Source organism: Ziziphus jujuba, chromosome 1, assembly GCF_031755915.1.
Source record: "Ziziphus jujuba cultivar Dongzao chromosome 1, ASM3175591v1".
Lineage (NCBI taxonomy): Eukaryota > Viridiplantae > Streptophyta > Magnoliopsida > Rosales > Rhamnaceae > Ziziphus > Ziziphus jujuba.
The window spans coordinates 39819992-39880939 of NC_083379.1; the positions used below are offsets into that span (position 1 = coordinate 39819992).

General features: G+C 34.4%; 4 protein-coding genes and 2 long non-coding RNA genes across 8 annotated transcripts in view; 2 read left to right on the top strand and 4 right to left on the bottom strand.

Annotated features, from left to right (window-relative positions):
* Window positions 1-8822, bottom strand: part of LOC107433253 (uncharacterized) — an 11473-nt gene extending 2651 nt beyond the window's left edge. The window contains exons 1-3 of one of the 2 annotated variants that reach the window (XR_009634022.1): window positions 7821-8822; window positions 3007-3118; window positions 1-2440 (exon numbers count right to left, since the gene is read on the bottom strand). The exon at window positions 1-2440 is cut by the window's left edge and continues 1731 nt beyond it. This is a non-coding gene — a long non-coding RNA (uncharacterized LOC107433253). The remainder of the gene's footprint in view (window positions 2441-3006; window positions 3119-7820) is intronic. The other variant, XR_009634023.1, reaches the window with a different exon arrangement.
* An 11018-nt stretch (window positions 8823-19840) lies between these two features.
* On the bottom strand, window positions 19841-29680 carry LOC125423815 (uncharacterized). 2 transcript variants are annotated; one of them, XR_007242528.2, is made up of 3 exons: window positions 28423-29547; window positions 24396-24502; window positions 19841-22083 (listed from the first exon to the last, which is right to left on the bottom strand). It is a non-coding gene; the product is annotated as an uncharacterized LOC125423815 (long non-coding RNA). The 2 variants fall into 2 exon arrangements; XR_009639583.1 differs by having other exon boundaries at window positions 19841-24502; window positions 28423-29680.
* A 6422-nt stretch (window positions 29681-36102) lies between these two features.
* LOC132805432 (receptor-like protein 6) lies at window positions 36103-37801 on the top strand. Its single transcript, XM_060820417.1, has one exon. It carries the CDS (start codon window positions 36183-36185, stop codon window positions 37548-37550), a length of 1368 nt encoding a protein of 455 aa, XP_060676400.1. The 5' UTR covers window positions 36103-36182; the 3' UTR covers window positions 37551-37801.
* A 1101-nt stretch (window positions 37802-38902) lies between these two features.
* LOC132802528 (cucumber peeling cupredoxin-like) lies at window positions 38903-39884 on the bottom strand. The gene is made up of 2 exons (XM_060815209.1): window positions 39653-39884; window positions 38903-39502 (listed from the first exon to the last, which is right to left on the bottom strand). The coding sequence occupies exons 1-2, from the start codon at window positions 39849-39851 to the stop codon at window positions 39042-39044; spliced, it is 660 nt and encodes a 219-aa protein (XP_060671192.1). The 5' UTR covers window positions 39852-39884; the 3' UTR covers window positions 38903-39041.
* Window positions 39885-53336: 13452 nt separating this feature from the next.
* LOC112490696 (cucumber peeling cupredoxin-like) lies at window positions 53337-54210 on the bottom strand. The gene is made up of 2 exons (XM_048468160.2): window positions 54018-54210; window positions 53337-53876 (listed from the first exon to the last, which is right to left on the bottom strand). Exons 1-2 carry the CDS (start codon window positions 54202-54204, stop codon window positions 53422-53424), a joined length of 642 nt encoding a protein of 213 aa, XP_048324117.2. The 5' UTR covers window positions 54205-54210; the 3' UTR covers window positions 53337-53421.
* A 4857-nt stretch (window positions 54211-59067) lies between these two features.
* LOC107433412 (receptor-like protein 6) lies at window positions 59068-60435 on the top strand. The gene has a single exon (XM_048468162.2). It carries the CDS (start codon window positions 59068-59070, stop codon window positions 60433-60435), a length of 1368 nt encoding a protein of 455 aa, XP_048324119.2.
* Window positions 60436-60948: the final 513 nt, after the last annotated feature.

The window sequence follows — 60948 nt, forward strand, 5'->3', positions numbered from 1 at the left end:
TTTAAGATTCCAGATTCCAGATCAGACTCAGGTTCTCCAACTCCTGCTTGCTTCAAGACCATTCCAAATTACTCTGTAAAAACCCTAGCCTAGAGGGAGACCCAGAGAGATTTGCTCTCCAACTGCATAAGTGTAATCATGACGAATATCCCAACTACAAAACTAATGGCTAGTTAACGAAATCAAAGCTCCAGGTTGGCCGCTTAAAAATCTGTTTTTTATTTTGATGTCAACAGTTATTCACAATTAGGATTGAGATTATGAGTATCAATATGTGCAAACTCAATTTACAAAATTGCTAAACTGCTAGAGTACAGTAAATGAGACTTTGATTATTTTACAATTCCACTTTACTTTTAAAGTCCAATCAATCATTTATTCAGAATGTACACATATTCATACAAAACAGAAAAATATGATAATTAAAGAGTGTGGCAACTACATGTTACGCAGAACAGGAAGTTCAAAGCATACAGATAAGAGTGGCCTTCAGAAGCCTGATTAACTGCTATCAACCTTGGAACCCTTAAGAGCGCTGAATTACATCAGCTTAACATGTTTATACCTTACATAAAATTTTACAAAATGCATGATCTAGCATCAGTTGGAGACATAAAATACTCTTCTATAAACGCATACAAATGCTTCAAGTATGCCTATCTTATTGGAGGTAAACCACCAAAAACAAAAGAGACGTAAGAATTAAAGTAACAGATATCCATGTAGGAGACGTAAATTCTAGGCAATTGATGGATCCAAGGAGTTGACACTAACACCAACCCCCAGCAATTTTCTGTAATCGGGAGTACTAAATACAATCCACCCAAGGAGATTAGTTTTCCCTAAGCAATTAAGCAAACAAAGTGGCAACATGTAAAACCGCAAGAAACAAGAACTCTTCATGGAAAATTTCATATGCCTATTGCAATGCAAGAAACCTAATGATTCAGAGGCATAGACAGAATTTGAAGGACTGAGAATTGAAGAATCAAGAGCCATATCCATAAATTTAAAACTCGAAAAGAATGCCTAACAACACCCAGAACCCAACATTCCTAATAGCGATTGAAAAAGAATTGGATTTGAAGCTGATAATATATGTGGAGCAACTAAGTAAAAAAAAAAAAAAAAAGCAACTCAACCAATTGGGCATTTACAAGGGCCAGTTTATATATATATATATATATATAGTTTTTACTTTTTATTTATTTATTTATCTTTTTTGGGATTTCGGTCAGGTCAAATTTGGGAGCTTGAAGGTGGGGATGAGAAAGGAGGCAACGGATTTTATAGTGGATGAGAGAAAGAGAGGGAATGGAAAAGGAGAGTCATTGCATAGTTGAAAGACTGTAAGAAGTCAACGAATATGATATATCGAGCAAAGAAGTCGGTCCAATCCAATACATATGTGTAGAAGAGAAAAAGATGTCTCAACTCAGTTAGGTTTTGAACCAGCCTTTTAAATACAAGGTTGTTAGTAGTCATACGATAAAAATTTTCTCTGAGGTCAAGTCAAACAAGTCTAGACAGGTGAGATATATCCGTTGGGACTTTACCAACCAAATGAAAATAAGACAAGTTGAGATGTGTCAAACTCACAAAACCTCCAATCTCAGGCAAAATTGGGAGGCATAGTAGGGATTGAAAGCATGATTGAGGATCTTGAGGTGTGAAAGTTGGAAAAGGCTACTGTTGGATAGTATGGGCCATGAAGCAAGCTGCAACTGAGGTCGAAGCCTTGCCTGTCCCAGTTTCACATTCGACCCCATCCCAATTGCAACAATTTGTTCCCCCCTTCCAAGCGTTTGTCTTTGGACAAGCAGCAATTTCATCATCAAACCCACAGTGAGAAACATGAGTTTCAAATGTAAAAGTGTTCTTGAGTTAGAGCAAAGAAAGGCATTGATCAGAAGGACATAATGTTGTTGTTGGAGAAGAACAGGTAATTAGTTGAGAATGCAAGAGAAAGGCGAGGAGGCAAAGAATTTCACATGGTAAGTGCCCCATTTTTTTTCCTTATAAAGAACATCACTACAAGATTTTTATGAGATTTGAGAAGGCCTAATTATAATATCTATGTTACTGTCTGGAAGGTTTATGTATGCATGAACAAAGTTTATTTAAGCATAAAGTATTCACAACTCACAAATTAAGTTTCAAAAGTGAAGAATTAGAGGAAATCATACGCATGATCTCTTGCTTATTCATGAGTTACTAGAAAATTGATAATCTCACAGGATACAGATTTATTTATTTACTTTGAAAGGAGATACATATTTATTAATATAATATAATATGCAACAATTAGTCAAAACTCCAAAGCCATAAAATTTGACAATGGGTCAACTCATGTACCACGTTTAAAAGTTGAACAAGAAATCAACTTCCACTTGGATTCTCATCCATAATACCAGTTATACCCCATATGTAATGCAGAGTTCTGGAGAATTATTCAATCCCATTTTGTAATGACCAACAAAAAAATAAAATAAAATAAAAGCCACTTCCTGGTTAACTTTCATTTGAGATACCACACAAAATTAGTTAGTGCTTTAGTTGTTGAAATAAATTAATGCCACATAACACAATTTGTTTACTAAAGTTCGGCACCAAACTAAGTGAAAAGGCAAGTGATTATTTCCTGAATATTTCACTAAAAGATTTTGAATAGATTTGACAAGGCCTAATTAGAATGTTTATAGTGTTTATAATGTTAAATGGACAAGGATTATGTATGTGTAATCAGGTAGACAAACGGTTTCGAAGTGAAAAATTAGATCCACAGTCTTGTTTAATAATGTATTATTGAAAACTGTTAATCTATCACAACGCATAGTTATTAATTATTATTGTAATAAATGATGCAACGATATGAGTCTCAGCCAAGAATCATACAATTATTTATAGTGGAATAGAACTTATGTAGCACTCGGCAAAGCAGGCCCAGGAAGTAATTTTATTTTCAAGAAACAGAACTAAAACAATGTGGATGGTTGAGAAATTGACCTGTTTCAGAAGATAGCTTTGCTGAGTGGAAGGTCTAAAGCCTCCTCTAACATTGGCTGAACTGCTAAGAATCCATCAATCAGAATACCCAGTTACTTCCCCAAAAATTGACCTGTTTCAGGTGGACAGTAAGATATGTCCCACACATTAGTTCAAACTTGTACTAAACCAGTCACTTCCCCAAAAATTGTCAGCAAATTTAATACAAAGTCTCTCAGTAAACCAGTCAATCAGAATACCTCTCATTTTGTCATTAATATCGGGTTGATGTGCCACATAGTTTATATACGCAGAGCCAGTACCACGCAAGACATTAAAAAAAGTTTAGTTGCGAGAACGAACAAATACTTGAAAGTCGAAAGTATTTCCTTTCCACTGTATTTCATTCGTATTTACATATTTGCATCAATTACTGCTTAAATGCGCCACATAACATCTGAATTATGGAATGAGAAGCAAATATATCATAAGGGCAGCATAGAGGTTGAAAAAAGAATAGGGATAACTTTGCTACTTTATTAGTACCTGTATCACCTAAGCATGTACAAGGAATTGGTTTTTTGAAAATATTCAAGATGCTTCCAAATCTGGTTGCAGTTCTCATTTTATCCCAAATTTTGATTTCAATTCAATAACAGTTAAATAAGGATCAGAAAAAAAATATATATATTAAAAATGTTAGTCTCACCCTTACTAAAGATAAAAAGAAGTATCAAATTAATCAGATATGCTAAAATCTTTCTCTGTCCAGGATACCGAGTGGCACCATACAATATTACTCTACAGATAAAAATCTGAGACATGCCTTTGCAAAATGCTGTTTATGTCATTCATATATTTCAATTATGAAACCAAAACGGTACAGATGAAAATGGAAATTAAAATGGCAACACATTTCATCCAGAACACACCTGTTTCTTCCTTCTCATTCATATTAGTCGTACCCTCCAAAGAATGGAAAGCATCCATTTTCTGTAGCTAGGAGTTTTCCTCATGGTTTTACCTTTCTCCAATCCCTTGGTCCCTCTTTTCCTGTTCGGAACCCTGAGCCACGGACCATACTCTCACTCTCTACCAGCAAAGTTCTTATCCCTTTAGAGTAGAATCACCATTATCAGTATCAGTTGCCATATTAACATTCACATCCTCAGATTTTTTCTCAATTTTGTCACAATTAAATTACCTGCGGTAATGGAAATATATAGTACCTCCACCTTCATATTCCACATGTTGTATACGGCTCCCAACAATCAGTTTTGGAATCAAAGGTTTGGAAATATCCACTTCTACACAAATTCTAGCAAACCTTCCTCTGTTTGCCATTTCAGTGTTTGGATCACTTTTAAGTGTTCATCCCAGCAAATTTCCAATTCAAGTTAAAATAGAACAGTTATAGTACTCAAACAGGAGATATGGCAATCTTACCCATAAAGCCATGTGATGAATCCGATCAGTGAGAGGATTGAATTCAGGTTTCCAAGATTGAACAGACAGATAATGACCTGCTATAACCCATGGTCCCTCAGATAATACTCTGGAATGATCTTCCCAGGTAGGAAGCTTCACCAAATAATACCCATTCCCAAGATCAATGACCTCCAAAGCACCTTGAATCCTCCATCGTGAATACAATTTCTGAACCAAGAAATTGTAGCAAAGTTTTCCTAATAACCTTGGTAATCAGATATCGAACCCATGGTTTTCATAACTGTTGGCATTCCTGCTTCAACAACTGCAGATTGAGAATTGTTGAATCATCTGGAAGATCCACTTCTTCAGTCTCAAATTCCTCCACATAATAACATCACCATCAAGATTCTCCTCCTCTATTTGTTCAGATTGAGCCGTACACTTCTCCAGTAAAGCTGCCCTAAAATCCACTGAACCACCATTGAGATTCAAGAAATCCTTAAATGAATTCCAAATCATTTGTCAACCATCATTCTTCAACAAACAAACTCAGATTGCCTCCTTTGCACCTATGGATTCAGCTTCCACAGGTGAGCCAAGAAACAGCAAGAAAACGAAAAGAAAATCAAAGAGGGAAAATTTTTCTCTCCATGCGTGGTGCATTCAGCTAAAGCAAATGAAATTGACTTGGGAGTCCATCTATATATATTTCCCTGTTTCGAAGTCAGAACTCACATCTTTGCCTAAATTTCTTTCAGTATTAGCTTTTCTTTGCATTAATATTGAAGCTCCCATGGCATCCAAATCGTTGTTCGGTGTTCTCGTTTTGGTGGTTCTTCACTCAATCCAAGCTGAAGGAAACAACAATTTCAACTTGGCAGTGTCATCAAAAGCTCTCTCTGACAGAGACTATCACGCAATGTTCATGATCTTTGATGTGTTTTTCAAGACTCATGATGTTTCCCAATGGTTAACTGGAAATTCCACACTCACTGTATTTTCTCCTCCCGACCATGCTTTCTCCTGCTCCAAATACCCACAGCCTTTGACTCTGCTTCAGTATCACGTTGTGTATCTGAAACTTAACATTGAAGCTCTGGCATCTATTCCTTATGGTCCCAAGATAGATACTCTGCTTCTTGGTCATCCTCTGGTTTTCACCACTGTACTAGCCGATGAATATGCATCCCCTCATCGGAGTCAAAGTCACTGAATGGAATTTTTATGATGATAGAGGTTTGATTATCCATGGCGTTTATAACTTCTTTGATCCTGCTTTCCAGACCCTGATATATCCATGTCGATGTGAAGAATCAAGTCCATGGAGAAGTCAGTAGTGGATTTTCTTGGGTGATTAAAGAATTGACAGAGAATCAGTTTCTTCCACTATTAGCTATGGTGGTTAGTGGTTTGGATCTGTAAGTGCTCTCCTTTAGTTACTGCAAAGATAAAAAAGATGAATATGAGCGTATACAGCAGCAGGAGGAAGAGGAGATTAAGGAGGTAGTTGATCATGTTCTCAATGTTAAAGCTGTTTGTGTTTAGTAGTTAGTTCATTTAACGTGTAATTGGGGTTGTTGGGTTCAATTAACGTGTGACTGGGATTGTTGGGTTTAATTGTCTTTAACTGTTTAGTTCAATTCAAGAACAAAGTTTAATTTGTTGATTGTAAGCTGCTTTTCTTGTACTGTCACAGGCAAGGTTTTAATAAGAATTGATCAGAGAGAGAATTGAACAGTCGACGTAGGCTTATTATAGCCGAACCACCATAAACCTTGTCTTATATTTTATATTTTTATTTCTCACTTGTTTTAGATTATTTTTAAAACAAAAAGATTCATCCGTTAGGATTTTACACAAAAATCAATAAAATCTTTTACATCAAAAGAAGTAAAACCAAAGGTTCTATCCAACAAAAGCATCACATCACAAAGACACACTATTGGTTAATAAGAAAGTAGGAAAAGAAAAGCATATTAAACTGGAAATAAAACCACAGCAAAATGCCCTATTACAAACGGGGCCAATGTAGTCAGCTTTTCATTTTAGGATTTATACAACCCAACAAAACCAATATACTTTTGTTTTTCTCTAAGTTACTTCACATTTCAACAACAAAAGAATTTGGCGAAAATGCTCAAACCACAATGGTAGCATACAAATAAAATTCTCATAACAAATGCAAGCCATATAACCAAACCCACATATATAAACAAAAACACAGCAGGAAAAACCACGAAACAGAACAAGAAATATTTTCAAGCATAACTACACAATGAGGATATATAGTTATGGGACTTTGAAGCAAGCCAATCACACTGCCTATCCCACTTTCATATTTGACTGCATCCCAATTGCAACAATTTGTTCCATCCTTCCAAGACTTTGTCAGTGGATAACCAACAATTTCATAATAATCCCCACATTATGAAGCACTACTTGAAGCAGTAGTATCAATAGAAAAAGTATTGTTGAATTGGAGCAAAGAAAGGCTTTGATCATAAGGGCATAATAGTGTTGCAATACTTGGAGAAGATAAGCAGGTAATTAGTTGAGAATGCAAGATAAAGAAGAGGAGGCAAAGAATTTCACTTGGTAAGTATCCCATATCTATTTCTTAAGAATTTAACCTTTTCAGATTTTGATCATATTTGAGGGGGCCTGACTAGAATATGTCTAACATTGTTGTCTGCACTTGTTTTATGTAAGTGGTAACGAAGTTTATTTAAGTAGTCACAAGTTAAAGTTTCAACAGAGAAGATAGAAACCATACGCAAGATCTATAAAATTGATAAAACTTTAAAAAGTTTATAGAAGTCTAAAAACAAAATCTTGTGTATGAACGTGATGAAACAATTAGTCCAAAATCATAAAAGTTGATAATGGAACTCATCTACCACTCTTCAAAGTTGGCTTATAAAATAATTTCCACTTAATTGGACTCTCATCTTTAACGTTGTTTATACACCATATGTAATGCAGAGGTCCACCATTCAGTATGTGAATTGTTCTCGGTCAGGCTTATAATGGACTGTATCGTTTACCAATAGAAAGAATTTATTACAAATATAATTAAAGAACTTACAGGGAAAAGAATAAAACCACATTTTATGAGTTAATTTATCTATATTTAACAGCCTATTATATGACAGAATACTAGAGAAGTAAACGAAAAGTGCAACTACTTAAAATCTTTTGTCCCCAAAAACAAAAACAAAAAAAAAACAAAAAAAAAAAAAAAGAGGGGGAAATGCTACTGCCTAAAGTAATCGGAAACTTTTCTTTTGCATCCTTCCATTTTTCCATCATACCCAAACATAGCCTTAGGATTTATTTCATTAATTGGATAGAAAGGGTGGGTAATATAAATTTTACATGAAAACAACATAAGAAGAAGAATATACCAAAAGGACCTGTAATGTCTTGGGCCATGCATTCCTCAGTAACAACATGCTCTGCCCAACAACACCATACGCAGCATTGACGACACCCTCCACTGCAAAAGTCTTTTACTGCCATAGATCAAAGCCCCACAAACCATTGCTGCCAAAACTATTCCATGCTTCACCAAATCCCTAATAAGCTCAAAATTCACAGCTGAGTGATCATTTTTACCACCCAAATTCTCACCATGTTTATCAACAGATCACAAACTAGCTCTACCAACAAACAAGTTATTCCTTTGATATGGAGAACCCATAAAGCTCCCAAAACCTCAAGAAACAACGCAATTCGACGCCAACCAAAATGGGTATCTATTGCTTTCCTGCAAACTCTTCACGGGCAATTTCATATGCCTATTGTAATGCAAGAAACTCAATGACTTGGAGCCATAGACAAACCTCGAAGGACATCGAATCGAAGAATCAAGCTCCAGATCCATAAATTTAAAACTCGAGAAAAATGCCGAACACCACCCAGAACACACAATTCCTAATAGCGATTGAAAAATAATCGAATTTGAAGCTGATAATATATGTGGAGCAAATAAAAAAAAAAAGAAATCAGCCAAATTGGGTATTTACAAGGGCCAGTTTATAACTTTTTTCTTTTTCTTTTTTTTTTTCTTTTTTGGGGTTTTGGGTTGAAGTGGGAATGAGAAAGAAGGCAAGGCAAGGGCTTTAAGAGGGAATTACAGTGGATGAGAGAAAAAGAGGGAAGGAAAAAGGAGGGTCTTTTCGTAGTTGATTTTGAAGGAAAGGGTTAGAGAGAATTGAAAGGTGGCGGCAACCAGGTTGCAGAAGATGAAGACCGCCACCAAAAGAAGAAGAAGCTGAGGAACACAGTATTGTTTGGTGAAGCCAGGTTTGGCAGAGGCAAGTCGCAGCCATGCGAAATTACCAACATTGCCCCTCTCAGATTTCCTTCAAATAAATACACTTCCACTCCCCTGTTTGCCATTTTCAATTTCTGACTCCTTTTGCTTATTTATTTATTTATTTTTCAAAATCTTTTTTTTTTCTTTTTTCTAAATTGATAAAAATATATGCCAGTAAAATCCATAGCACTCTGGCTGTCACAATGTATTTTGTAGTCGTTCTACTTGATACCCGATTCATGAAGTAAATGTTAACCACAACATTTCCTTATTTGTTTCCGCTGCGATAATATATTCTGTTTCTGTCATGGATAAAGCTACACACTTTTACAATCTTTACTGTCATGACACATTTCCTTCAACAAAAGTGTAAATATAACCTAAAGTAGTTTTCCTACTATCGATCTCCGATTATATCTGCATCTGTATAGCCATATAGAACTGGATCACCTTCCCCGTAATACAAGCATACTTTTGATATACCCTTAAGATACTTGGGAATCCACTTGACTGCTTCCCAGTATTTCTTTCCAGGATTTGAAAGAAATCTGTTCACGGTACCAACTACATGAGCAATGTCTGGTCTAGTACACACCATTGCATACATTAGACTTCCCACCGCTGAAAAATAAGGCTCTGAAGCTATCTACTCCATCTCAACATTAGATAAAGGGCACGGTCTCTTGCTCAACTTGAAATGGTTGGCCAATGGAATGCTCACTGGTATCGCCTTCTCCATGCCAAATCTCTTTATCACTCTTTCAACATACTGCTTTTGAGATAGCCATAACTTGTAATTTTTCCTATCTCAGACTATTTGCATTCCTAAAATCTGTTGAGTTGGTCCCAAATCCTTCATATCAAATGACTTGGAAAGTTCCTTCTTCAGCTGACTAATTTTCATTGTATCTTGTCCGACGATCAACATGTCGTTGACACACAGCAAAAGTGCAATGAAGTTTTCATCTAGAAATCTCTGAATATAAACACACTAGTCTGCATCAGTCTTCTTGTATCTTTGACTCACCATAAAAGAGTCAAACTTCTTGTACTATTGTCTAGGTGCTTGCTTGAGGCCACATAAGCTCTTCGTTAGCTTGCAAACGAGGTTCTCTTTTCCTGAAACCTCAAAACATTCTAGTTGTTTCATATAAATCTCCTCATGTAGATCACCATGAAAGAACACTGTTTTTACATCCATCTGTTCAAACTCTAGGTCTAGACAGACTACTAGACCAAGAATAACTCGTATCAAAGTCATTTTCACTACTGGTGAGAAAATCTCATCAAAGTTAATTCTTTTCTTTTGAAGGAAACCTTTGACGACCAATCAGGCTTTATGCTTCACCATCTGTCCGTTGCCATCTTTCTTGAGCTTGAATACCCATTTGTTCTTTAGTGCCTTCTTTCCTTTTGGAAGCTTAACCAACTGATAAGTACGGTTTTTCTGCAAAGACTCCATCTTATCTTGCATTGCATGCAGCCACTTTCTTTGTCTTGGTGAGAATTATCTTCCAGAAATTCTCTGGCTCCCCCTCTTTAGTAAGCAGAATATATTGAGATTCTGGATATTTCTTTGAGGGCACACGGTCTCGTTCAAATCTTCGGAGGGGTGTATCATTATTTGACTGTTGTGATGGTCCTGCAGCTTCTGGTGTTTGAGCATGTCCCTGCTCAATATCTTCTTCTCTCTTTTATTTTATTTCTGGTAATTTCCTATGCACCTCATCATCATCTATGGCTGGTTGTGCTGGTGCTAGATCAGGAACAAAATTATGGGCACTGGTACTAGAAGACTTCATTGGCTTCTCAATGTCTTCTATAGTCTGATTTTCTTAGAATACTATATCCTTGCTTCTGATAACCTTCTTTGCCTTTGGATCCCATAATCTTTTTCCGAATTTTTCATCTTCATATCCGATAAAGATGCATGGAGTAGTCTTTGCATCAAGTTTTTGTCTAAGCTCCTTAGATACATGTGCAAAGGCTAAACATCCAAATACTCTTAAATGAGAGTGTGAGGGATTCTTACCAGACCACACTTTCTCCATAATTTCAAAATTCAGTGGTACTGATGGCGATCTGTTAATTAAATAGTAGGTGGCACGAGTAGCTTCTCCCCAGAATGACTTTGTCAGCTTAGCCATACTGATCATACTTCTGACCTTTTCCATAATCGTCCGATTCATTCTCTCGGCTACACCATTGTGTAAGGGATGGTCTTCTCATGCCAAATGCCATGTCCTCTACAGTAGGCATCAAACACTCGAGAGGTATACTCATCTCCATTGTTTAAGCGAAGACACTTCAGCTTCTTTCCTGTCTCACGCTCTACCATGGCATGGAACTCTTTGAAGTGATCTAAAACTTGATCCTTTACCTTTAGAAAATAAACCCACACCTTCCAAGAAGTATCATCTATAAAAGTCATGAAATATCTATTGTCACCTAGAGATTCCTCTTCCAAAGGACCACAAACGTCAAAATGCACCAGATTAAGCAACTCTGATATTCTCATTGAGGAGGACTTAAATGAGATTCTATGTTGGTTACCATACAAACAATGATTGCAAAGTTCTAACACAGCATCCTTAGAAATAGTGATAAGCTTCTTATTCATCAAGGTAGACAATCCTTTCTCACTCATATGACCGAGTCTCTGGTACCACAGATTTTGAGAGACTTCTCATAAGGTAATATTGAGACTATCTGCACAAATATTCACATGAATCTTGTAAAGTGTTCTACAAATATGTCCACGAGCAACAACCATAACATCTTTTGTCATTTTTCATGTGCTATTATAAAAATGGTTGCCCAAGCCTTCTTTATTAAAGGCTATTCTTGTGAGCAGATTGAGCCGAAGGTCTGGAATATGTTGGACATCCTTCAGAGTAATTATATGTCCAACGTTGATCTTTATCTAAATATCACTAGTTCCTATGATCTTAGCGAAGCTGTTATTTCCCATCTTCACTGTGCCAAAGTCTCCAGCATTATATGTTTTAAAAAACTCTACGTGCAGAGTAACATGGTAGGATGCTGCAGTATCAACTACCCATTCCACTTCTTAGCTTGAAGTGGGAAGGCATAATTTTTCATGTGTGGAACAATATGCCATTTCTCCTCTGAAAGTGAGTAAAGTTTCACCATCCTTCTTCGGCTGATTGTTTTTCTGCCTTTGCTCTCGCAATATCTTCATGCAGTACTTCTTCAAGTGTCCTTTTCGGCCACAATAGTGACACTTGTATGTTGGCCTCCTTCCATCTATGGATCTGCTTCTACTCTGACTCCTGCCTCTTCCCCTGTCATGAGTACCTTCTTGTTTTCTCCCCTGTTTATCTGTGACAAGGGCATGTGTTTGATCATTGCCAATGTTCTTTCTCCTAGTCTCCTCATTAAATAAGGCATCTGTCACCATAGCCATGGTAAGTTTACCATTCGGAGCCGAATTGCTGAGAGAGACAACTAGCGTTTCCCAGTTATTTGGAAGAGAGCTAAGAAGTAAAAGTGCATGTTCTTCATCCTCTAGTTATAACTCCACCGCAGATAGTTGATTTACCAAGTTCTGAAACATGCTGGTATACTCGGCTATAGAAGTTCCATTCTTCAACTTCAAATTCACCAAATGCCTCATTAATAAGGGTTTATTCAGAGCAGTCTTGGCTTGGTACATGTCGTCCAGCTTCTTCCAAAGGGTGTATGCGTCTGTTTCCTGCACAACATAATGGAAGACACTGTGGTCGATTCATTGTCGGATTTGATCGATCATTTTTCTGTTTATCTTTTTCCATTCTGCTTCTTTGGTGGGATTGGGATTCTTTCCTTCGGCATCTAAGGGATCAAAAAAATCCTTACAATTTAGAAGATCTTCCATTCAAGGTCTCCAAAGTGTATAGTTGGTGGTAGTAAGCTTGATCATCGCTCCCGAATATGACTCGTCAGTTAACATCTTGTCTTGCAAGAAATTGGAGCTAAATTCGCAAAATAGAGTACACCAATGCTTCCGGAACGGTCAGAAATGTTGGGTTTGACTCTTCTTGGGTCAAAATCTAAATCTTTAAAAATTTGGGGCCAAGGTGTAATTTCCAAAAGTTTCAGTTCAAATTGCAAATATCAAAAGTTCTGGGAAAACCTGTAAATACCAAAAATATAGGGATATTTCTGCAATTTCAAAAAAGTATGTCCGGTGCTGATGTGGCATCTGACATGGCAGATGGGTAATGTGGTGACACGTGGCAGAGAGCTGGGGATGACGTGGCAGGCTGATGTGGCACGGCTCGACTCGAATCAGCTCAACAACTCGGCTCGGTTCGGCTCACCCTAATCTCGGTCGTGGCTCAGCTCGACTTAAAGGCGCGTGTGTGGTGTGTGAGAATTAACTGGGGCGTAAAAACCAGCAAAAAAATTTGATTGGCCCGTGGGGGTGCCTGCGACGTCAGATGGCGGTCCGGTTGGGTTCGTTCTCTTCGTATCGGTGAGATCTATCTCTTGGTATGCTCAAATATTTTTTTTGAGCTCTTCGACGACGAATCCTATACCTGAACCTGGCTTTGATACTACTTATTGTGATCCTTTGATCATAAAAAACACACAAAACTAATACAGAAAAATAAAGAGAGGCAAAAAAAGCACGAAAATTGAGAACAAAGATGTATTATAACTATAAAATTTATACAACAAAAAACTTCTCTCAGCCTCTCTCAAAACCTATATTTTCTATACTGTGTTATATGTTACAAGATTGAAAATGAGCATCTATTTATAATACACTCTGTAGGATTTCTAGGGTTGAAACCCTAATGGGCTTGGATTTTAGGAGATGAAAGGTTGGACCCCCACAGGAATCCATTAGATCTCAAGACAAGAACTTGTAGCATTGGAAAAGATCCCAACTAGTAGGGAAAGGTTCCGTTTATTTTGTTATTTCCAATGTCTAAAACTTCCAAATTTTTGCAATTGAGCAAAGATTGTGACAACGATCCTTCAAGTTGATTCCCATTGAGATTCAGGTTCCTCAAGGAGTTTCCCCTTTCAAATGACAAAGGGATCATGCCACGCAACTTGTTCATCCCCAAGTTCAACACCGATAAACTGTCACTGAAATTTCCAAGGCATGGAGGAATCTTCCCACTCATATTATTATTAGATAGATTTAAAACTTCAATGGAATTAAGATTACAAATCGTAGACGATCGACATCCTTGAAGCAAATTGGAGTGAAGGTCAAGAAGAATGATGTTCGTCAACTTTGAAAACTCATACAACTCTAGAAAACCACTCAAGTTATTCAAGGAAAGATCTAGCGATACAAGATTCACTTGTTGAAATAATTATCTTGGAATGGATCCTTGTAGTTTGTTCTCACTTAAATCAACAGAGTACAACCAATATGATTGAAATTTTTGAATGTAACCAATGAAATTGTTACCTCTAAGCCATAGATCTGACAAAAACCATAGGGAATATAGCCAATTAGGTATTGTCCCAGTGAGTAAGTTATCGGCTAAGTAGAGATATTTTAAATTCAATGGAAGAAGGACCACTACTGGTTGACTTTTTAGCAAGTTAAAACCATACATTTAAGGAAGCTGGCCACTAAAATTGTTGCTTGAAAGAGCTAGTCCAATGAGACTGTTTAGGTTCAAAAACGACTAAGGGGTTTGGCCACCTAAATTGTTATATGACATGTATAATGAAATGAGTTGTGTGAGGTTACTAAGTAATTTAGGATTCCATCCTAGGGTTTTGCAGCTACCAAAATGCAAACGACTCAAAGACTTCACACTTTTCATTAGATGAGGAAGGTCAATTGAGATGTTAGTATAAGAGAGTCGCAAGTACGCGAGCGAACTGCTCCAGTTTGTTTTAGGCAAGAAACCAGTAAGGTTTTCATTGGAAGATAAATCAAGAGATTTTAGTTTTGTTGGATAAAAAAACATATCTTGGAAATTCCCCTGCAATCGACAACCCTCGACAGTGAGAGATGTCAAAGAAGACAAATTGGTCAAGGAAAGATGACCATGAACAGAAGACATATCAACTCGAGACAGAGATAATTCTTTGAGGTTGGTTAGGTTACTGACAATTCTTTTCATGGTGGATGTCTCTAGCCGTAGTGCTAAATCAGAATGAAGAAGAAGTGAGTCCAATTTAGCTAGGTAGGAGATTTCTAGTGGTATATGCCCTGAAAAGTTAGAATAAAGAATTTCAAGGTGCTTCAAATGCTCAAGCTTACCGAGATCAAATGGAATTCCAAAGCCTTTGAAATCATTATCTGAGAAAATTAGACTCTGGAGATGACCAAGGAGGAAAAGACTACTGTTGGAATGAATACTTCCATCGAGTCAACCACAACTGAGATTGAGGCCAATCACATGACCTGTCATCTTGTCCCATGTGACCCCGCTCCATTCGCAACAATTGGTGCCATTCTCCCAAGAGTCTGTCTTAGGAGGACCACAACCATAATTAGAGCTGTTATCAATGGAAAAGGAGTGCTTAAATTGGAGCAAAGCAGAGCTCTCATCAGAGTGGCACAATGGATAAGAAACAGAATGAGATGATAAAGTGTTGGATGAAGACAGAAAGATGAAGAGAAGAAGACACATAGAATAGTTTTAAATACATACTTACCTTTAATTTATTATACAATATTAAATTTAATTACTTATAAGCCTCAACATTTCTATTACTCACCAAACATATCAGGAGAAAAATTAATTCTCAGAAAACTAAATCCCAATAAATTAAATCTCAAGAATCAATTTCCCTCTCAACTTTAACAATTCCCAAACGGGACCTAAATATTAATGATTCCCCCATTTTAAGAAAAATCTTATTTTTTTTTTTTTTCTATCAAAACTGTATATGAGGAAAGAGTTGTATCTTCATATCCAAGCTGTCTTACCTCCCCCCCCACCACATCTAGGTTCTATTAGTTAGGGCGTTAAAATAACGAGGTAACAAGAAAATTTCCTTATATTATATTCTATTCACGCTGCAACCGAAAACAAAACTTTCTTTCCTCCTTTCAAAACCTATTTTCTTTATTAAATTATATAATTAAACTATCTTCTCCTTTTCTTTTCTGTAAAGGTCATATATATATATATATATATATATATTTTGGGTTTTTTCTCTGTAAATAAAATTTTCCCTAACTTTGGTTAATATAAAATTCCTAAAAAATATATTAAAAAAAAACTTGAATTGAAAATTAAATAGGCAGTAGGAGAGAAAATTTGGACTGCCCTTTGATGGAAGGACAGATTCAAAATTCCTTCATGTGCCACCAAACAATCAAACTATGGTTGAAGGTAATATAACATTAGATGAAAAAATATGAAATAATACCTACTTTAAACTGCAGTCTACTACTGACAGCATATTTCTTGATTAATACAAGATTACCTGTGCTGACAACTATTACCCTGAAATCCAATGTTCTGAACCCAAAACATGATGCATACCATGTTCAGCATTATAAAAAACCAAAGTACACGCAAATAGAATATTGCAAGCTATTGAAGCAGAAAACGTTGAATAGGATATTTATTAATTACTAGAAATTGCACTAATTAGAATTGATAAAAATGCCCTAGAATTCAATATCCCAAAATACACAAGTCAACAAAAGGACCATTGATATATATATATAGATATATATATATTTTTTTTGGGTAAATAAAGGACCATTAAACTTGAGTGAAATTTACACACTCCGGAAAATATAGACCTTGTGAAATGACATAATCTAAAATTTCATATTGCATACTGAATCCCTTTTACTAAACTCTAGACCGAATATGACATTATACATGCCAATAAAAGATACTGTAATTATCGATTTAGCAAACAGATTGATAAATGGTGTTGTAATTATCGATGATCATAAAGATTGAGAAAATAAACGAACATACTGCAAAAAAATATGACCTGCGATAATACATAAAAATACAGAGGAAAATTAGCCTAATAGATTGCTGTCTAAGACATCAAATAGCCATTGAATGTGCTTTTTGACTGTTATTTTAAAGGAAAAAAAAAGGTAAAAATATTATTTTATCAATTTGGAGTTGAAAGAAAAAAAAAAAAAAAAATATATATATATATATATATATATCTGGGAAGTATTTATATGTGAATTGTTATTGAAGATTGTTTTGTTAATAATAAGAATTATTTCCTCCTTGATACATAGACATCAAGGCTTCCAAACTCAATGCCACATTGTTACCCATGCAAATACAAACTAGTGTTTGGAATGTATAGGTCCTCGAGCTCGACCTCTAAGAAAGCCGCAACTTAGATCCAAGCCAATCACATTGCCTATCCCATTTTCGCATTTGACCCCATCCCAGTTGCAATAGCTTGTCCCTGCCTTTCAGGACTATGGATAACCAACAATTTCATCTTTATCGCCTCCATAGTCTGAAAGACTCCCAAATGGTAAACAGGTTCTTGAATTGGGGCAAAACAACTCTCTGATCATAAGGGCAAAATTTTGTCGTTGTTGCTCTTCTTGGAGAATAAGATGAGCTGGTATAGAGTTGAGAATGTAAGAGAAAGAAGAGAGGGCAGATGTTTGCACAAGGGATATTTAGCTTAGTTGGCATCTTTATAGCTCAGGCTATGTAATGTGAATACTTTTAATAAGAATCTTCTCCTGGGCAATGGAGCCCAGAGTATGTTGGGTAGTAACGTGGGTATTCTCCGTATGCAGTAAACTCCATTGCCCAAGAGAATATAGCTTTTAACAGCTCAAAATTTAAAAGTAGTGCAAAGTGAAAATCCACACTTAATTTGTTCAATCACGAATGACAAGAAATTGTTAATCTTCCATAATACACATTTCTTATTATAACATTATAATGAAAAAGTTTGTCCAAGATGATAAACATTTTTAAGGAGCCAATTACGAAAATGTGTTTGCCTACAATGTTGTTGTTGAAATATTGGTTAAGTAGACACCAAGTCTTCTAATCTCTGGTTATTATACGACCCCCAACTCTGATAGAAGAGGAAGCTATCAATTTCTTTGACTCTTTGGTTGATGAAAACAGACACCATATTATAAAATAACAGAAAGAGATACAGCCACCAAAAGCATGTTGTATATGAAAATAGTATAATACTAAAACACCAAATCCAATCAATTGTTGTACGTGCTCCCAAACAGATGAACATTATTGCTTAGACAAAGGAATGCCACATATAGCATCGTGATCTTATTTTATTTTCTCCTGCTGCACAAAAAGAGCAAGTCATTTCCGATTAAAAAGAGAGCAATTTTGTTTGTCTAGAATTTCTAATTTTCTATGGAGAAAGTAGTAGCAAAACCACTAGTTTCCTCTGTTAAGGTCTAGACACGTTCAAAATATATCCCCCAAAAAGAAAAAAAAAAAAAATGAAAGAAAGAAAAATGCTAGAGAACTTGTGCATATTTAAGCAAGCATAGTTAGCAACACATTCAGTATAGGGAGTGGTAACGATGAGTTATGTAAGGATTTGTTATTCCAAATCCACCAATTATATGAGATCGATCATCATGAATGTATAAAAAAATATTAACACACTCACAAATTTTATACACATAAATACTTTAATTTACAACTAGACTTACTGCAGTCTGCAACCTAACTAAATGTTTCTTCAAATTATTGCCAACAAGATTCTAGATATTCCACCATACTAAACTTATCTGGTATTTTTATCTTCCACTATATCCTTATGGAACTACACCTTGCACGCAACAAATTAAGGACATTTTCTTGTGCTTGGATCAATGCGCTATAGAAAAGGAAATTCTAACCCAACTACAAACAAGGAAAAGTAGTGGAGTGATTCTGTTGGATGCAAAGAAAAACTCAAGAACTTCACCGAGATTAGAGGTTCCACATGTCTATGTGCTTCAACGAAGCAGTCTATTTCGGCCTTAAGTCAAGTATACATTTGAAAAGCTTTCAGCTATTAATTAGGTTGAAATTAACATTTCTGAAGAGGAGAATTAGAGGAAATCATACGCTTGATTTTTAATCATGAATTACTGGAAAATGGATAATCCTCAACGTATACACACTTATTAATTTAATATAACATGTAACAATTAGTCAAAAATCCAAAAGTCATAAAAATTGTTAATGGATTAACTCATGTACCACGATTAAAAGTTGAACTAGAAATTAGATTCCACTTGGACTCTCGTCCATAATATTATTTATATCCCATATGTAATGCAGAGCTCTAGTGAATTATTTAATCCCATTTTGTAATGACCAGCAAAGAGAACAAAATAAAACAAGAGTCACTTCCTGGTTAACTTTCGTTGAGATACCATACAAAATTAGTTAGTGCTTTCACGCTTAGGTTGTTGCAATAAATTAATGTTACATAACATGATTTGTTTACTAAGTTCCGCACGGCACCAAGTAAAAATGCGAGTGATTATTTCCTGAGTATTTCACTAAATTAAGGATTTTGAATAGATTTGACAAGGCCCAATTACGCGGAAAAGGTTTATGTAAGTGCAAACGAAATTTAATTAGGTAGATTAATAAAGTTTCGAAGTGAAAAATTATAACCACAATCTGGCTTACTAATGTATTATACATCGAAAACTGTAAATCTACTGCAAAATGCTTAGTTATGGTAATTATTGTTGTAATATATGATGCAACAATATCAAACTTAGCCAAGAATCATATAATTATGTTTATAGTGGAATATAACTTACGTAGCACACGGCAAAGTTCGCTGAGAAACTAATTTTATTTTCAATAAACACACCTAAGAGGATGCAGAACCTGCCCTAGAGCTATTGCCTGATTTCATCTCAAATCGAGCTGCAGTTCTTCTTTCCTTTCAAACCTAGCTAGGGAATATTGAGAAATGATCTGTTTCAGAAGATGGACTCTTGATCGAAAGGTCTAAAGCCTCCTCTCACACTGGCTGAACGGCTATGAATCCATTGATCAGGTGGACAGTAATACAGTTAAGTTACCCAAAAATTATCTCCAAACTTAATACAAAGTCTCTCAGTAAACCAGTCAATCAGAATATCTCACATTTTGTCATTATTATCTGGTTGATGTGCCATATAGTTGGTTTATACATAGCCAGAACCATACAAGACATTAAGGAAAAAATTTAGTTGCTCGAACAATAAACTTGAAAGTATTCCCATATCCACATCAATGAATACTTCAATACACCACATAACAACAGAATTATGGAATGAGAAGGAAATATATCATGAGGGCACGCAGCATTTTTTTTTTTTTAATTGTTTGTTTAATTGTTTTACTCTTGGCTGCAAGCATTTTAATTTTTCAAAAGTTTGTTTAATTGTTTTACTCTTGGCTGCAAGCATTTTAATAACTCAAGTAGTCGGTGAAGGAACATGCTTAGTTTGAGGTTTTTTTAATGCAATAAAGAAGATGAACAACAATGCAATTTAGTTGGACCTTTTACATTTTAACCTTGATAATGTGGAAACCATGTAAGATTGTTGTGATTGGGTAAAATAAGTTCCTCTGTGTGCGATTAGTAGGGCCCTTCCTATATAACAAGTTTGTTGTTTAAGATAGAAAAGGAACAGGGTACTTGTGCAGCACTCATTTGGATGCTTAAAGACCGTGCCTTCATGGCTTCATCTACATTAATGAGGAAAGAAAAAGGAAAAGAGTTTATTCTTTTTTGCTAAAAAGAGTGCTGAGTTATAGAGCTGCTTTACCTTTTATTAAGAACCTAAAGAGTTATTAGCTTATCAATTATTCGATAGTTCTTTTTCTTTTCAAAAGTGACTATTTGCTTAAAACGTATATATTGTAACCCTAGAAGACACGTGTCCTAGTATGTCTAAACTTTTGAGAGTCGACAAACATCACTTAAATTGCTCACATCAACAAATAAATGGTAATAGTCATTTTGTCAATTGCTTGTTCACATGTATTGGATGTATATGTATATGGAAATTTAATTCTGTAAATGTTATGGTAGTGACATATTCCCATATTTTTAGTTCTTTTAGGATGGTATGACTTCTTCCTTCTGTCCTTATATTCTCATCAACTCTTGAATATCATTAAATAAATTATTCATGGGACATGAAATTTGGAGGCATAAGAATGTCCATGTTGTTGCATTTTATGTGAGAAGTGTGGGTGCTAATTTGTTCCTCTAACTCTGCCATTTGAAAAAATCCTTTCAAAGTCACAACTGGGAGGAAAAGGAGAAGTTTAATTTATTTTAGTTACAATACATACTCGTCTAACCCATTTATTTGTCTCTTGTAATTGTTGTCAGGATAAGTGAACTACCAATCGTGAGTATGCAATGTTTATGTCCATACTCATTTTGACCTTGGGCATTGTAAAGAATATATATGCAAGATATATATTCAAGATACTCATTTTTTGTCCATATTCTTTGTTGTCAAGATATTTCCGAATGCTTCACATGGCTGGGCAGTGAGATATGATGTTAACGATGAAGTTGTTTTCAAGAAAGCAGAGGAGGCTCATAAGGACATGTTGGAATGGTTTAATAAGCATCTAAAGTGAGAAGGCTTACGAAAAAATACTATAAAGATGCCTAAGATTGGTACAGAATGAAACTTATTTATCTACTTTTTGTGCCTTACGGTTTTAAATAATACTGGGATTTGTGTTGTACCATAATGTGTGTTCATAAACCCAGTATTTGATACTGTACTAGTTTAATTCTTGGACACTTTTTATGGTGATAAACCCAGATTTTTGTTTTTGTTTTATTGCCAATTTAGTAATTTTTAAGTTTTTTTTGAAGTTTTCTTTCTTTCTTTTTTTTTTTTTTCCCTAAACTATATATGATACCATTCATTTTTTTTTATTTCTTTTAATATTAAACTTTATTATTGTCATGTATTATAATAATATGTAAAATGAAGAGAGGATCATATGAAAGTTTTATAATGTTTATTTTCTTAATAGTAATAATTTAGGAAATAAAAAATAATACAATACAATACACTGTTGTACCAAACAAGATATTATTTTATACAATCTTGCATCAAACACAGCATTGGTATAGTATAATACATTTTAGTACAATCTAATACAATACAACTCATTCCAATACAATCAAATACCGCATATCAAACGAAGCCTGAGTGTCTCCACATAATATTACTCCACATACAAAAATCTGAAACATGCCTTTGCAAAATGCTGCTTATGTCATTCATATATTTCAATTATGAAGCCAATATGGTAGAGATGAAAATGCAAATTGAAATGGCAACACATTTCATCGAGTACACACCTTGGTTGATGAACATAGGAGAGGCATCAAAGAGAGTGTGGCAACACCTGCAAAACCCAACAATGTAGACAGCATGTATCGAAAGGCAAAGAACTTTACTAAGACAATTTGTTTGTTGCTGTGGAAGAGAAGCAAAATGTTCAAAATTTTAAATAAACTTCCCATTCTACAAAGGGAACCAAAATAGAAGAACTGTTGAAAAAGAGAAGTCAGAAACTACAAAACGCATTTTTCATCTTCAAAATAAGCATTCTCAAGCAACTCAACCAATAATGTAGAAAAGACAACCAGAATTCCATGTGCAAGTACATCTAGATGTTGGTTGGAAATATGAAATTTTACATACCAAATAAGTTTTAAGGAAAACAATAAACTGAAAAAAAAAAAGGAACAAAGAAAAAGTCTGAGGAAACAAAAAAAAAAAATTTCCCTATGGAAAACAGAAATTGAAAATTAAAAGCCAATGGGAGACAAAATTTGGACTGCCCTTTCATGGGAAAACAGATCCAAACCCTCCTTCATGTGTGCCACCAAACAACCAAGCTATGGTTGAAGGTAATACAATGTTAGATGAAAAATAGAAAATAATATTTATCATAAACTGCAGTGTACTGTTAATAGCATACTTCTAAGAATGATACTTTTTAAGTCTAAATCTCAGTGATCAACCCCAAATCCTGACATATATCCTTCATTTGTACTAATACAAGATTACTTGTACTGACAACTGTACCCTGACATCAAAGCTCTAAACCCAAAACATTATACAGACCATGTTCAGCATTTCTATAAAAAAACCTAGCACACTCAGAGAGTTTACAAATTACTAAAAGAGAAAACATTAAACAACATATTAATTGAAAGAAACTCCAATAATAAGATTTGATAAAGAAAAAGCCAGGAAATTCAATATTCCAAAACACACAAGTCAACAAACCCTGTCCAACATTTTAACAAAAGGACCATTTGAACTTGTGTGAAGCTTGCATCCAGACAACAGACCTTGTAGAAGGCATATAATCTAGAAATTCTTAATGTTGTGATAGACATATAATCTAGAAATTCTTAATGTATACTTAGTCCCTTTTGCACCTAATATGACATAATGCATGGCAATAAATGATGTTCTAATTATTGATTTAGCAAACGAATGAAACATTCAGCTGATCACAAAGATTAAGAAAAGAAACATACTGCAAATGATATGACCCTTTGACAATACAAAAAGATACAGAGGAAATTTAGCCTAACAGGGCGCCTCGAAGACATGAATTAGCCATTCAAAGTGTGACAAAGTTAAAATAGAAAAGCATGCAAATAAATGTATGAGTTATAACTGAACACAACAAGAGAAAACAATCTTCATGCCTGGGAATTATTAGTATCTTGATCATTTGGAATGCCCTTACGATTAATTACTCATAAGATTTGAAATTACAAACTTAAAACGTGAGATAATCAATCACCTTGGATATCAACAGCTTCCTGAATTGAAAATAATAATAACAACAATAATAATAAGGAAAATTACACCAAATAGTCCAAGGAAGAAGAAAATTATAAAATTCAAAAGGAATAAATATGGAAACCACCAATTTCTGACCATAAATTCACTGAAATTGGTGGATTATAATCACAGACAGCAATTATGAATATGTAACGATTAGTCAAAACTCTGAAGCCATAATTTTTGACAATGGGTCAACTCATGTATCAAGTTTAAAAATGAACTGGAAATTAGCTTCCACTTGGACCGTCATCCATAATACTAGTTATATCACATATGTAATGCAGAGTTCTAGAGAATTATTTAATCCCATTTTGTAATGACCAACCAAAAATAAAATAAAAGCCACTTCCTGGTTAACGTTCATTTGAGATACCATACAAAATTATTTAGTGCTTTGTTTGTCGAAATAAATTAATGTCACATAACACAATTTGTTTACTTTAATTTCTGCACCACTAAGAAAAAAGGCAAGTGATTATTTCCTGAGTATTTCACTGAAAGATTTTGAATAGATTTGACAAGGCCTGATTAGAATGTTTATAGTGTTTATAATGTTATATGGATAAGGTTTTTGCATGTATAATTAGGTAGACAAAAAAGTTTCGAAGTGAAAAATTAGATCGTCAATCTTGTTTAATGACGTATTATTGAAAACTGTTAATCTATAGCAATGCATAGTTATTAATTATTATTGTAACATATGATGCAACAATATCAGTCTTTGCCAAGAATCATACAATTATATTTATAGTGTAATAGAACTTATGTAGCACTCAGCAAAGTTGGCCAAGGAAGTGTTTTTATTTTCAAGAAACAGAACCAAACAATGTGGATAGTTGAGAAATTGACCTGTTTCAGAAGATAGCTTTGCTGATTGGAAGGTCTAAAGCCTCCTCTAACACTGGCTGAACCGCTAAGAATCCATCAATCAGAATACCACTTCCCCAAAAATTGACCTGTTTCAGGTGGACAGTAAGATATGTCTCATACATTAGTTCAAACTTGTACTAAACCAGCCACTTCCCCAAAAATTGTCGGCAAATTTAATAAAAGTCTCTCAGTAACCAGTCAATCAAAATACCTCTCAATTTGTCATTAATATCTGGTTGATGTGCCATATAGTTTGTATACGCACAGCCAGTACTAAGCAAGACATTAAAAAAGTTTAGTTGCAAGAACAAATAAATACTTGAAAGTTGAAAGTATTCCCTTTCCACTGAATTCATTCTTATTTACATATTTGCATCAATGAATACTTAAATGAACCACATAAATACTTAAATGCACCACATAACAACTGAATTATGGAATGGGAAGGAAATATATCATGACAGCAGCATAGAGGTAGAAAAAAGAATATGGATAATGTTACTACTTTATTAGTACCAGTATCACCTAAGCATGTACTAAGGAATTGCGTTTTTGAAATTAGTCAAGATGCTTCCAAATCTGGTTGCAGTTCTCATTCTATCTCAAATTTTAATTTCCATTCAATAACAATTAAATAAGGATCAGAAAAAAATAAATAAATAAAATAAAAATGTTAGTCTCAACCCTTACTAAAGATAAAAAGATGGTATCAAATTAATTAGATATGCTAAAATCTTTCTGTGTCCAGTATACTGAGTGTCTCCATACAATATGACTCTACAGATAAAAATCTGAGACATGCCTTTGCAAAATGCTGCTTATGTCATTCATATATTTCTTATGAAACCAAAACGGTACAGATGAAAATGGAAATTAAAGCGGCAACACATTTCATCAAGAACACACCTGTTTCTTCCTCATTCATAGTAGTCATGACCTCCAAAGCATGTAAAGCATTCATTTTATGTAGCTTGGAGTTTACCATCATGGTTTTACCTCTATTCAATCCTTTTGTCCCTTTTCCTGTTCAGAACCATGAGCCATGGACCAGACTTTCCCTCTCTAGCAGCAAAGTTATTATCCCTTTGAGTAGAATCACCATTATCAGTATCAGTTGCCATATTAACATTCACATCCTCAGATTTTTACTCAATCCTGTCACAATCAGATTCCCTCTGGCTATGGAAACATATGGTACCTACACCTTCATATTCCACATGTTGTATATGGCTCACAACAATCAGTTTTGGCATTAAAGGTTTGGAAATATCCACTTCTACACAAATTCTAGCAAACCTTCCTTTGTTTGTCATTTCAGTGTTTCGATCAATTTTAAGTGTTCGTCCCAGCAAATTCCCAATTCAAGTTAAGATAGAACAGTTATAGTACTCAAAAGAAATTGACCCTGGGAGTCCATCCATACATATTTCCCTGTTTTGAAGTCAGAATTAACATCCTTGCCAACAATTTCTTTCAGTATTAGCTTTTATTTGCGTTAATCTTGAAGCTCCCATGGCATCCAAGTCGTTGTTCTGCATTCTTGTTTTGGTGGTTCTTCTCTCAATCCAAGCTGAAGGAAACAACAATTTCAACTTGGCAATGGCATCAAAAGCTCTCTCTGACAAAGGCTATCATGCAATGTTCATGATCTTTGATGTGTTTTTCAAGACTCACGATGTTTCCCAATGGTTAATTGGAAATTCCACACTCATTGTATCTTCTCCTCCCAACCATGCTTTCTTCTCCTCCATATACCTACAGCCTTTAACTCTGCTTCAGTATCATGTTGTGCCTCTGAAACTTGACATTGAGGCTCTGGCATCTACTCCTTATGGTCCCAAGATAGATACTCTGCTTCTTGGTCATCCTCTGGTTTTCACCGCTCTACCAGCCGATGAATATGCATCCCCCAATGGAGTCAAAGTCATTGAATGGAATCTTAATGATGATAGAGGTTTGATTATCCATGGCATTGATAACTTCTTTGTTCCTGCTTTCCAGACCCTGATATATCCATGGCTCGATGTGAAGAATGAATTCCATGCAGAAGTCAGTAGTGGAAATTCTTGGGTGATTAAAGAATTGACAAAATCAATTTCCACCATTAGCTATGGTGGTTATTGGTTTGGGTCTGCAAGTGCTCTCCTTTAGTTACTGCAAAGATGAATATGAGTGTATACAGCAGCAGGAGGAAGAGGATGTTAAGGACGCAGTTGATCATGTTCTTAATGTTAAAACTTTTTGTGTTTAGTAATAGTTCAATTAACGTGTAATTGGTGTTGTTGGGTTTTATTGACTTTAACTAATTAGTTCAATTCAAGAACATATTTTAATTTGTTGATTGAAAGCTGCTTTCATTGTACTGTCACAGATAATGTTTTAATAAGAATTGGTCAGAGAGAGAATTGAACATTGGATGTAGGCTTATTATAGCAGAACCACTATAAACCTTGTCTTATCTTTTATATTTTTATTTCTCACTTGTTTTAGATTATTTTCATAACAAAAAGATTCATCCATTAGGATTTTACACCAAAATCAATAAAATATTTTACACCAAAAGAAGTAAAAACAAAGGTTCTACCCAACAAAAACATCACATCACCAAGAAACTGGAAAAGAAAAGCATATGACACTGGAAATAATCCCACAGCTAAATGGCCTATTACAAACGGGTTAATGTAGTGAGCTTTTCATTTTAGGATTTAGCGAACAAAACCGACACACTTTTGTTTTTCCTCTAAGTTACTTCACATTTCAACAACCAAAGAATTTGGCAAAAATGATTGAAACCACAAGGGTAGCGTACAAATAAAATTCACATGACAAATGCAAGCCAAATAACCAAACCCACAAACATAAACAAAAACACAGCAGGAAAAACCACAAAACAGAACAAGAAATGTTTTCAAGAAGTATAACTAAACAATGAGGATATATAGTTGGAATTTATGGGACCTTCAAGCCAGCCAATCACATTGCCTATCCCACTTTCATATTTGACCCCATCCCAACTGCGACAACTTGTTCCATCCTTCCAAGACTTTGTCAGTGGATAACCAACATTTTCATAAGAATCCCGACATTATGAAGCATAACTTGAAGCAGTAGTATCAATGGGAAACGTGTTGTTGAATTGGAGAAAAGAAAGGCTTTGATCATAAGGGCATAAAGTGTTGCTACACTTGTTGGAGAAGATAAGCAGGTAATTAGTTGTGAATACAAGAGAAAGAAGACGAGGCAAAGAATTTCACATGGTAAGTATTCCATATCTATTTTCTTACAAATTTAACTTGTTCAGATTTTGATCAGATTTGAGGAGACCTGACTAGGATATGTCTAACATTGATGTCTGCACTATTTATGTAAGTGGGAACGAAGTTTATTTAAGTAGTCACAAACTAAAGTTTCAATGGTGAAGATAGAAATCATACGCAAGATCTATAAAATTGATAAAATTTTATAAAATTTATTGAAGTCTGTAAACAAGATCTTGCGTATAAACATTATGAAACAATTAGTTCAAAATCATAAACGTAGATAATGGGACTCATGTACCACTCTTAAAAGTTGGCTTATAAAATAATTTCCACTTAATTGGACTCTCATCTTTAATGTTGTTTATATACCATATGTAATGCAGAGGCCCACAATCCACTAGGTGAATTGTTCTCGTTCAGGCTTCTAATGGACTATATCATTTACTAAAAGACGAATAGAAAGAATTATATACAAAAACAAATTAAAGAACTTACAGCGAGAAGAATTAAACCATATTTTATGAGTTAATTTATCTATATTTAACAGTCTATTATATGACAGTGTTTAAACTAAAAGAGCAACTAACAATCTGTTGTAAAAAAAAAAAAAAAGGCTACTTAACAATCTTGACTGTAATTGAGCCTAAAGTAATCGATAGCTTTTCCTTTCCATCCTTCCACTTTTCCATCATACCCAAACATAGCCTCAGGATTTACAAGAAAACAAGATAAGAAGAAGTATATACCTTGCAAGGCCATAGAGTTGTAATCGACGTCTCTGCCATTGAGAAAAAAGCTGAGAGACCAAAAAGGGCAGCCAAAATTAAACCTTGATATCTGAAAACCAAAAGGACCTGTAATGTCTTGGGCCATGCATTCCTCAGTAACAATATGCTCTGCCCAATAACAACATACCCAGCATTGACAACACCCTCCACTGCAAAAGCTATTTCACGGCCATACATCAAAACCCACAAACCATTGCTGCCAAAACTATTCCATGCTTCAACAAATCCCTGACAAGCTCAAAATTCACAGCCAAGTGGCCATTTTTACCACCCAAATTCTCACTGTGTTTATCTACAGATCTCAAATTAGCTCTACCAACAAACAAGTTATTCCTCTGATATGTAGAACCCAGAAAGCTCCCAAAACCACAAGAAACAACGCAATTCAACGCCAATCTAAATGGGTATCTATTGCTGTCCTGCAAACTCTTGATGGGCAATTTCATATGCCTAGTGAAATGCAAGAAAATGATTTGGAGCCATAGACAAACCTCGAAGGACTGAGAATCGAAGAATCAAGCGCCCTATCCATAAATTTAAAACTCGAACACAATGCCTAACAACACCCAGAACCCAAAATTCCTAATAGCGATTGAAAAAGAATCGAATTTGAAGCTGATAATATATATGGTGCAACAAAAAAAAAAAAAAAAAAAAAAAGGAAAGGAACTCAGCCTAATGGGTATTTACAAGGGCCAGTTTATAACTTTTTTTTTTTTTCTTTTTTGGGGAATTAGGTTGAAGTGGGGATGAGAAAGAAGACAAGGCAAGGGCTTTACGAGGGAGTTACAGTGGATGAGAGAAAGAGAGGGAATGAAAAAGGAGGTCATTTCGTGGTTGATTTTGAAGAAAAGGTTTAGAGAGAATTGAAAGGTGGAGGCTTTAAAAGATATAAGGTTTGTTTGAGCAGCAAACATGAAGACCGCCACCAAAAGAAGCAGAAGCTGAAGAACAGAGTTTTGTTTGGTGAAGCCAAGTATTGCAGAAGCAATTTGCAGCCATGGGAAATGACCAACAGTGACCCTTCTCAGATTTCCTTCAAATACTTTTCCATTCGCCAATTTGCCATTTTTAATTCTGACTGTTTTCCTTTTGCTTATTTATTTATTTAATTTTTTTACCACATTTTTTTTTTAGAAATATTTCACACCATATGTACACACACACACACACACACACACATACATTCTTAGAAAAGACAAGGCAAATCTTTTCATTTTTTTTTTCTTTTTTCTAAATGGATAAAAATATATACCAGTAAAATTATAGCTCATACGGTTTTTTATTTATAGCTCATAAAAATATATTTAAATAACTAGTATAATATTGATTTTTTTTCACTTTATATTTGATCAAATAAAAAAAAAATTGATAAGTGATAAACTTTTTTTTTTCAACCTTGAGGCTTGATTGATGCATAAATAAATCAGAACTCAATATAAAATTGTAGCAACAAATCAAATGATTCACACCACTGAGGAAAGATTAAAACAAAAACAAAAACAGACCGTAAGACTTAAACAAAACTTTTTACAACTTAGCAAAGATTAATAATTTATCCTCTACTTATGAACAAAGATTAATAATTTGTCCTCTACTTATGATAACATGTGATATTTTAGCAAACAAATAAAATTTTCTGTTTTTCCCAGTCAATAATGTTTTAAAAAGGACCAAATAGTAAAAGAAAATATCCATATATATATATAGCAAGATGCGTCCACAAAAAAATGTTTACATACGTGAACATGGTTGGTCTTCAAAGAGGGATATTCAATATTTGTCAAAGGTGAATAGATTATTCAATTTATTTATCTTCGTTTATAAGCTTTGCCCTATAACGCATTTATTATTTTCTTTATTTTGTGGTTTTTTAAGTTGACTATCTAGCTTTTTTAATTATATAGGGTATTTTCTTTTATAAATTTGTTAATTTGTCTCTTTTTTTTTTTTACTTTTTTTTTTCTTTTTTTTTTTTTGATAAATGGTAATATCATTTCAAAGAAAGAAAAACACAAAAGCCTCAAAAAGAGGAAAAATTACAAACTTAAACGGGAACCAAGCCAGTTAGCAGCAAGAATGTCTAAAATATCCCTTGGTAGGGATTCAAAACAGAAATTATCAAGATCAAAACAAAACTCTTCATACAAAGCTTTGTTGGCCACTTGATCTGCCAAACCATTGCTCTCCCAAGAGTTCCAGCAAATCTTCCAATTGTAAAAAGAGAACATAGAACGTAAAGAAATAAAGTCATATCTGGTATGCCACCCTGAAATGTCCTCTAGACTCGTGATGTTCTCGACAACTAAGGATGAATCCGAAGACTATTCCAAATTGATCCAGTTCCTTTCAGATGCTTCATTTGCTGCCCATAGAACAGCTTTAACCTCTACTTCTAGAGGGGACTCGCAATATACGTGCATAGAGGCAAGGAATAACAAATCTCCTTTTCAATTTCTGACAACAAAAGCAAGGCCATCTTGGTCATTGGAGAAATCAACATCAGTGTTGATCTTCCACCATCCTTCTGAGGGAGGCTTCCGAAAATACTTAGGAAGAGGAAGCATTACAGGTGTTTTCAGGCCAAGTCAAGAATTCTTCCACCATTCGGTTGAAATATCTAACTTTCTCTAATGGATCTCAATGACCCAAAAATAAACACTCATCTCTGCATTTCCAAGTGAAGTACATCAAGGAGGACAAAAAAGTGGTAACTTCTCCCATGTGGAGAAGGATGTTCGAATGTTGAGACGAAAGAAATCGATCTTGGAAAGCTGAAGAAATAAGACTTATTCGTGATGAAAAGTCGGCGGAAGCCATTCTAAAAATAAAATGGCCTCATATTCTTTGTAGGGACAAACTCATCTGGTTAGGGAATAAAGGAGGAATTTTTTCTGTTAAAAGCTGTTATGAGCTTCTTGTTGCAAATTCCCAGGCTAACAATGAAAATGGGCCATGGATGAAGATGTGGAAACTCAAAATTCATGATAGGCTGAAGTTTTTCCTTTGGAGAGTCCTAGCTAATGTGATTCCCACTAATGAGCTGCTGGCCAACAGATTTGGAAAAGGGGATCGTTTTTGTGTGAGATGTGGAGATGTTGAAGAGTTTGCTCTCCATGTGTTTCAAAGAATGTAATAGTACGAGAAGATTGGCTTTTGCGAGCAAATGGGGATGTAAGCTTGACTGCTGGACAATATCAAATTTAGAGGAACCTGTTCATTTTTGCATGAGTCCGAAACCTGAGTCTTGACAATCCCTTTCCAAACCCATGAGGCCCCTTTCTTCAACTTGTAACCAAAATAGGTTTCGTTTTGAAGATATTTTGCTCTCATCATCTTTGTCCATAAGCATTCTTCCCCACTAGCCAACTTTCACCCGAGTTTAGCAAGCATGGCTAAGTTCATATCCTTGAACTTCCTGAAAGCAAGACCCCTTAGCTATTTGGGTTTGCAAATATCCTTCCATGCCTTCAAAGCAAGATAATTTGAAGCATTTGGGTTTGATTCCCACTAGAACTTTCAGACCAAACCATCTAGCTCTTCACAAAGACCAAAAGGTAAAAGGAAGGTATACATCGAATAGGTGGGAATGGCTTGAATAATAGATTTGATAAGAGTAACTTTCCCCAGTTTGGATAAAAAATACTTATTTCAACCTTCTAGTCTGTTTTGAATCCTTTCCTTTAGCTTAAAGAATTCTTTCGATTTGTTCCTTCCGAAAATGAAAGAATTTCCTAGATATACAGCTTTTGAACAATTTCTTTGAAACCCAGAATGTCTCTAATAGCCTTCTTATCACGTTGGGATACGGATTTAGAGAAAAGAATATTTGGTTTTTCATTGTTTGCTTGTTGTCCTGACCAACTACAATAGTTGTTGAAGGATTCGTTGACCACAGCAGCTTCTTGAGGATCTGCTCGACACATGATGAGGAGATCATCCAGTACATAAGATGGGAAACTGCTTGTGCATTTCGAGCTATCTTGATTCTATGAAGTTTTCCTTGTTCCTCTTCGACAGGAAGGAATCGCATATACTTCCATTTAGAAGAAGAGAGAAATTAACCGAGCCAACACAGCTTCCAATCATCCATCTGACATCCGGAGTAAACCCCAAGCCTTCAGCACTTTGTCTAAGAATCTCCATTCCAAACAGTCATAAGCTTTCTTCAAATCCAATTTTATGATCATGAGACCTTTTTTTTCCTTTGTGAGTTCTGACCTTGTGAACGATCTCTTGGGCCACGACAGAGTTTTCAACGATCTATCTACCCTTGGTGAAAGCTCCCTGATTAGGAGAGATGAATTTATCCAGCACCTTACTCAATCTTCCAGCAAGAATTTTTGCAACAATTTTATAAACAAAATTGCATAAACTGATTAGCCTAAATTGATTGAAGTTATGGGATTAAGGCACTTTTGGAATGAGAATTATGAGGGTCTCATTGACATTCCGAGGAATCTTCTTTGACCGGAAAATGATACCATTCTCATTGTTTATTTAAAGTTTACCCCTATACTTTGTAAAACATTGAAGCTACAGGAGAGAAGGTTAACTGTGTTAGTTTCTTGGCGTTAAATGGCATGCATATTGCACGTTCTCTCTCTCTCTCTCTCTTTTTATAATTTATTTAAAGCTATCAGGGCAGATGAGTAGCTTGCCAAAATAAATAAAATTAAAACTATGGTAATAACTAAATTTTAATTGCATCATTTTGTGAAAAATGGCCAAACTAAAAATTTTGAGATAAATACAAAAAGTGCATTTATAGAAATCAAAGTCTAATGAGAAAAATACCAGATAGGGGGGAAAAAATTCTAAAGAGGAAGTGATGCTGAGAAAGATTCAGAATTACATGGAAAGTTGGCTGCAAAAAAAGCTTCAACAGGTGAAGCAAAGCAAGAGTGGGTGGCGTCTTACTTTCTTCACCCAAGTCCCGACCAAAACAAACCTTTTTGTACTCCAAATTTTTTTTTTATCTTCTTTCTTATAATCACCGACAAAATACCATATCCTAAACAACATGTTGTGGAGCTTGTGAATTTTTTATAATACACCAAATATATTGTGTGGCGTTGTACTAAAATCTATTCAGATTTTTTCAAGATTCCTTTATAAGAAAATTATTATATACATAACAAAACTTCTCTTATACGAAATCCGAATAAATTTTTATTTGAAACAATGTTACATAATATATGGTATGACATTATACAAATTTTTACATAACACCACATATTAATTATATGATATTGTCCTAATAAAAATTTATTTAGAATCCTTATATTTTGTCCCAATAAAAAATAAATCTTTATATGTAAAGCTTAATATGTCCAGGTTTCATTTACATTTGAAAATTTATCTCGGTAGATAATAGAATCGCAAATACAAGAGTAGTTTTAATTATTATTAACCCAAAATTTAATGATAAGTTTCTACTTCATATGGAAACTTAAACAGTAACTTGGAACTTCCCTCTTAAATATAACAGTTGTGCATAGGAAAACTAGAAGCAGAAACAGTAAATTTAATATGCAGTACAATCAATTAACTATTTCCACCTTATATTTTAAGCGCAACAATGAATTAAAGACATGTCAAAAGATCTTACACTATTATCTTTGAAAATACATCTTAGATTTTGAGTTCATCAAATCTGGTTTAAGTCATTTTAATTTTTTTTAATAAATTAGAGGAGAAGGATTTTAGCATCAGATGTAATCAAATCAAAATTAAATGTTATTGACAGTTACTATTGGTAACTGGATTGTTCAAATGAAAATCTACATGCAAGTTTAGAAATAAAATGTTATCATTAATAATTTATGAAAATTGTTTTTATCTAAATAATATATATATATATATATATTTTATTGGATATGACAGCTGAAATTGATTTCTCTATATATAGCTAACTGGGCAAACTGCTAGGCCTTTCGAGCGTTAGGGTCTGTTGATCGGAATAATCTGTACCATGCAAAAATAGGGCAGGACAGGATTGGCCCAACTTGTTAGTGCTGCAAAGCTAACAAAACATTTAAGCATGTGGCAAAGACATTCATCTGTTTTCTTGTAGAATGATTCCGAAATCAAATTCTTCCACTTTAATATTAAAAAGTAAAAAAAGTAAAGAACAATATTTATATTAAAAAGTTAAAAAAAAAAATTAGTACAGAACATTATTAATATTTTTATATTTCTATCTTTTTAAGAAATATATCAGTTTTTGTTCTTTTTATTATTATTATTTTTTTAACATTGTATGTAACCACTGTTAATATATCTATCCGGCATTCATACAATATACATGTACGTAATAATTTTTAGATTAGGATCTCCCTTAGCAAATATATATTTGGGATTGAGATTTAAAATATATTTGGAATTTATATACATATATACATATAAGGTTTATTTTGCCCTCCATAATATTTTACTAGATTTATATAGTCCATCAATATAGTTTAGTCTTTGAAGTATTTTCAGGTTATCAATTACCATTAAGACATAATAGGAAAATAATTGTATATCTTATATATCTATATATATATATATATATGCATATATACACATATTAGATTATGTGTATTTATATATCTATGGATTCTTATTATAGGTATGTTAGTACTTTCTCATTTTTGGCTTAGCATTACTGTCCTTGCCTTGAAGATGTGTCCATATTATGAATAATGGTACTCTGTTAATTACTATTCAACAAAATAAACATTATAAAATGACATATATATATATATATATATATGACTATTAGTTTTCAAAACTAATGTGTTTTTAATTGAGAGCATGCATATAGTTAAAATGGCTATGATTAAATTGTTAATATTAATTGGATTTTTATTGGGGTTGCACCTACCCTACATAAAGTTCCTATCGAAAAGTTATTACTCATGCAAGTTACCCAACCATTTAGAAAGGATCAAACTTGTCCGCATATATAGTATAATTTATTATCGACAGAAATAAAATTAAGTCATTATGAGCACACGGTTCACAATTTTTCACCATTTGTTAAATTCTTTTTTATACAATTTTGTAATAAATTATTTGTTATGTCATTTTAGGACAGTCTATACGGCAATAAATATTGATATTAAATCCAGATGTTGGTTTGATCAAGCTTGAAGATTAAAACAAAAAAATAAAATAAAATTTTCCCAATTGAACACGTCAAGGTAAAAAAAAAAAAAAATCATCAAGCCAAACCATAACATAATTCACGAATTGTGACCTTAAAAAAATAAAAAAAAATACTAATGTCAGATTCAAAACAAATATTTCCCCTTTCATATTCATCTTGGAAGGTTCTAATAAAAACCACTATAATTATGAAAAAGTAAACCAGAAAGCAAATGGAAAATTCCAAAATCAGAATCAAACAATTACCACATACATGTTTTGTTCAATCAGGGCAACAATTTTCCTTTTTTAGAAGTTTAGAAAATCACAAACTACAATCTTAAAACTTAATTTACTCGTTTTGGCAGTCTTTGTTGACGGCTGCCAGCTGCAAATAACGACGTGTAAGAGTGAAGATTGAAATTGCGTACAGTGACCTTGTCAACAGTCATCATCAGATTTCTCAGACTTTTCTTGCAACTTTCCCTATAAAACACTTCTCACAGATCGTATTGTCCATTATCACTATCAACGATCATCTTATTGAATTTCAGTTGTGTTTTCTTCTCTGAACAAAAAAAATCATGGCTAAGCTACTTTGCTTTGTTTCCTTCCTCCTTTGTTCCCAACTATTCATTACCTCCTCTCTCTCTGCTGCTTCTTCACCGGCTGTGTGTCCTCAAGAACAGGGCAATGCTCTGCTCAAATTCAAGTCCGCATTTTCCATCGATAGTTGGGCTTCCATATCTTGCGCTGATGAGGGAGTCACTAATTACGCAAAGACAAATTCATGGAAGGAGGGAACAGATTGCTGCAAATGGGATGGTATCAAATGTGAAAACCAGACCGGAAATGTGATTGGCCTCGACTTGAGTTGCAGTTGGCTTAAAGGTCCAATCCATTCCAACAGTAGTCTTTTCCTCCTAAAACACCTCCAGAACCTCAACTTTGCTCACAATGACCTTCAACAATCCAAGGTTTTGCCAGAGTATGGTTCATTGTCGAGTTTGACACATCTTAATCTCTCTTCTTCTAATTTCAATGGAACAATCCCATTGGAACTCTCTCGTTTGTCTCGATTGGTTTCGCTTGATCTGTCTTCCGGTAATTCTTTAACTCTTGAAAGTTCTGTATGGAACAAGATCAACCTAACCCAGTTTAGAGAGCTCGTTCTCGACCGTCTTCGAATGCCATCCATTTCAACAGCTACCTTTGCCAATCTCTCAACCTCGTTGACCATTCTCAGTCTTTCTCGTTGCGAACTGAAGGGTGAATTTCCACACACAATTATTGGCTTGCCAAACCTCCAGAAATTTGTGCTCTCAGAAAACCATGAACTCAAAGCCAACTTTTCGAAATCCAGTTGGAGCAATTCCCTTCAGCATGTGGATATCAGTTTCACCGAAATTTCAGGGCATTTGCCTCATTCAATTGGAAATCTGAAGTCACTCCAGCATTTGAATATTGGAAGTTCTAAATTCAGTGGGTCAATTCCAGACTCTTTGGGTAATCTGACAGGGTTGAGTTATCTGAGTCTTTTTGAAAACGACTTCAACGGTCACATTCCACATACCCTTTCAAACCTTGACCAGCTAACCATCTTAGCTCTGGCTAAAAACCGCTTATCGGGACCAATTCCAAATATGTTTGGGAGACTGAGTAAGCTGATTGGATTGTCACTGAGTTCAAACAGTTTGATAGGCCAAATCCCAACTTCGATCTGTAGCATGAGTAAGCTTCAAGTACTTGAATTGGGTAACAACAGCCTGAGTGGTGGCATTCCACAGTGTTTGGTAAACCTGACACAACTTTCAACCTTGGACCTTTCCTATAACAATCTAGTTGGGCCCATACCAACTGGGAATCAATTCAGTTCATTCGGAAACGAATCATATGTAGGAAATCCCGGATTGTGCGGACCTCCACTCTCTAAAAACTGCAGCAGAGCGTAAAGAACTATCATTTTGATTGTTGAATGTTGTATTATTATTATTATTATGATTTTGAACTGTGTGGTTATACAATAGAAATAATGTGATTGGTCATTTGTCATGACGAAAAGTGAAAAATTCTTGGATATATATATATATATATACATACAAAGAATAAATTTATTATTTTCAATGATTACACTGATCAATGTAATAATAAATATCAACTTTCTTGTTGACCAAGAATAGAAAATGAGCACTTTCTTACATCAGCATTACTTTATCTTTTTGGTTTGAAGCTGTCAACAAACACCACCGATTTAATAAACTTGTTTGCACCAGTCAAAAAATCTAACAGATTAAAACCTGCCAAAAAAGTGAGCAACGTTTTATTTCAAAAGTAAATGTTCTTCTTGCTGAATGTGGATTTTTGTTCCATTTTCTAATTTCCCATATATTTGTGACTGCCAATGACACAATATCATAGTATTTAAAAAAAAATAAAATATTTTGTAACAAAATAATTACGTTTTAAAAAGAAGGGAAATTCAAAATATCTTCGTTTTCTTTTGTCACACTTCCCATGCAATATGATAGAAATAAAAACAGAAAAGTGAAAAGACAAAATATGCGTCATCTTTTATTATACTTTCTATGCAATATAATGTAGAGCTGATATATAAATTATAACACATGTTTTAAGAATTTCATACATACTTCAAATTAATGATAAGTAAAATACAATTAGGTAACCTAGGTTGTGATTCACAAGCCTATAAACATTATGAAACATAATTTATCTATTTCATTAAATAATTACACATGAACTCTCTCTCTCTCTCTCTCTCTCTCTCTCTCTCTCTCTCTCTCTAAATATATATATATTTATATATAACAAGTGTAGAGTAAGAAATTTTCTTTCTGATGGTTTTGGGTTATTGGGATATAAATATGCTTTTGGTTATTTGGCAAAAGAAGGTAGGACACAATAGGTAATTGGGTTAATGTGTATTGAAGAATTAGTTATTGTCCGTGTCATGTTGGTTATAATATGGATACCGATTAGTAAAAGGATAGTAAAAAAGCAGTGGGCTGGTAGTAGAATAGAGGTAGGAAATATAGTAGATCAGTTTGCTACATTACCCTACAATTAAATCTCTCATCTTTCTCTATTACCCAAAAAAAAAAAATATCTCTGTTCTTTCTCCAATTATCTAGACGTTTCTAGAAATGCTCACCATTTTTATCATTTTTATTGGACATCTCTTTAAACAACATTAGGAATAAAATCAAATTGTAAAGAGTTTCTAAGAAGAAATCTTTTTTATTGATCATAAAGTGGTATAGATGTGTTACAAATATTGTGCTTGTGATAAAAATCTGAATTTCTATATATTTAAAAAAAAATGAAAATAAAAAATAAAAAAACCCAACACTGAATGACATAAAGACCAATTAATCAATATCACAACCAATAACGAAGACTATAAGAATGAAACTCACGACAAAAATCTAAAAGAAGAAGCCCATGACAACGGAGATGAAGGACAAGGAGACACCAGCCAAAAGGGCGGATGAAGAAGAACCAGGCGGTGGTGGTGGAACCGAAGAGCCACTGGAAGAAGTAGATGATGATGGTGAAGGAGAGGATGATGGAGTGGGAGCGCACGCATCGGTGGGGGATGGGGCGGTAGGAGGTGCAGTAGTAGTGGCAGGTGGAGGCGGAGCAGGAGTGTTTCCGGAAGGTGGTGAAGCGCCAGGAGGTGAGGCAGAGACGGCGATAGATAACTTCTGGCCTCCCTGGCAGTGATCACCAACAGTGCAGATGAAGAAGAGGTTTGCTGAGGAATCAATTGTTATGTTTGTTGGGCCGGTGGTGATGGTTTGGCCTATTGGGTTGTCGGAGCTGCATCTGTCATATGATTCTTTTGGTACTTGGAGTACATCGTGGGCATTCGTCCGGAAGTTGAAGGCTATACATTAAAGAAAATAATTAATTCATAACATATCATGACATAATATAATATAGATGGTATAAAGTATAAACTAATTATTAGAAAATGGAATTAAAAAAAAAAAAAAACAAAAAAGAAGAAGCAAATAAAGAAAGTGAAATGACTTACTTAAAATATCACCAACGACGAACTTCTTATTAGTAGCCCAAGTTTGATAGAAAGCTGCACCATTTTGAGGAACAGTCCATCCACTAGCATCTCCCACAACATGCACCGTTTGTGCAGCCACATAATAATAACAATGTTGCATAAACACTGCCATAATGAAACCAATACTCACCAAAACCTTACTCATGGACCTCTCCATATTTCTGCCTCTCTTTTGAACTTAATTTGTAGATGTAGTAATGAGAAAATCGATGCCAATTGTGTTGAATGCCAGTTGTAATATGACATATATATATATATATAAGTCTGCTATGAAGAGAAAAGAAGTAATAGTACTTGACCAAGTATATACCGCATGCAGCGTCAGGGAAGCGAAGCATGGACGCCGGTTCGGTCAACTATAAGGAGCTCTCCAAGTATGCAGGGTTGGACCTCTCTAAACCCACAAAATTGGAAACTTTCATTTACAACTTTTTAGAATATTATGCATTGCAGTATGCCTACCCATTCAATGTGAATTAACAACCCGGCTTCCCGCGTTGAATTTTATGTCAACTATTTTCGGGTTGTTATTTGGGGGAAAAATATATATATATATCTCAAAATTGGCAGAAATAATTTGTTCTGAATTTATATTCATGATTTCTTTCTTTTTTTATTATTATTACAAATAGGGGATTAGAGATTTTTATCGAAGTTGATATTTGAACTTTAGATCAAGAGGTGTATTTTCGCAACCAAGTTTGAGAATACAAATTTATATTCATGATTGATCGGCAATTTTTTTTATATATATCATTTTGAGTACAATACGAGAAAAAAAGACTGAAAATTTTAATGCTTCTGGAGGACTTTTTCAATTAATTAAACCAATAATATTTGTTTATAAAAAAAATTAATTAACCAATAATCTTATGTGATTGAGTATACTGTTATAAAGGTGAAGAAAACACTTTTCAGGAGATAATTAATTTAATTGAATTGTCTCGTTGGGACAACTTGATAATCCCTAGATTTTGGATTTAAGACGGAGCGTTTAAATCCCACTCTTGAATTTATCAAAAAAAATTAATTAAATTAAACTGGCAACTTCTTTTTTTTTTTTTTTTTTTTTTTTTTTTTTTGCAACAATAACATATGGGTAAAGTCCTTATCAAACTAGGACAATTTATGGCAATTGGTGTGTTACTGTGTTTTCACTTGAACCTTTGTTTTCCTGATCATATACAAACGCGTGTCATCAATTAATTGTATTCCCAGCTAGACGTGTAAAAGTCACAAAGACTTTGAAGCTTTCTTGGCCCTTCAAGCACTCGCTTTTTACTCTCATAGTATGAGAATTATGGGCACCTCGCTCTAACTCACAGATAGCTTAGGACCTTCTATGTTCCTGCCTCATGGGTTACATGAACGGAACTATTCATGGACCAGGGGCCATGGCCCCATCCCATATTTTTTATTTTTAATAAAATGTATTTATATAAATATAAAATTGAATATAAATTTAAGTGTGCCCCTTCCAAAAAAAAAAGGTTTTTTAAATTTATTTTTAATATATCTATTCAATGCTACTGGTATATCAATTTCAAAATTTACTTTATTAATTTATAAATTCATAAATACTAGATATTATATATAAATAACCCTAATCAACAAACTTTTATACAAAAAAAAGAAAAAAAATTTAATCATCTTTCTTCCATCATGATACACAAATATATTATACTTCTTTGAAAGGTTCAATGACAAAATAAAAAAGCTATTGGTATTAGTTTTGAAATGACAAGTGTAGCGGGTGCAAGATGCACTAAGCGGCTATCTGATGTTAAATTCTACATTGTTTGAATGTGGAATGGAGGATGATTCAAATGTAATGATATTCACTTTCATAATGTCAAGGTATTTTTCAAAGCGTTTGACTTCATGGCTCGGAAAAACTTTACAGTTAAAAAAGTGTTCAAAAAAGAACAATCCAAAAATGAATAACCTCTTAGGAAGTAAAGGATCTGCTAATGGAGGCGAGATATAGGTCAGAAGTGTCTAAGTGTGCCAGTGAATGATAGGTTCATTAATGGAGGGAGGGTATAGGCCGGAAGCATCAAGTGTGATAGGGAGTATTAGTTCTACTAATGCATACACAAGTATATTATACTTCTTTAAAAGGTTCAATGACAAAATAAAAAAACTATCGATATTAGTTTTGAAATGACAAGTGTGAGTGGGTGCAAGATGCACTAAGCAGGCTATTTGATGTTAAATCCTATATCTTTTGAATGTGGAATGGGGGATGATTCAAATGTAATGCTACTCACTTTCATAATGTCAAGGTATTTTTCAAAGCGTTTGACTTCATGGTTCGTAAAAACTCTACAGTTAAAAAAGTGTTCAAAAAAGAACAGTCCAAAAATGAATAACCTCTTAGGAAGTAACAGGTCCGCTAATGGAGGCAAGATACAGGTCAGAAGTGTCTAAGTGGGCCAGTGAATGATAGGTTCATTAATGGAGGGAGGGTATAGGTCGGAAGTGTCCAAGTGTGATAGGGAGTATCAGTTCTACTAATGCATACACAAGTATATTATACTTCTTTAAAAGGTTCAATGACAAAATAAAAAAGCTATTGGTATTCGTTTTGAAATGACAAGTGTGAGCGGGTGCAAGATGCACTAAGCAGGCTATCTGATGTTAAATCCTACATCGTTTGAATGTGGAATGGAAGATGATTCAAATGTCATGATACTCACTTTCATAATGTCAAGATATTTTTCAAAGCGTTTGACTTCATGGTTTGGAAAAACACTACAGTTAAAAAAGTGTTCAAAAAAGAACAGTCCAAAAATGAATAACCTCTTAGGAAATAACGGGTATGCTAATAGAGGCGAGATACAAGTCATAAGTGTCTAAGTGTGCCAGTGAATGATAGGTTCATTAATGGAGCCAGGGTATAGGCTGGAAGTGTCCAAGTGTGATATGGAGTATTAGTTCTACTAATGCAGGCAGAGTATAGGCTGAAAGTGTCCAAGTGTGTCAGCAAGAACACTGGACAAAATTCCACATTGCCTGGATGTGGATGGGAGATGATTCAAATGTAATAATACTTACTCGTATAATGTTGTGCTCAAGCATGCAAAAGGTATTGATTCAACCATAGCTGATTTTCGTGATGATAAAGAAAATAGAGTTTTATTTTGATTTATAGATAATTTTTTTTAGTATTGGTATACATGATAAAATTAAAAGATTTCAATTAAGTTACTGAATAAATATATATATATATATATATATTTGATTTTACTAATAATTTATTTTATATATATATATATATATATGTTGTATTAGAAGTTATGTAAATCCCAGCCCCCTACTATTACACTCCTGGTTCCGTTTCTGCACGGGTATAGCATTCTTTGACATTTTTTCAACTGCACTAAGTTAATTACATTCACTCATAGTTGATCTTACGGTAAAATTAATCGGTTAAAGCTAGATTATTTGAACCAAAGCAAATGGCTCTTCTTATAGCTATTTTCAAAAACTGTTTATACCAACCTTTTCGACTTAAGATAATAAAGAAACATTAAAGTAAATATCTCACAGGAATTGGGAGAAGAATAAACAAAAAAACAAAAATAAAAAAAAAGAGAAAAAAAAAAGAAAAAAAAAAAAGGCTTTTAGAAGCATAAGTTTTGCATTTACACCAAATTGAAGAAACAAGAGTTTGTGGATAGCATCTCCACTATATATTAAAGCTCCATTTGCTATTTTGAATATATACCCCAACATCTACTATATCCATCTATACTAGCATATTTCTCTTAAATTTTAATTCGAGTTTCTTTCAACATATAGTAAGCATTTTGGCTACTTATTATTTAGCTTGTTAATTTTATTATATAGGATTAGCCATTTAATTTTGTGCTTTTCTTAACCTACCTATTTTAATGGCTTTGGTTATTTAATTTTATGACAAATAGGGACACCCAATAATTGATTTTTTCCCTAACAGAAACTATAACATCCATTTTCTCAAACTCATTCTTGTTCCAAAACAGCATAAATTCTTGTTCCAAAACAGCATAAACCCCATCAATTTGGGCATCAAACATATTCAGATGAGTCTCGGCATCGTAAACCCCTGTGTTTTTCTTAAACAGAGCATAGTTAATGTCAATATGATCAGGATATATATATATATATATATCACTCTTATAGGCCAAGAATGGATATGCATTTATATAAAAAAATCAGCACACCCCATGGTAGGAGGAAAATTTTTTGGATGGCTAAGAGAAAAAAGTTAAAATAAAATCCACTTCCAAGCCAGTTAGGTCAAAAACCAGATAATTCAAGCTTGCAATTTTATTTTATTTTTGACGGACTTTATTTTTATTTTATTTTTGGGTAATAAGCTTCCAATTATTTCAATAACAAAATATAAATCCTTATATTTTTCCCAAAAAAGGAAAACAATTTAAATCTTTAATGTAGAGCTGAATATGTCCAGATTTTATTTACATTGAAAATTAATGCATTAGAAGATACAATCCCAAATACAAGAGTAGGTTTTATTACAATTAACCCAAAATTCAATGATAAGTTTCTACTACATACATATAAAAGCAGTAGAAACTCTTACAATATTAACCCAAGCCAGTTAGGTCAAAGTAGCTTTTCATTACAATGTTGTAATAAATTATTTGTTCTATCGTTTTAGGATACTCTACGTGGGCAATAACTATAAATATTAACTTCAATTGTTGGGTCCATCAAACCTGACGATGAATAAAATAATAATAATCTTCCTGCCAATTTAAACACGTCAAAAATTATATAAAAAAAAAAGTAACTAATTCATGACCTTATAAAGGATACTATTCAAAATAAATATATGTTTTCTCTTTCATATTCATCTTGGAAGGTTCTAACAAAAATCATTACAATCATGAAAAGTAAACCAGAAAGCAAAAGGAAAATTGCAAAAATGAGAACCGAACATTTGCCACATACTTGTTTTGTTCAATCAGGTAACCATTTTCCATTTTTACTCGTTTTGGCAGTCTTTATGGACGGCTGCTAGCTGCAAATAACGACGTGTACGATCGAGTGAAGATTGAAATTTCGTACAGTGACCAGTGACCTTGTCAATTGTCATCAGCAGATCTCTCAGACTTTTTCTTCCGGCTTTCCCTGTAAAAACATTTCCCACAGATCATCATCGTATTGTCCATCATCACTACCAAAAATCATTTTATTGAATTCCAGTTCTATTTTCTTCTCTAAAAGAAGACCAAAAAAAAAACATGGCTAAGCTACTTTGCTTTATTTCCTTCTTCCTCTGTTCCCAACTATTCATTACCTCCTCTGTTTCTGCCGCTTCTTCACCAGCACTGTGTCCTCAAGAACAGAGCAATGCTCTGCTCAAGTTCAACATTTTCCATTGATAGTTGGGCTTCTCTATCTTGTGCCGATGAGGGAGTCACTAATTACGTGAAGACAAACTCATGGGAGGAGGGAACAGATTGCTGCAAATGGGATGGTGTTCATGCGAAAACGAGACTGGAAATGTGATTGGCTTGGACCTCAGTTGCAGTTGGCTTAAAGGTCCAATCCATTCAAACACTAGCCTTTTCCTCCTGAAACACCTCCAGAACCTCAATCTTGCTCACAATGATCTTCAGCAATCCAAGGTTTTGCCAGAGGATGGTTCATTGTCAAGATTGACTCATCTTAATCTCTCTTCCTCTAATTTCAATGGCACAATCCCGTTGGAGCTCTCTCGCTTGTCTCGATTGGTTTCGCTTGATCTGTCTTTCGGTAATTCTTTAACCCTTGAAAGTTCTGTGTGGAATAAGATCAACCTAACCCAGTTTAGAGAGCTTGTTCTTGACCTTTTTCAAATGCCCTCCATTTCACCATCAACCTTTGCCAATCTCTCATCCTCATTGACCACACTTAGTCTTTCTCGTTGCGAGTTGGAGGGTGAATTCCCACACGCAATTATTGGCTTACCAAACCTCCAGAAACTTGTGCTCTCAAAAAACCACGAACTCACAGCTAACTTTTCAAAATCCAGTTGGAGTAACTCCCTTCAGCATGTGGATATCAGTTTCACTGAAATTTCAGGGCATTTGCCTCATTTAATTGGAAACGTGAAGTCAACTCCAGCATTTGGATATTGGAAGCACCAAATTCAGTGGGTCAATTCCAGCCTCTTTGGGCAATCTGACAGGATTGAGTTATCTGAGTCTCATTGAAAACGATTTCAATGGTCACATTCCACATACCCTTTCAAACCTCCATCAGCTAACCATCTTAGCTCTCGCTAAAAACCGTTTATCTGGACCAATTCCAAACATGTTTGGCAGACTGAGTAAGCTGATTGGATTATCACTGAGTTCAAACAGTTTGATAGGCCAAATCCCAACATCGATCTGCAGCATGAGTAAGCTTCAAATCCTTGAATTGGGTAACAACAGCTTGAGCGGTGGCATTCCACAGTGTTTGGGAAACCTGAAACAACTTTCAACCTTAGATCTTTCATATAACAATCTAGTGGGGCCTATACCAACAGGAAATCAGTTAAGTTCATTCGGAAACCAATCATACGTAGGAAATCCTGGATTGTGTGGAGTTCCACTCTCTAAAAGCTGTGGCAGAGCATGACGAAGAATTATCATTTTGATTGTTGCGTTTTTTTTTTTTTTTTTTTTTTTTTTAATGATTTTGTATTATGTGGTATACAATAGAAATAATGTGATTGATTATTTGTCATCATGTAGAGCTAAAATTTCTTGGATATATATACATAGAATAAAATTTATTATTTTCATTCATACTTAATGTTATTTTTTTCTTTTTTCGTGGTAATATATGAAAATGACTTAGATACGCGGTGGATTGTGAATTGTTTGATTTAGAGAAGAGTATGCAGCTGGTCAATGTAATAATAAATATGGACTTTCTTGTTGACCAAGAATAAAAAATATGGACTTCCTTACATCAGCAGTAGACTATATCTTTTTGGTTTGAAGCTATCAACAAAGACCAACGATTTGACAAAATTGTACTTTTGTGGTAGTCAACAAATCTCACAGATTAATTATCTTTCCGTGCCCATGATTGCCTGTGGATAAGTTTTTGTCGTTTTATCAAGTAATTAAGTGAATATTGAAAAGAATTATTTTATTTTATTTATACTGTTAAATTATTATTTTATTATTTCACCAAAAAAAAAAAAAAATTATATGTATAGCTATTACTAATATTAATTGTCTCTATTCTGAATGATTTTTTTTAATTATTTAATCCCAGTTTAATTTTTGAATGGCCTCAGAACCTGCCAAACAAGAGATTAACGTTTTATTTCAAAAGTAAAAGCCCTCTTGCTTATAATGTGTATTTTAGTTCAATTTTCACCAATAATACAATTCCGTATCATTTAAAAATGTAATAAAAAAATTCAAAAAATGTTAGAAAGAAAAATAATTGCTCTATTGGAAGAAATAAATTTCTATCACAAATTAGAGTAAATAGAAAAATGAATATAGAAAGTCTTTACCCTCTTTTGTTATACTTTCTATGCCAAAAACCAAAAAAAAAAAAAAAAAAAAATATTTGTCCTCTTTTGTCTTTTTTTTTTTTTTTTTTTGGTGCAATAAGAGGTAGTGGTAATATGAATTACAACACATGTTTTTCCGTTTCCCATTGGTGTCCACCAATAATACAATGCCATATTCTCTAAACAAGTAATAAAAAAATTTTAAAAATAGAAAAAAAAATTGCTTTTTAAGGAAAAATAAAATAAAATTTTGTCATATATTGGGTAGACAAAAAATGAAAACAAAAAATCTTCGCCCTCTTTTGTCGTACTTTATGGGCAACATAACAGAAATAGAGATCGAAATTAGAAACAAAAGATTTTCATTCTCGTTGTTTTTTTTTTTTTTTTTTTTTTTTTTTGGTAATATGAGATAGTGGTAATATGGATTACAACACAAGTTTTTGAGAGTTTCACATACAGATACTCAAAATATAGATAAAAGTACAATTAGATATACCCTAGTTTGCGATGCACACCTATAAACATTATAAAACATAATATATCTATTTCGTTAAATTATACACGAACTCTTTATATATTACAAGTGCCGGATTAAGAAATTTTCTTCTTAATGGTTTTGCGTTATTGGAATATAAATATGTTGTTGGTTATTTGGCAACAGAAGGTACGACACAATAGGTATATTGGGTTAACGGATATGAAAGAATTAGTCGGAGGAATGTTCTTGTTAGAGTTTGTGACCCGAATTCTTGTTGACCCGACCCGAAAAGCTCGCGGTGCGACCCATTTGGTGAAACTAAATTTTAGAGAAAAAATTGGGGCTCTGTGGTGGAAGCGGAGGTCTCGGGCCGACCTGTTCAATTTTAGGGTTTCTTCTGTACTATATATATATATATCTGTATTTTTGTTCGGCCGTCATTGGGGGGTTTTTAGGGTATCTCGAAATTTGGCTCACCTTGTACAAATCTTTCGATATTGAATTTGCTTCTCTCTGCCCGTGGTTTTTCCCGTCAAGGGTTTCCACGTAAACTGTGTGTTTGTTCTTCGCTTTCTTTGTTTCCGTTGCTATTTGTTTTTCTCCCAATTTCGTAACAAGTGGTATCAGAGCCGCGTCGATCTATTTGGGAATTTTTTCTTTTCTTTTTCTTTCGATCATGGCAACAAAGTTCGACATTGAGAAATTTGAGCGCAACATGAGTTTCTCCATGTGGCAAGTCAAGATGAAGGCGATTTTGACACAGAACGGTTTACACAAGGCGTTGGTTGGCAAGGAGCAGATGCCGTCTTCGTGGGATGCCGAAAAGAAAGCCGAGGTTGATGAGCGTGCCCTATCCACCATTCAGTTATGCTTGTCCAATGAAGTTTTGAGGGAGGTCCTTGATCAGAAGACAACAAAGGACTTATGGGACAAGTTGGAATCTTTGTACATCACAAAGAATCTCACAACGAAACTGATTGCGAAGCACCGTCTATACACCCTTTCTATGGTTGAAGGTACATCTATTAAAACACACATAGATGATTTTTCTACTATTTTGTTGGATCTGGCGAACATGGACATTAAATATGATGATGAAGATCAGGCCCTAATGCTACTGCGTTCCTTACCTCCATCGTATAAAAATTTTAGGGAGACTTTGATTTACAGTAATAAAACCCTAAAATTGGAGGATGTGAAAGCTTTTTTATATTCTAAGGAGTTGTTTGATAAGGAGTTGACCAGCAGTTCGGATAACAATAATTTTGGGAGTTCCGGAGGAGAGGGTCTAATTGTTAGAGGTAGAACATCATCTAGAGATCAAAATAACAATGGTGGTAGTCGGCCAAGATCGAAGTCAAGGTTCAGAAACCTTATTTGTCACTACTGTAAGAAAAAGGGGCACATCAAAACTGAATGTCGTAAGCTTCAAAATAAAAATAATGAAAAGAGTAAGGAACATGCCGAAGCCAGTGTCGCACATGAGGAAATTGAAGATGGAGATGTTTATTCAGTGACTGAGGATAGTTCGGGCAAGCAGGGATGGATTTTGGATTCAGCCTGTTCGTTTCACATCTGTCTCCATAGGGATTGGTTCTCTTCTTATGTTCCGGTGGATAAAGGTGTTGTGCTGATGGGAGATGATCATCCTTGCTGTGTCATCGGCATTGGAACTGTAAGGGTGAAGATGCATGATGGAATTATTAGAACACTATCTGAGGTACGTCACGTTCCAGATATATCTAAAAATTTAATTTCTTTATCTGCTTTGGACAAGTCTGGTTGTTCTTTTGCTGGTGGTGGTAGAGTTTTGAGGGTTCTGAAGGGTGCTTTGGTGGTGATGAAAGCTAGCCTGGTTGGTACATTATACAGGCTACAGGGTTCTGTGGTAATGGGGTCGGCTGCTGTTTCAGTGTCCATGTCAGATTCGGATGTTACTCGTTTGTGGCATATGAGATTGGGCCATATGAGTGAGAAAGGTTTGGCGATGTTGAGCAAACGGAGTTTGCTTGGCGATCGGAGTATCTCGAAGTTGGAGTTTTGTGAACATTGTGTGTTTGGGAAGCAGAAGAGAGTTAGCTTCAGTACTGGAATTCACAAAACCAAAGGTACTCTAGACTACATTCATTCAGATCTTTGGGGACCCGCACGTACTGCTTCTAAGGGTGGTGGCAGATATATGTTGACCTTCATTGATGATTTCTCCAGGAAGGTCTGGGTATATTTTTTGAAGCACAAGAATGACGTATTTGCTATCTTCAAGCAATGGAAAGCTTTGGTAGAGAAGCAAACGGAAAGAAGGGTGAAGCGCCTTCGTACAGATAATGGATTGGAGTTCTGTGATGGTGTTTTCAATGAGTTTTGTAGAAACGAAGGGATCGTTAGACATCTCACAGTTAGAGGAACTCCGCAGCAAAATGGTGTGGCTGAGCGGATGAACAGAACTCTTATGGAGAAAGTCCAATGCATGCTGTCGAATTCTGGGTTAGCACAGGACTTTTGGGCAGAAGCAGCTGCTACAGCTTGCTACTTGGTGAATCGTTCTCCATCGGCAGCAATCGATTGCAAGACTCCTGAAGAGGTATGGTCTGGAAAACCTGCTAATTATCTAGATTTGAAGGTATTTGGATGCCCTGCCTATGTTCATGTTAATGATGGTAAGCTTGAGCCTAGATCGAAGAAGGGCATATTTCTTGGTTACCCGCAGGGTGTAAAAGGATATAGAGTTTGGCTTCCTGATCCAAAGTCATCTAAGGTTGTGATTAGCAGGGATGTTGTGTTTGATGAGATGGCAATGCTGCATCCGAAAAAGGAGCTCGTTGTTTCAGACAGTGTGCCAAAGCAGGTGGAGTTTAGGGTGGAGGAAGTAAGTACTTCACAGAATGGTTCAGTTTCAGGCCCATTTAAGACACCCACTCATGTGGAAGAAGAGAGAATTGAGGAGGTGCAGGAGCATTCGATTGCCAAGGATAGACCTCGCAGGGAGATCAAGAAGCCCTCTAGTTTAGCAGACTATGTCACTTTTGCTTGTGTTGCAGCACAGGAGATCGAGAGTCCCAGTGATCCTTGCAACTATCATGAAGCCATTTCATGTGAGGATTCTGCAAAGTGGTTAATTGCTATGCAGGAAGAGGTGGAGTCGCTTCATAGGAACCACACTTGGGAGTTAGCATTACCTCCAGAGGGTAAGAAGATTGTGGGATGCAAGTGGGTCTACAAAAAGAAAGAAGGCATCCCTGGTGTTGAAGATGCGAGGTACAAAGCACGTTTAGTAGCGAAGGGGTATTCACAGGTACAGGGAGTTGATTTTAATGATATATTTTCCCCTGTCGTTAAACATACTTCTATTCGTGCTTTGTTAGCGCTAGTTGCTATGCATGATTTAGAGTTGGAGCAACTAGATGTGAAGACCGCTTTCTTGCATGGTGAGCTTGAGGAGACAATTTATATGCAGCAACCCGAAGGTTTCGAGGTTGAAGGAAAAGAGGATCATGTGTGTTTGTTGAAAAGGTCCTTGTATGGTTTGAAGCAATCCCCTCGTCAGTGGTACAAGCGGTTTGATGGGTTTATGTTTAGCCATGGCTATTCTAGAAGCCAATATGATAGCTGTGTGTATTTTAGGAAGTTGGAAGATGGCTCATTTATCTATTTGTTGCTTTATGTTGATGATATGCTGATAGTGGCCAAGAAGAAATCCGATATCAACAGATTGAAAGCAAAATTGAGTGGTGAATTTGAGATGAAAGATTTGGGAGCGGCAAAGAAGATTCTTGGTATGGAGATTGAGAGAGATAGATCTGCAGGTAAACTTTTCTTGACTCAAAGATCTTTTGTTGAGAAAGTTCTGGAGCGTTTTGGAATGAAGAACGCTAAACCTGTAAGTACTCCATTAGCTACTCATTTTAGATTGTCTGCTGATATGTCACCACAGTTGGATAGAGATATTGAGTATATGTCACATGTTCCTTATTCTAGTGCTGTTGGTAGTTTGATGTATGCTATGGTGTGTACCCATCCTGACATTGCACATGCTGTTAGTGTTGTGAGCCGGTATATGGCTAATCCTGGCAAACAACACTGGCAAGCTGTCAAGTGGATTCTAAGGTACTTGAGAGGCACTACTAACACTTGTTTAGAGTTTGGTGGAAGTAAGGAGGGTGTACGTGGATATGTTGATGCAGATTTTGCTGGGGACCTTGATAGAAGGAGGTCCACTACTGGTTATGTATTTACTCTTGGAGATACTTCTATCAGTTGGAAGTCTGTTTTGCAAGCAACAGTTGCACTATCAACTACAGAAGCTGAATATATGGCTATAGCTGAAGCGGTGAAAGAAGCTATTTGGTTAAGGGCGTTGATAGGTGAGTTGAGCTCTGAGCAGGAGAGTACGGTCATCAATTGTGATAGTCAGAGTGCTATCTATCTCACTAAGGATCAGATGTTTCAAGAGAGGACAAAACATATAGATGTTCGGTATCATTTTGTACGTGATGTTATTGCTCGTGGAGATATTGTTGTCAGTAAGGTGAGTACTCATGATAATCCTGCTGACATGATGACCAAGGCACTTCCAGTAGCCAAGTTTGAGCATTGCTTGGACTTGGTTGGTGTTTGTTGTTGAGCTTTGCCTTTAGGGGCTTTTGTGGAAGAGGATGGCAACTTTTATCGAAGATTGGAGTTTTGTATGTTTTTCATTCCTTATATGGAATTCGTGTCAAGGTGGAGATTGTTAGAGTTTGTGACCCGAATTCTTGTTGACCCGACCCGAAAAGCTCGCGGTGCGACCCATTTGGTGAAACTAAATTTTAGAGAAAAAATTGGGGCTCTGTGGTGGAAGCGGAGGTCTCGGGCCGACCTGTTCAATTTTAGGGTTTCTTCTGTACTATATATATATCTGTATTTTTGTTCGGCCGTCATTGGGGGGTTTTTAGGGTATCTCGAAATTTGGCTCACCTTGTACAAATCTTTCGATATTGAATTTGCTTCTCTCTGCCCGTGGTTTTTCCCGTCAAGGGTTTCCACGTAAACTGTGTGTTTGTTCTTCGCTTTCTTTGTTTCCGTTGCTATTTGTTTTTCTCCCAATTTCGTAACAGTTCTAAATAGGGACCGCTTAGTAGAAACTAGAAATTATGGTAAAAGAGCTGTAGATTGGTAATAATAGGTAGGAAATTGAATATAGTATATTAGCTTACCATACCACACTACAAGTTGCGTATATATAGGAAGTAAAAGTCGGTTTGTACCCACCAAAAAAAAAAAAAATAAATAAAAATTAATTGACTTATAACTTGCTGTTGTTTTTACTTATCCAGAGACATCTTTGCTTTATTTAATAGCAACTAGTTTTATTTAATGGCCAAGATTATTCCAGGAACTTAAAACTGTATTGTTTTCTCCTTTTTTTTCTTTTTCTTTTTTTTTTCCTTTTTTTAATAAGGCCAATTTCATTTGAGGGAGAGAATTCGCATCCATACATAAAATATCAGAAATGCTCACCATTTTTATCACTTTGATTGGATGTCTCTTTGAAAAAACATTAGCAATAAAATCAAATTGTAGAGGGTTTCTAAGAAGAACCTTTTTCTTTTATTGATCATATATAGTGTGCTTCTAATAAAACTCTGAATTTCTAATAGCAAAAATAACAATACAATACTGAATGACATGAAGACAAATTTAATCAATATCACAACCAATGACGTAGACTATAAGAAATAAACTCCGGAAAAAAATTTAAAAGAATAAGCCCATGACAACGGAGATGAAGGACAAGGAGACACCGGCCAAAACGGCGGATGAAGAAGAACCAGGCGGTGGTGGAACCGAAGAGCCACCGCCAGGAGTGGATGATGATGGTGAAGGAGAGGATGATGTAGTGGGAGCGCACGGATCGGTGGGGGATGGGGCTGTAGGAGGTGCAGCAGTGGCAGGTGGAGGTGGAGCAGGAGTGTTACCGGAAGGTGGTGAGGCACCAGGAGGTGAGGCAGAGACGGTGATAGATAACTTCTGGCCACCCTGGCAGTGGTCACCAACAGTACAGATGAAGAAGAGGTTTCCTGAGGAATCAATTGTTATGTTTGTTGGGCCGGTGGTGATGGTTTGGCCGATAGGGTTGTCGGAGCTGCATTTGTCATACGATCCTTTTGGTACTTGGAGTACATCGTGGGCATTGGTCCGGAAGTTGAAAGCTATATACATTAAAGAAAATAATTAATTCATAACATATCATGACGTAATATAATATAGATGGTATAAAGTATAAACTAATTATTAGAAAATGGAATTAAGAAGGAAAAGAAGAAGCAAATAAAGAAAGTGAAATGACTTACTTAGAATATCACCAACAAAGAACTTCTTATTAGCAGCCCAAGTTTGATAGAAAGCTGCACCATTTTGAGGCACAGTCCAACCACTAGCATCTCCCACAACATGCACCGTTTGTGCATCCACATAGTAACAACCATGTTGCATAAACACTGCCATAATGAAACCAAAAGTCACCAAAACCTTACTCATGGACCTCTCCATATTTCTGTCTCTCTTTTGAACTTTCGTTAATTAATTTATAGTTGTAGTAATGAGGAAATCGAGTTCCAATTGTGTGGAATGCATAGTAATATGGCATATATATATATATATATATATATATAAATATAAGTCTCCATAAAGTTGGTAGGCCAAAAGAATGAAGACGAGTTTATTAGAGAGATGGGTTCACGTGGAATTAATTAGTTGTTTGTAGGATTAATTATTCATGAAGAGAAGAGAAGTAGTAGTACTTGACCAAGTATATGTTGCATATAGCGTCAGAGAAGCTAAACCATGGACGCCGGTCAAGTATATGGAGCTCTAAGTATGCCCGGTTCGACCCCTTTAAGCACCCAAAAGTGGAAACTTCATTTACAACTTTTTAGAATATTATGCAATTGCAATTGCAATATACCTGGGTACCTATTCAATGTGAATTAACAACCCCCATTCCCGCGTAGAATTTTATGTCGACAATTTTCGGGTTGCCAATTCCATCGGAAATAAATGTCTCGCAAATTGACAGAAATAATATGTTGTGAAATTATATAATTCATTATTGATCAGCAATTTCTTTTTTAATCTTTTTATCTAACTTTTTCAAATTTAATTTCTAAATTATAGAATTAGAATAGCACAATAAAAAATAAAAAATAAAAAAAAATTTATGCTTCTGGAGCAGCTCTTTTCAATTAATTAAACTAATAATTATTCACAAAAAATACTCTTATTTGATCGACGGTACTGTGTTAGAAAGGCAGTCAAGGGGTGGAGAAAACTTGTTTAGGAGATAATTAATTTAATTAGATTGTCCCATTGAGACACCACAAATCGCAATGGTTAAGGGTGATAATTCTAAGAGTTTTGTTGCAGAGCTAGTTTTCTGCTGCAATTTATCAAAAAAAAATTAATTAAATTAAATTGGCAACTTTTCTTTTTTTCTTTTTTGCCTCTACAATTATGATACGTGGGTAAAATCTTTGTCAATTTATAATATATTAAGTGAAGTTGCCTTATTTGATATGTCATTCACATTTATATTTGATGATATACAATTTATGAAAATTAATGTGTTTTAACTTGAACCTTTGCTTTGTTGTTCATATAAATGCTTGTTATCAGTTGATTGGATTACCAACTAGACATGTAGAAGTCTCACAGACTGCTTTCTTGGCCCTTCAAGCAGTCGTTTTTTCACTCTTATAATATGAGAATTTTGGGCACCTAGCTATAACTCAGTGATAGCTTAGAACCTTCTGTGTTCCTATCTCATGGGTATAATATTCTTTGGCAATCTTTTTAACTGCAGTCAATTATATGTTCACCCATAGTTGATCTTATGGTAAAATTAATCGTTTAAAAGCTAGATTATTTACTAAGCCATGGTATTTGAACCAAAGCAGATGGATTTCATAGTTATTTTCAGAAATTATAACATCCATTTTTTCAAACCTAGTCTTTAATTTTCTAAAGCAGAGCACAAGCCGCATCAATTTTGGCAACAAATATGCATGTCATCATAATGCAGATTAGTCTTGGCATCATGACCCCCCGGGTTTTTCTTAGACAGAGCGTATATGTAGTTAATGCCAACATGATCAGTGTATCACTCTTATGGGCCACGATTAATGGATATGCATTTGTATAAAAGGAAAAACCAACTTGCCAGAAGAGAACGGGAAATGTGGGTCCATCAATTGGGCAACAACTACTTCCCTAAATTACTCCATATATGTACAACTGCGCAACCGGCACGTTAATACATAAGCTCTATATTAATATTATTCACCAATGTATATGATACATATAACATAATATTGGAGTCCAAGATTAATTACATATCTATGCATGACATATAGAAAGCTCTAGTTCAAGGAACTAAATTTATTATTTTTCATTTCTACTTTGTGAATTGTTAGAAGTAGATACGAGTCTACTGGTCAATGTAATAATAAAAATATGGATTTTTCTCGTTGACCATTGACCAATAATATAACATATGTGCATTTTCTCAGTTCAGCTCAGCAGTGGGGACCACCGATTTGATAAAAATAGTATAAAAAAATAAAAAATACATAAAAAAATAAAATAAAATAGGACCATGTATATACAGTGATACATTATATTGGAATAATTTCTATATATTCATAAAAAATTTTGATTCCAAGTTGAATTAGTTGTAAATAAAAATAAGCTCTAGATTATAATAATTTATAACTTTTTAAATTATGCTTTATAGAATTTACCTCTATATCATAATAATTATATGTATATTGCAAAAATATATGTATATATATATATATATATGATACACTATATTAACGATTTAAATTGATATTATATATTTATATAAAATTATTTAAAATAGTAATATATTTTTTAGAGTTGTTTTATAATTCATAAATTTGCAGATATGTAATAATTGATTGACATAAACACCGTCTCATTGAAGCCAAATATTTAAACACTATATTAAGCCATTTGAAAATTACTTCCTAATAAAGTAAAGACAACATGAGGATTGCATAAGTTGTTTTAGACTATAAAAGTTTTAGCTATACCTCTATAATTATAACTTCTAAATTAGTTTGTTCCCCACTGTATGATTAGAGATTTTATTGTACTTTTATATGTTTTTTTTATGCACTATGTCCTTTTTCGCTCCAGATGGTATCTTTTGTTATTTTATTTTTTTTCTTTTAATGCAACAAAAGCATTCCATTCCCTATTATTCTTTTGTTTTTTGTTTTTTATTTTTTATTTTGGGGTAAGATTACATCAATACTAATTTGCTCTATTTATATATATTTGTCAGGACTATTACTTATCCTAATTAATTGTTTAGTGCGGCCTACCAAGAGTCGTTTGACTTTAGGGTCTTGTTCAAAACGGTCCCACTTTGCTTCGAATTGAACTTGGGAACTTTGTCCCTTTGTTCACCTAACACATGACGCTTGACAGACTGGAATTGGTCTAGGTGGCTGTATAGTACGAACACGTAAACAAAGAATTATTATTCTTTTTTTTTTTTCTTTTTTATGAGAAACTAATATCCATCACATTCCATTAAACTACATTTATTTTATTAGACTTGTATATAGGCCTGGTAAAATTATATTCTACACGATAATATAATATGAATCTATATAATAATTTATAAATTTAAATTGATAATATTATATCGAATATATATCAGTATCACCTAATAAAATTTAATAAATTAACAAATTTTAATGGATAAAATATGATAAATCCATTAAAGAGGGATATTTTGATAATTATATAAGTTTTATAATATTAAAATTACTTAATTTATTATTAAATATGTATTAATTTCTTCTTTTTTAATTTAATTTTTTAAAAATCTAAAAGCAAACAAGAACTTTTGTAATTTTTTTAAAAAAAATATTATTTTATTACTTCAAAGCTAAGTAAAATTTAATTTTTCAAATTTATATTTATTATTAATGGGTTAGCGGGTTGGATGATGGATTACATGAGAATTTATCGAATGAGTTTGTGTTTATCTATTTTCACACGAAATCTTAAATAGATAGTGTTTGGGTTAATTTAATTCCACACGAACACAAAACAACATTACACGAATACGATTTAACGCAACATATTTGCCAGGTTTACTTGTATAGTTTACAGATAAATTTTAAAATTATCAATTATATTTAGAAGATTCTAATAGAAAAATAATTGGATACATATATATATATATATATATCTCTACATTTTCTCATTATAACTATATTAGTACTGTCTCACTTTTGGCTTAGGATTATTGTCCTTGGCTTTGAAGATATGTGCATATTCTAAATAGTGTGTAATTATAGGTACTCTGTTAATTGCTGTTCAACAAAATAAACATTATAAAATAACATATATATGATAATTAGTTTACAAAACTAATGTATTTTTAACTGAGAGCATGCATATTGTTAATGCGGTTATGTGTTTTTTAATATTAATTGGATTTTTATAGGGGTTGCACCTACTCCACATAAATTTAGTGTCGCAAAGTTATTACTTATGCAAGTTGCCCTAGCGTTAAGAAAGGATCAATAATGTCCATATAGTATAATTTGTTGTCGGCAGAAATAAGTAGCATATGTTTCACAATTTTTCACAATATTGTACTAAATTATTTGTTTTTTCGTTTTAGGATAGTCTATACGGCAATAATTAAAAATATTAACTGTAGCTGTTGGTTCCATCAAGCTTGACGATAAAAAAAGAAAGAAAAAAAATAATTCCTGCTAATTTAACACGTCAAGAAAAAAAAGAAAAGAAATTCCTGCCAATTTAACACGTCAAGAAAAAAAAAAAAAAAGTGATCAAGGCAAACCATAACATAATTCATGACCTTATAAAGAACACTATTCAAAACAAATATGTATTTTCTCTTTCAAATTCATCTTGGAAGGTTCTAACAAAAACCATTAAAATTATCAAAAGTAAACCAGAGAGCAAATGGAAAATTCCAAAATCAGAACCAAACATTTTCCAGAGACTTGTTTTGTTCAATCAGGCAACAGTTTTCCATTTTGAGGACACTTTGAAGTCTAGAAAATCACATACTACAATCTTTACGCGATTGGCAGTCTTTGTTGACGGTGCTAGTTGCAAATAACGACGTGAACGAGTGAAGAAGGAAATTTCGTAAAATGACCTTGTCAATTGTCATCATCAAATTTCTTGTAGACTTTTCTTCCAACTTTCCCTATAAAACACTTGCCATACATCAAATTATCCATCATCAATAACAACAATCATTTTATTGAATTCCAGTTCTGCTTTTTTCTCTAAACAAAAAAGAGAGGAAAAAAAAAAAAAAAAAAAAACATGGCTAAGCTACTTTGCTTTGTTTCCTTCCTCTTGTGTTCCCAACTATTCATTACCTCCTCTGTATCTGCTGCTTCTTCTCCAGCATTGTGCCCCCAAGAACAGAGCAATGCTCTGCTCAAATTGAAGTCCTCATTTTCCGTTGATAGTTGGGCTTCTATATCTTGTGCTGATGAAGGAGTCACCAATTATGCAAAGACAGACTCATGGAAGGAGGGAACAGATTGCTGCAAATGGGATGGTATCAGATGCGAAAACGAGACTGGAAATGTGATTGGCCTCGACTTGAGTTGCAGCTGGCTTAAAGGTCCAATTAATTCCAACAGTAGTCTTTTCCTCCTAAAACACCTCCAGAACCTCAACCTTGCTCACAATGACCTTCAACAATCCAAGGTTTTGCCAGAGTATGGTTCATTATCGAGTTTGACACATCTTAATCTCTCTTCTTCTAATTTCAATGGCACAATCCCATTGGAACTCTCTCGTTTGTCTCGATTGGTTTCGCTCGATCTGTCTTTCGGTAATTCTTTAACCCTCGAAAGTTCTGTATGGAATAAGATCAACCTAACCCAGTTTAGAGAGCTTGTTCTCGACCGCGTTTGGATGTCCTCCATTTCACCATCTACCTTTGCCAATCTCTCGTCCTCATTGGTCACTCTCAGTCTTGCTCGTTGCGAATTGAAGGGTGAATTTCCACACACAATTATTGGCTTACCAAACCTCCAAAAACTTGTACTCTTAGAAAACCATGAGCTCACGGGTAACTTTTCGAAATCCAGTTGGAGCAACTCCCTTCAGCATCTTGATATTTGGTTCACCCAAATTTCTGGTCATTTGCCTGATTCTATTGGAAATCTGAAATCACTACAGCATTTGAATATTCAAAGATCAAAATTCAGTGGGTCAATTCCGGCATCTTTGGGTAATCTGACAGGATTGAGTTATCTGGTTCTTGCTGAAAACGATTTCACCGGTCTCATTCCACATACCCTTTCAAACCTTCATCAGCTAACCATCTTTGCTCTCGCTGAAAATCGTTTATCAGGAGCAATTCCTAACATGTTTGGGAAACTGAGTAAGCTGATTGGTATCTCACTGCGTTCAAACCATTTGATAGGGCAGATTCCAACTTCAATATGCAACGTTAGTAACCTTCAAGTCCTTGAATTGGGTAACAACAGCCTGAGTGGTGGCATTCCATCGTGTTTGGTAAACCTGAAACAGCTTTCAACCTTGGATCTTTCGTATAACAATCTAGTGGGGCCTATACCAACTGGGAATCAATTCAGTACATTCGGAAACGAATCATATGTTGGAAATCCTGGATTGTGCGGAGTTCCACTCTCTAAAAGCTGCGGCAGAGCATGAAGAATTATCATTTTGATTGTTGTATAAGTATTGTTATTATTATTACTATTATCATCATTTTAGTTTATGTGGTTATACAATAATAATAATGTGATTGATTACTTGTCATCATGTAAAGTTGAAATTTATTGGATATTTATACATTGAATAAATTTTTTTATTTTCATTTCTATTTTATGAAAACATTTTTTTTTTTTTTTTTTTTGGGTGGTAATATATGAAAACTACACTCAGATACGCGGTGGATTGTGAATTGTTTGATTTAGAGAAGAGCATACTTGTCAATGTAATAATAAATATGGACTTTCTTGTTGACCAAGAATTAAAAAACTATGGACTTTCTTAACTTTATCTTTTTTTTTTTTTTTTTTCAACTTTATCTTTTTGGTTTGAAGCTATCAACAAAGACCACAGATGTGATTTTGTCCTGGTCAACATATCCAACAGATTAAAATCTTCCCGTGCCCATGGTTGCATGAATCAGTTTTTGTCGTTTTATCAACTAATTAGGCA

Bases quoted from the DNA above. Each gene is read 5' to 3' on its own strand.
- LOC107433412 (XM_048468162.2), top strand. From the start codon at position 59,068: ATGGCTAAGCTACTTTGCTTTGTTTCCTTCCTCTTGTGTTCCCAACTA.
- LOC112490696 (XM_048468160.2), bottom strand. From the start codon at position 54,204: ATGAGTAAGGTTTTGGTGACTTTTGGTTTCATTATGGCAGTGTTTATG. The intron at 53,877-54,017 runs GTAAGTCATTTC...TAATGTATATAG, and splicing joins CTTTGTTGGTGATATTCTAA to CTTTCAACTTCCGGACCAAT.
- LOC132802528 (XM_060815209.1), bottom strand. From the start codon at position 39,851: ATGGAGAGGTCCATGAGTAAGGTTTTGGTGAGTATTGGTTTCATTATG. The intron at 39,503-39,652 runs GTAAGTCATTTC...TTTAATGTATAG, and splicing joins CGTCGTTGGTGATATTTTAA to CCTTCAACTTCCGGACGAAT.
- LOC132805432 (XM_060820417.1), top strand. From the start codon at position 36,183: ATGGCTAAGCTACTTTGCTTTGTTTCCTTCCTCCTTTGTTCCCAACTA.